Raw genomic sequence first — 72,089 nt, forward strand, 5'->3', positions numbered from 1 at the left:
AGGATAAACTCTGAGAAAACTGAAATGGACAAAACTTGACAATGGATGGAATCAGTCTTGAATCATCTCAATCAATGAATCAGTCCATACCCTATAACTCCTGACTGCCTAACGGAAGCCAATTCAATCCTTTCTGTAGAAAGATCATGTCATAGAGTCACTGAAATGTTGCATAGATAATGTCCAACACTCAAACAAGAATTATATGTGTCAGGAAATGTCCAAAAGACCAAAACCAAGAGCAGGAAAATCTATTAGGAATAGACCTATCTGTGATCTAGATATTAAAGTTTAGGATTTAGGTCTGGCAATAGCAGTGACAAATATGTTCAAAAGATAAACTATGCAATGAAGACTAGCCAGAGAATTGGAATCTATATAAAAAAAAGTCAAATGCTAGTTGTTCTAGATTGGAAAAACACATTAACTGAAATTAATAAGAGATGAATTTAAGAGCAAATTTGACTCAGCAGAAAGGATATGTGGTGAAGCAGAAGCTAGGTCAAGAGGAAATAAAGGAAACATAAAAAGGAAATGAAAAATAAAGAATGTAATAGACATGTAGGACATAGGTATAAATCTAAAGTGGGTGTAACTGAATAGGAGAGAAGGACAGAGCAAAATGAGAAAAAGTACTAGATAACTTCCAAAATGTGAAGGATTCAAATCACTGAGTTAGTAAGGTCTATAAAACAGAAATGAGATAAATTAAAGAAATCTGTATGTAGGCATATCATGGTAAACTGCTACATATCAAAGAGAAAAAATTAATCTTTTCCTCTGCATGCAGAGCAAAATGATAAAACCTTCCAAAGAAGAACAATAAGATCAAGAGCTGACTTTCCCACAGAGTTAAAGGAAGACAAATGACAATGGAATTATATCACTAAAAAGCTAAAATAATACAACTGTCAATCATGAATTCTTTGCTTTGTCAAAAGACTCTTAAAAATAGGGGTAAAGTGAAGATATTTTTGATAATTGAAAAAGAAGAAAAATTATTGTCATTAAGCCTTAAAAATAGGGGTAAAGTGAAGATATTTTTGATGATTAAAAAAAGAAAAATTATTGTCATAAAGCCTTTAGAAGAAATATTAAAGCACATTATTTAGTTTTTTTCTTTTTTTTAATTTTTATTGCATTTTAAGTTTGGGGGTACATATGAAGAACATGCAAGATTGTTGCATAGGTACACACATGGCAGTGTGGTTTGCTGCCTTCCTTCCTCTCACCTGTATCTGTCATTTCTCACCATGCTATCTCTTCCCACCTCCCCACCTCTCCGTCCCTCCCCCATTTCCCCCCAATGGACCCCAGTGTGTAGTGCTCCCCTCCCTGTGTCCTTGTGTTCTCATTGTTCAACACCCACCTGTGAGTGAGAACAAGCAGTGTTTGATTTTCTGCTCTTGTGCAAGTTTGCTGACAATGATGGTTTCCAGGTTCATCCATGTCCCTACAAAGGACGCAAACTCATCATTTTTGATGGCTACATAATATTCCATGGTGTATATGTACCACATTTTCCCTATCCAGTCTATCATCGATGGGCATTTGGGTTGGTTCCAGGTCTTTGCTATTGTAAACAGTGCTGCAATGAACATTTGTGTGCATGTGTCCTTATAGTAGAATGATTTATAATCCTTTGGATATATACCCAGTAATGGGATTGCTGGGTCAAATGGGATTTCTATTTTTAGGTCATTGAGGAATCGCCACACTGTCTTCCACAATGGTTGAATTAATTTACACTCCCACCAACAGTGTAAAAGTGTTCCTATTTCTCTACATCCTCTCCAGCAACTGTTGTCTCCAGATTTTTTAATGATTGCCATTCTAACTGGTGTGACATGGTATCTCAATATGGTTTTGATTTGCATTTCTCTAATGACCAGTGATGATGAGCATTTTTTCATTTGTTTGTTGACCTCCTGTATGTCTTCTTTTGTAAAGTGTCTGTTCATATCCTTTGCCCATTTTTGAATGGGCTTGTTTGTTTTTTTCTTGTAGATCTGTTTTAGTTCTTTGTAAATTCTGGATATCAGCCCCTTGTCAGATGGGTAGACTGCAAAAATTTTTTCCCATTCTGTTGGTTGCCGATTCACTCTACTGACTGTTTCTTTTGCTGTGCAGAAGCTGTGGAGTTTGATTAGGTCCCATTTGTCTATTTTGGCTTTTGTTGCCGTTGCATTTGGCATTTTGGTCCTGAAGTCCTTGCCTACGCCTATGTCCTGAATGGTTTTGCCTAGATTTTCTTCTAGGGTTTTTATGGTGTTAGGTCTGATGTTTAAGTCTTTAATCCATCTGGAGTTAATTTTGGTGTAAGGTGTCAGGAAGGGGTCCTGTTTCTGCTTTCTGCACATGGCTAGCCAGTTTTCTCAACACCATTTATTAAACAGGGAATCCTTTCCCCATTGCTTGTTTTTGTCAGGTTTGTCGAAGATCGGATGGTTGTAGATATGTTGTATTTCCTCTGAGGCCTCTGTTCTGTTCCATTGGTCTATATATCTGTTATGGTACCAGTACCATGCTGTTTTGATTACTATAGCCTTGTAGTATAGTTTGAAATCCGGTAGTGTGATGCCTCCTGCTTTGTTCTTTTTGCTTAGAATTGACTTGCTATGAGGGCTCTCTTTTGGTTCCATATGAAGTTTAAGGTGTTTTTTTCCAGTTCTGTGAAGAAGGTCATTGGTAGCTTGATGGGAATAGCGTTAAATTTAAAGCACATTATTTAGTCAAATGATAGTTAACAACAACAACAAAAAGATAAAATGTTATAAGCCTAAGCAAATATTGATTATATTAAACAATGATAGTAATGTATTGTGAAGCTTAAAAATATTTAGAATTAAAATACATGCCAACAATAGCAAAACAATGATAAGAGAAAAATGGAATTGAAGAATAATGGTTCTCCTTACATTGTCTGAAAGTGACACAAGTAGTAATGATAAAAATTGCATTATTTGTGTGTGTGTTTGTCTACACTGTGTATGTGATGTGTAACAAAGAGAAAAATCAGGAAGATACTTGATTAATGCAAGACAAGAAAAAGAGGAAAAGATACAAAGAATGGATGGGACAAATGGAAATAATATAGTAAAAGGGTAGATTTAATCCCAGATATATTAGTAATGACATTAAATACAATTTTGAATAAATTAATACTCCAATTAAAAGACCAATACTTTCAAATTGGATAATAATGCAAAACTCAACTCTATGATGCTTATCACATAAATATAAAAACATAGAACCATTAAAAGTAAAAGATGGATAAATCATAAAAAATAACAAAGTGAAGGCTGTAAAAACTATACTAATAGGCAAAGTTGGCTTTAATGAAAGTGATAATGAAAGAAATACATTCTATAATAATAAAAGGGTCAATATATTTAAAAAATAACATTTCATAATTAGTAAGTTTCTTATAGCATAGTCTAAAATATATATGTATTTTGTATATTATGTGTACATATATACACTTATAAATATACATACTTTTATATACACACATATATGTGATGACTTTTATATACACACACATATATCATACATACATATGTATCACGTACAAATATGTGATATATATATGTGTGTAGACAAAAGTATATATAAATATATATATGTATATTTCCAGCAGAACTAAAAGGAAAAAAATCTACAACCATAATGGAATGTTTTAACACATTCTTCTCAATTACAAATAAAAAGAGCAAGATCCATAGAATATTTGAAGGGGTAATTAAAAACCTGATCTAAATATACATGCAGAACATTCTGCCTCAGTTTTCTGAGAACTCTATATTTTGAAGCACACGTGAACCACTTATTAATAAATGGCCATAAAACAAATTTCAACAAATTACATAGAATTTGGATTTGAGTTCTTGGCCAAATTAGATGTGAATTGGGATAATAAAATGATTCCTAGGAAATCCCTACATACTGATTAATTAATACTTATTAATATTAAGGAAATTTTTTTTTGTCAGTAACCCATGTGTTCAAAAAGAAATTAGAACAAAAATAACATGTTTTGGACTGAATAATACTAACATGACATATAAAATCTTGTGGGATTCAGCTACAACTGTAGTTACAGAAGCAATTATAGTCTTTAATTCATATATTAGGAATGAAGAATGAAAGACAATGATATAAGCATCCATTTCAAGAAGCTAGAAAAACAACACATTATTTTTGAAACAGATAAAAGAAAAGAATTCATAAAAGGTAGAAAACAATGAAACAAAAAATTCTGTGTAATAGAAAAATTCAACAAAGCCAAAGCTGTTTTTTAAAAATACGAACCAAACTGAAATTTCTCATATGACTGATTAAAAGAAAAGGCAGAGGCACAAATAATCAATGTTAGAATGAAAAAAACAGGCATTACTACTGAACCTACAGAAATTAAAAATATAAAATAAGAAATTATGAAAAACTTTGTGCCAATAAAGTTGAACATTTAGAAAAATATAAATAAATTGTATAAAACAAAACTTGCCAAAGAACAAGAAGAATAAATTGAAAATCTAAATAACACTATATATACTAAATAATTTTAGGTTAAAGTATTTCCCTCAAAACAAAAATGAAAACAACAAAACAAAAATCTAGTAACATTCCAGTCCTAAACTGATTCATTAGTAAAATATTTCAAATATTTAAGAATAATTTTATACACATTTTTTGAAAGAATAGAAACAAAGAGAATTAATCCTAGCTATGAAGCAAGTCTTATCTTGACACCAAAACTTGATAAGGATATGATAAGAAATTCAAATTGTGGATCAGCCTTTCTCATAAACATAGATACAATAATCTTAAACAAAATACTAGTAAATGTAACTATATATAATGAGTATAATTCATCAAGAGCAAGTCGAAATTATTCCCATTATGAAAGTTTGGTTTACCATTAGAAAAATCAATTAATATAATACACTATCTTGTTGGGGCAAATGAGAAAAAAACAATCATTTCAATTTATTTATACAAAGCATTTGATAAAATGTAACATCTATTCATGATAAACACTTTCAGCAACCTAGGACTAGTAACTTAGGACTTACACAAAATTACATATAGAAAATATTATATTTAATGATATTAGGTTAAAAACACTTTCTTCAAGATCAGGACTAAGGTTTAAGCCAATGCAATAATGCAAAGAAGTTAAAAGTTATTAAGATTAGAAATGAAGAAAAACTATTATTTTTCTCAGAAGGTATGATTATATATACAGGGAAAAACATTAAAACCTGTAAGTAACTGATTAAGTTAATATGTAGATTTAGCATGAACTACAAAGTCCATACAGAAAAATCAGTAGTATTTCTACATATTAGGTTGGTGCGAAAGTAATTGCAGTTTATACTAGTCATACTTATAAAATAAAAATGTATACCATTTACAATAATATCGACCTTAGTTTGGTCTGCTATCACAAATTACCATAGACTAGTTGGCTTAAATAATGAATATTTATTTCTCATAGTTATGGAGGCTGGAAGATTGAGATAATGATGCCAGCCTGGTTACATTCTGATGGGGGCCCTCTCCCAGATTGTAGACGGACAACTTTTCTTCATATCCTCACATGGTAGAAAGAAAGCTGGAAATCTGTTTGTTTTTTTTGTTTTGTTTTTTCTTTTTTGGAGACAGAGTCTCACTCTGTCACCAGGCTGGAGTGCAGTGGCGCAATCCCAGCTCACTGCAATCTTGGCCACCTGAGTTCCAGCAATTCTCCTGCCTCAGCCTCCTGAGTAGCTGTGACTGCAGGTGCACACCACCACACCCAGCTAATTTTGTTTTATTTTTTATTTTTTATTGTTTTATTGCATTTTAGATTTTGGGGTACATGTGAAGAACATGCAAGATTGTTGCCTAGGTACACACATGGCAGTGGGGTTTGCTGCCTTTCTCCCTATCACCTATATCTAGCCTTTCTCCCTATGCTGTCTCTCCCTAACTCCCCACCCCTCACTGTCCCTTCCCTATTTCCCCCCCACAGACCCCAGTGTGTGATGCTCCCCTCCCTGTGTCCATGTGTTCTTATTGTTCAACACCCACCTATGAGTGAGAACATGCAGCGTTTGATTTTCTGTTCTTGTGTCAGTTGGCTGAGAATGATGGTTTCCAGGTTCACCTATGTCCCTACAAAGGACATGAATTCATCGTTTTTTATGGCTGCTTTTTTTTTTTTTTTTTTTTTTTTTTTAGTAGAAACGGGGTTTCACCATGTTGGCCAGGATGGTCTCCATCTCTTGACTTCATTATCCGCCCACCTCAGCCTCCCTAAGGGCTGAGATTACAGGCAGAAGACACCACACTCGGCCTCTGGTGTCTCTTTTATAAGGGCATTAATCCTATATAAATGAGGGCTCCACCCTCATTTATCACCTCCTAAAGGTCCCACCGCCCAGTACCATTGCCTTGGGGATTTCAACATACAAATTTTTGAGAGATACAATCATTCAGTCCACAACATCAAAATAAAAATAATTGAAATAGACCTGAAGAGTCCATTGACATAACTAATCTGGAGGACATCTTGGCACTATTTGCTAAAGCTCAAATAGCAGGCATACCCTTAAACCCAGAATTCTATTAATACTCCCTTGTAAATACCCTACCAAAACTTGTGCAGAAGAATGTACATAGCATTATTATTTATAATAGCTTTGTCACCTCCAAACAGATTTTTTTTCCTGGACTATTCCAGGAATCACCATCTTTGAAATGCAATTGACCAAAGATCTTAGTGTACTGGCTAATTAGGCTTTGAGGGGTGGAAACGGTGAAAAAGTAGAAGTAGTTCTTGTTTTTCTGTCCTTAAAGGTGGAATATTATTTGCCTAGAAACAAAAAGAGAAATCAGTCTGATGAATATAGCTTATATTTCAAGACATAGTAACCACTATTAAGGAGAAAAAACAGTTCTTTAGTTTTCAGTCATTTAGTATCTTTGTATTTCATACTTTTTTGAACTTTACACCATTAGAACTTCCATTTAAGTAATATTATGTTTCCAGCTAAGGTTGCATGGTCCTTGGAAGCCCTTTCAGTATGATTATAATCTTGATTACCTTAATATGAATGTAAAAAACCCAGATGGCAGCACATACCTTGTTAGAAATAAAAATGAAATGTTACCCTGTAATCAGGCAAATTTAAAGAAGACTAAGACATAAAGAAAAGATTTTGGATTTATTGGTAAGTTTATGGTTCTTTTGTCCTACAAATGAAATATTTGCAAAGTCATAGTTTTTCAAGTTTTCAATTTGGCAAGTTGTTTTTCTCTCTTGTGAAAGGTAAACAAAATGTCCTATTAGTGTGCTTATGATTTTCTATGAATATTTTACTAATGGGTCATAATCAGAAAACTGATTAGGAGGGCGTGATTGTTGTTGCTTCTGTTACTGCTTTTGTCGTTGTTAGTACAATTTGCTTTTTAAAAATAAGTCACAGTTTTACTTGTCTCAGAGATAAAGTTATGGCTGCACTCTGCTTGAATTCTTTCCCAGAGAAAGATAGAGAACAATGATTAAATAAACACATTGAGGTCCCATTTTCGGAGTTATCCTATAATTCCCTCCTGCTGACTTGAAAGAATCATTTAGGCTTCATTCAGATGAAACGAGGAGAAATGAGATACAATGAAAATTCATTCTATCCTGCCTGCCATAGATTCTTGATAGAAATTCAACTCTTAACTTGCTTAATGAATTTCAGCTAATGAAATACTTGTTCTCTGTTTGACTAAATATCAGAATAAACATTAGTTATCAGCTTAACTATATGCAAATTAATTAAATCATAATGGCTTATTCCTTTTCAGATTTTTATGTGCATGAGCATTTTTATGTACATGAGCTTATTATACTGTGAGATTAAGGAAAAAGACCCTATCATACATTTTTTATTTCCTTAATACCTAATATAGTTTCTTCTCTTCCTAAACAGTCTCCTGGATTTCTAACATTATTATTTTGCCTGTTTGCAAACTCTATGTGATTAAAATCATATGAGTATGTACTGATTTAGGTCTAGTTTTTGTCAATATTAGATTTACGAGATTCATCCATGTTGTTTTATGTACCAGGAAGTTGTTCATTTTTATCACTATTGTGTTTCTTTCTGTTATATGAATATATAAACATTTATATATACACTGAACTGATGATAGATATTTTGGTAATTTGCTATTATGAGTTACAATGGCACACACATTTCTATACATATTTCTTGGTGGCGTAAGTATGGACACATTTTTATTTGGTATGTATCTAAGAGACAAGAATTGTTAGACAATAGGTTATATTCATGTTCAAATGTTGAAGTAACACCACACATTTTCAAATATGTACCAACTTATGCTCCTGTGGCAGAGAATTAGAGTTTCTTTTGCTCCATGTCTTTGCTCTTCCTTGGTCTTGTCAGTTTTTAACTTCAGCTGCTCTGATGAGTTTATGGAGTTATTGAATAGAGGTTTTCATTAGCATTTCTCTGATGACTAATGAGGTTGAGCATCTTTTCATATGTTTATTGGCCATTTTGATATTGTCTTTTGTGAAATGCTTGCTCAAGTCTCTGGCTCATTTTTTTTTTTTAATTAGCCTTTTCTTATTTAGTTATTATAAATATATTTTGGATATTAGCTTTTTATTGGTTGCATGTATTACAAATAACTCCTCTCACTTTTTAAGCTTTTCTCCTCAGTCTGAGAAAGATATTTTGTTTTGTTTTGTTTTGTTTTGTTTGAGACGGAGTTTCGCTCTTGTTACCCAGGCTGGAGTGCAATGGCCCGATCTCGGCTCACCGCAACCTCCGCCTCCTGGGTTCAGGCAATTCTCCTGCCTCCGCCTCCTGAGTAGCTGGGATTACAGGCACATGCCACCATGCCCAGCTAATTTTTTGTATTTTTAGTAGAGACAGGGTTTCACCATGTTGACCAGGATGGTCTCGATCTCTCGACCTTGTGATCCACCCGCCTCGGCCTCCCAAAGTGCTGGGATTACAGGCTTGAGCCACCGCACCCGGCCAGATATTTTTGATAATCCATGTTTTTAATTTTAATGCAGCCCAATATGTATAAAGAAATATATATTTCTTTATATGTAAATAATTTAATATTTGCTGTAAGTCATGAAGATGTTCTCCTAAATTATATTATAGAAACCTTGTTGCCGTTACACGTTTGTATCAATAATCCATCTGAGACTGATATTTTTTATTATGGTTTAAAGGAGAGGTAAATTTTTATTTTTTTCCCATACGGCTATCTAATTGACTCATCATTGAATAAAAATGCCGTTCTTTCTTCATTATTCTTTGTAGTTCAAAGTCAGGTGTCTGTGTGTGAGTGAATCTGTTTCTGGATTTTCTACTCCATTCAACTGATCTCTTTCTCTCTCCTTGCATCAATATGGCCAGTCATAGTTACTGTAGCTTTATATATTTTGAAATGTGATAGAGTACATTCTCCTACTTTCTTCCTCTTATTGGAGTTTATCTTGTCTATACTTGTCCCTTATTTTGTCCACATATATTTCACAGCTAACATCTCAGTTTTCAAAAAATATCTGCTGGAATTTGATTGGAATTGCTTTAAATCTATGGATCAATTTGGGGAGAATTGAAATACTGACACTTCCAAATTACGGACATAGTATCACCACTTTTTCAAAATTTTTATTATAGTTTTCTTCGTAGAAATTTGGTACATCTTTTATTAATTTTTTTCCTAGGTATTTATTTTTAGTACTATTATAAATAGTATATTTTAAGGTATTTTATTTTCTAATTATTTGCTGCAGAAAAATGGAAATACACCAATTTTGCGCATTGATCAGTGTCCAGCAAACTTGCTAAACTTATTCATTAATTCCGGAATTTATCTAAAGACTCTTTTGGACTTTACACATACAAAATTATATCATCTGTAAATCATGACAATTTTTCTTTCTTTCCAATCCCTTCATTTTAGATATTAATATTTGTTGACATACTGCAGTGATATCTAGAGTAAAATGCTAAATAGACGTAATGATAGTAGTTGTTCTTATTTTTATCATTTCACCTTTCAGTGTCAAGTAACATTTTTATAGATTATTTTTATTATCGGTTACTTACTAAAAACTCTTATTAAGAATTTTTATTATGAATAGATGTTGAACTTTATCAAATGTTTTTCTGCAATGATTGAGATGCTCATATGATTTTTTCTTTATTCTTTTAAGATGATGAATTTATATTTACTGAGTTTTCAAATGTTAACCTTGCATGTGTGTCATGCTAAGCTTGATCATGATGTATTATTTTTTAGCTAATTGCTTGATTCAGTTTAATATCATTTTATTTAATTATTTTTCACCTTTGTTCATGAATAAGATTGTGTTACAGCAGGTAGCTAGTCAGGTGTGAGCAGGGCAGGAGAGGTCTCCCTGCAGCCCACACACCAGGAGGGCTGGGCAATCATCAGGTGATGGTTGATTGTTAACTGTTTCTCTAAAGCAATAATTAGTAAAAGCTGGCACCAGGGAAAGGCAAGCTCCTAACAGACAGAAAACACCTGGAGCTGATCAGCAGCTTCCCAATAAGATCCCGGAAGTATACCAGCGTATAAAAACCTGAAGCCAAGAGGTCAAGCTGTGCACCTGGTTTCTCAAGTCACCTGCTTGCTTTGCCCTCTTCCAGCTCGTACTTTCCTTCTTTCCTGTCCTTTCCTGACTGTTCCAAAGCTTTTTAATAAACTTTCACTCCTGCGCTGAAACTTGCCTCGGTGTCTTCTGCCTTATGCCCCTCAGTCAAATTCTTTCTTCTGACGAGGCAAGGACTGAAGATGCTGGGAACCCACATAGATAAACCTCCAGGAACTTGGGATAACTTGGATCTCTGCCACTGCTAACAACTGGTCTATAATTTTTCTTCATTGTCATGTTCTTGTAAGGAATTGAACACATAAGATGTGTTCAGGATTATTGTCCCTTTTTTTCCTATTAAGTAGATTATTGTGTAAGACTGGCTACAAATGCTTTCATAACAGTTGAGAATAATACACCTGTGTAGTGACTTCATCCAGGACCTTTCTTTGTGCAAAATTTTAAATTATAGATTCTTTACGAAAATTTAGGTATACTTTTCTTCTTGTTTAGTTTTAGTAAATTGTCCTTCTATATGAAGAGTTTATTTTATATAAAAATTCAAATACATGTGAATAAATGTGTTCATAATATCTGCTTATCTTTTGTAAGACGACTGGTACTTATGTCTCCTTTTTCATCATTGATATTAAACTGTTCATAGCTTCTCCTTTTTTTTCAATGATCATGCTTGTTAGGGGTTTATTCATTGTATTATTCTTTTAAATAATCCTTTTATGTACTTTTTACATCTTTCTATTTTATTTGCTTTTTCCTAGCTTTTTCTTTCTTATTTAGTTTATTCTCATTCCTTTGCCTTTGTTATTTTTCTAACTTCTTAATTTAGGTCATTGATCTTCAATCTTCTTTTCTAGTATACACACTTAAGGGAATAAATTTCTTTCAAAGTATTTTCCATTTTTCAGATGTTATATTTTTATCATCATTCAGCTAAAAATGCTTTATCACAAAGTATTGTTGTGCTTTCTTCTTTGATCCATGGGATACTTTGAAGTGTATTGCTCAATTTCAAAGACCTGATTTTCTAGGTCTCATTTTGTTACTGACTTTTTGCTAAACTGTGCTGTGGTCAGAAAATATATATTTTACATGACTTTAATCAACTGAAATTTGTTAATGTTTCCTTTATGACCCAGCATATGGTCACATTTTAAATGAGAGAGCTTGCAAATAATATATATTCTGTAATTCTTGGGTGTATAATTCTACATATGCCACTTTGTTATTTGTGCATTTTAAATCTTCTATATCCTTACAATTTTTTTTGTCTTATTGTGTTGGTAGTGAGAAACATATTGAAAGATCCCACTGCGAGTTTCTTAGAATTTTTTAGTTTATTCATGTACTCAGTCATTCAACAATTATTCTGGGCCTATCAAATTTTAGAAAATATAACGTATGAATTGTGTTGAGGAAGTTTTTACTAACTAAGAAAAGTAGTTAGACTCATAAATTTTAAGGTAATGTTATTACTGCACACAAATTTAGGATTATTATATCTTTCTATTGAGATAATAATGCTTTTCATTTTATTTTAATAAAGTATTTAACATTAACTCTCTTTGAATAGTTCATGGTTTATAGTCTACTTTGTCTGATATTAATGTAGTTACAAAATCTTCCTTTGGCTAGTGTTTGCATTCTATGTATTTTTTTTTCTTTTAATTTTACCTTTTCCTGTAAGGATACCAAACATGCTCATTTTTGGAATCATCTTGGATCTTCAATGTGGATTCATATGAAAAATAATAACACTTTACAGTACTTAATATGTTAGGTCCTAGCATACACATTAATTCACTTAACGTATGAACCTGTGAAAGCAGTGATTATATATTAATTTATTTCATTTATTTGTTAATTCACTTAATTTGTATCATGACGCTACAAAATCAAATTATCATTAACATTGTTTTACAAATGGAGAAACTGGTCCTCAAAGAAAAAACGTCACTTGCTCAAAATTATAGAGCTGATGAGGAGCAGAGACAGTTTGGAAATAGCAATCTAGTCTTGGAGTCTGTTCTTTTACTTACTATCCTGTGCTACCATTTAAAAAAATTGAGAGCCTAAAATGTAATAGAGGAATTTATGATTCATGGGCTTGCCGCCAGTACAATCACTTAGGCACCATGCCCAGAAGGGGGCCCTGTGCTTGGGGTTTAATGCCCTGCAGTGATCATCTTGAAATCCTGCATAATTTTATCACTGGATCTGTGCTTTGTGAGCGAAGACGGATGGGGTAATGGAGCACACCCTGAGGACATGGAACCTCCTCGCCTTCCTTGGATGGGCTCTCAGCCATCTTGTCCTGGGACTCCATGTAGCAATCACTGTGGCCACTCCAGCAGGTTGGAGACTCGACACAGGGAAGGTGGGATCAGGCCTTGAGGTGTGAGTCATGGGATGGGCCCAACACCTGTGGGGATCTATACTCACCCTGTGAGTACCTCTTGCTCAAGCAGCACATCAAATCCCAAACATAAGATATTGTGAATAGGATATACAAAAGAAATGAAGCGAGACTGTGAAAGAAAGATTTCTGTCCCCTTCTTTCCTACTTTCAGGAAACGGGCCTCATATTTTCATTTTTCACTGGACTTGTAAATTATGTCCCTGGACCTCGTACATGATAGTTGATGTGTTGTTTTCTGAGACCATGCTTTCATCTTCTTTTGTTTTAAATATATATTTTATTGCATTTTAGGTGAAGAACAGGCAAGATTGTTGCATAGGTACACATGTGGCTATGTGGTTTGCTGCCTTCCTCCCCATCACCTATATTTGGCATTTCTCCCCATCTTATCCCTCCTCAACTCCATACCCCCCACTGTCCCTCCTCAGTTCCCCCCCGACAAACCCCACTGTGTGATGCTCCCCTCCCTGTGTCCGTGTGTTCTCATTGTTCAACACCCACCTATGAGTGAGAACATGCGGTGTTTGATTTTCTGTTCTTGTGTCAGTTTACTGAGAATGATGGTTTCCAGGTTCATCCATGTCCCTACAAAGGACACTCATCATTTTTTACGGCTGCATAGTATTCCATGGTGTAAATATGCCACATTTTCCCTGTCCAGTCTATCATCGATGGGCATTTGGGTTGGTTCCAAGTCTTTGCTATTGTAAACAATGCTGCAATGAACATTCGTGTGCATGTGTCCTTATAATAGAACAATTTCATCTTCTTTATCTTTTATATCTTAAACATCTTTTAGGTACATTTTCTATCTAGTATTCAAAACACACAACCCTTCCATAGCGCTTACATACAATTACATTTTGCTGTGGATGTTTACAGTTTACTGAGCATGGCTACATGCATTGAATCACTTCTCCTCCTGAGTCCCCAGGTGACGTGGGGGAAATATTAACATCCCTGCTTTGCCGAGGAAAAAGCGGGCTATTCAAGGTTTTGTATTGAATAAGTTACTGAACTGGGGCTTGAATGTTGGTGTTCTAACCACGAAATAGTTTTCTTCCCATTAAATCACAACTCACTTTTAAGAAGGCATTTTTTGGATCTCAAAGAGGACAATTTCACCTCCAATATTGGCTATGGAATTCCCACATTGCATCTTTAAAACAGCCACTTAATAAGTACACGCTTCTACTAACATGTTTTATTCACATGGCTCTTTGGTGCCAGTTTTACAGTGTTTTCAGCTACAAGCAAAGAAGTAGCTGAAAGCGGGCGATTAGGATTGTACTGTGAGTTCTGGAAGTGGGTGGAATGTCCTTAAAATCCGAACATCTGGTTGTTATACTTGGTGAGCAATAAATGATTAAAGTGTTGCTGACACCAGTTAGCAGAAATGTATTCCAAAGCTTTGGTTTATGTGGGTTTTGTTTTTAAAAGTGCCAATGATAAAAATAAAATAATCCCAAATGTGACTAACCCACACAATTTGCCTCCCCCTTTTCAATTCGTCTGGTTTAGTATTCTATAAAGTATATTAAAATGATTGGTGAAATGGTGCTCATGATGATTGCTACGTCTACAATCCTCCTAAAGCACAAATGTTCCTGAATTTACAATGCTGTTATGTCCAGATAAAACCATAGTTAGTTGAATGTTGAAAATATTGTAAGACAAAAATGCAGTTAATACAGCTAACCTAACTAATGGAAGTTCAGATAGCTTCCATTAGCCCAGGCGTCCCCAAACTTTTTACACAGGGGGCCAGTTCACTGTCCCTCAGACCACTGGAGGGCCGCCACATACTGTGCTCCTCTCACTGACCACCAATGAAAGAGGTGCCCCTTCCTGAAGTGCGGCGGGGGGCCGGATAAATGGCCTCAGGGGACCGCATGCGGCCCGCAGGCCGTAGTTTGGGGACGCCTGCATTAGCCTATGGCTGGGCAAGGTCATCTGGCAACACCCGACCTTCACTCTCGTGATTGCAGGGCTGACTGGTTCCTGCAGCATTTCCACTGCCCGGCGTTGCAAGAGAGTACATTACCATGTATTACTAGCCTGAGAAAAGATCAAAATTCAAAGAATCGTTTCTACTAAATGTGTATCACTTTTGCCTCATCATAAAGCCAAACCATCCCAAGTGGAACCTAAGTTGGGGACTGTCTGTAAATCCGACGATTCTCCCTCATGAAATCACGTTGAGGTTTTCCAGACTTACCACTGAGAACACAGTGCTGAGATGACTTTTATTGTTGTGGTACTGCCTTTTTAGTAGTTACATATACTTGGAAATTCAATTCACTTATTACCCATAGGCACCATTGACATCAGGAGGCATATTATAAAAAATGATAATTTCACATTAAAAACAATGCCCGCCGGGTGCTCACACCTGTACTTTGCACTTTGCCGGGGTGGATCACCTGAGGTGAGGAGTTTGAGACCAGCCTGGTGAAACCCCATGTCTACTAAAAATACAAAAATTTGCCAGCCATGGTGGCAGGGGACTATAGTCTTTGCTACTCGAGAGGCTGAGGCAGGAGAATCACTTGAACCGGGGAGGTGGAGGTTGCAGTGAGCTGAGATCACACCACTGCACTTGAGCCTGGGAGACAGACTGAGACTGTCTCAAAATAAAATAAAATAAAATAAAAACAATGCTGAAAGCAAATAGTGAGGTAGTTTGAATCCAAAATTATTCTTTCCCGAACTTACTGTTTATTTCAGAGCATAAACAAAAGCTGTTGGGCACTATTTATGCTGTTTCTTCATCCATTGAGAATGGAGATAGAATTGTCCTGCCTAAACCACATAAAGGGAAACTCTCACCAAGGCTCTTGAATGTCACCTTCTCGTTAAGTGGCAACTTTTGTGACACTGGATCTAAACAAAGCAATACAAAACATGTTCAGTTTTACCCAAAAAGGAGAATGGAAAATGGAAGTAAAGAAAGGACAAAGACTGTTCCTTGAAATATGTGACAAAATGTTCAGACGTTGAACCAATTGATCTATGGAGCACCGAGGAAAGTTTTGAAGCTAGAATCATAAAATATTACTGGAAATCTAAAGGTGGTAAGGTAAGACAATTGGGGTGTCTTGCAGGATTCTAGCTATGGGAATAGAAAAGACTCATGTGGGAAAGAAGTTCAGAGATGGGCCAGTGGTCTCAGTAGGTCTGATTTGGTTTGATTGCTGATTTCTCTCTTATTTTATTTCAGTTCGTTATGCTAAAGTCTCTTAGGAAACAGACTTTTTGTGGTGCTGCCTCTTTTTTTTTTTTGAGACAGAGTTTCGCTCTTGTTACCCAGGCTGGAGTGCAATGGCGCGATCTCGGCTTACCACAACCTCCGCCTCCTGGGTTCAGGCAATTCTCCTGCCTCAGCCTCCTGAGTAGCTGGGATTACAGGCACGTGCCACCATGCCCAGCTACTTTTTTGTATTTTTAGTAGAGACGGGGTTTCACTATGTTGACCAAGATGGTCTCGATCCCTTGACCTCGTGATCCACCCGCCTCGGCCTCCCAAAGTGCTGGGATTACAGGCGTGAGCCACCGCGCCTGGTGGTGCTGCCTCTTTAGCAGTTACATATGCTTGGAATCAAGGTAGGTCTGTTGTTAGGTTAAAGTAAGCTTAGTTGGCAGGAGAAGAGTCTTTTGGATAATTCATTTAATGCCTTTCTCTGGATCAAAAGTCCAGAGAAAGGCATTAAATGTCTTTCTGTGGTCAATGGCTGTGTACTGAAATAAAGAATAGCACTCCACCCTTCCTCTAGGCTCCCCCCACAGACACATGCTGTGTGTACTCTCATTAAAGCTTATGAAAAGGAATTTTCAGAAAATCTTATAGGCAAAGTAAACGCGAGTGAAGGTTCTCAAGTTGCTCCACTTCCAGGCTTGCTCACGATGCCTGCAGAGGCCTCATGATGTGTCTGTCAGGTCTGCTCAAGGCCCCAGCCCTCCCAGGTGGCAGTGAGTCCTCCACACAGGCTGCCATCTTCAACCAGGCCTCTGACAGGTGCTCTCTTGCCAGCCCATCCAGGGATCGAAGCTTAGAGATGCTCCCACCGGCACATCCCCAGGCCTGGCTTGCTCCTCCGATCCTATGAGAGGTTCTGTTCATTCCTTGAACGCCCATCCTCAGCAGAGAGAAGAGGGTTTTCTTTCACATCCTTTTGCAATTAAACTGCGTTTTGATTGTCACTCATAGTTGAATTTACTCAGGTGCACAACAATGACACTTTCTTTATTCCTGCAGCAGATTTCATCTTGCTCTCAAAGCCCTGCAGTGGCCACGGTGGGGAGGATTTAAGCTTGCCACTTCCAGATAAGCCAGTTCCTTCCATCAGAAAGCACGCTCGGCCGGGCGCGGTGGCTCAAGCCTGTAATCCCAGCACTTTGGGAGGCCGAGGCGGGTGGATCACGAGGTCAAGAGATCGAGACCATCCTGGTCAACATGGTGAAACCCCGTCTCTACTAAAAATACAAAAAACTAGCTGGGCATGGTGGCACGTGCCTGTAATCCCAGCTACCCAGGAGGCTGAGGCAGGAGAATTGCCTGAACCCAGGAGGCGGAGGTTGCGGTGAGCCGAGATCGCGCCATTGCACTCCAGCCTGGGTAACAAGAGCGAAACTCCGTCTCAAAAAAAAAAAAAAAAAAAAAAAAAAAAAAGAAAGCACTCTCTTCAAATCAAAGTTTGACTCCCAGTTAGGATAATCTCTTTTCCCCAGACAGCTTCCTGCCCCTCGTCCTTCCTAGGAAGAGACCTGTGTACGGGGAGCTTTCATTTCCTGTGGCTGCAGGGGAGAGACCCGCGGTGCCATGCTGTCTGGAAACTTGCTGTCTTCCCCAGCATCCTGCAGGTCACTGGGTCTCCTGCGCTGGTGCAGCTTAGTGTGCTGGCATCACTTTGGGTTTAGGCCACACTCCTATTGTTGGCAGTGGCTGCCCATGCCTCCATCCTCAGGGTCCTCAGACTCATGCTACTTGGGCCACTGATTTGCCAGTGGACATTTCCTCTGGCCAATATACCCAGATACGTCCTCCTGCCAAGGGAGAGGCTTCTCTGAGTGACAGCTCACCTTGCCAGGCGGCAGTGGGGAAGCAGGGAGTGGACCCCATGTTCTCACGGCCGCGTAACCCATCTGTGTTTTGGGTTTTGTCCCTCTCCTGACAGAAGGTTTGGTCCTGAGAGGTCATCAGGGCTGGCCTCTCTCCCCCACCCCTCCAGGCTTCACTTCTGGTGGGACCTGCCTCTCTCTCCCAGTCCCCTCCTCCCTCACTGTCCTTCCCCACTGGGGGCAGTAAAGACAGAAGGGATGATTCGGGAACAGAAAAAGATGACTAAGGTGGGGAAAATACTAACATATAGATGTTTCAAAAATATATTTCTTATATTTATTTTTATTCTCTACTTTCTTATTGAATCAAGGGTGTTCTGCAGTCTCAGTTTGAGAAATAGCTGGTGAAGCCACCCTCCCTTTCTCACCTCCACCGTCTTCCTGCCCAGTTTGCCCTGAGATCTTCCCCTGTACACAAACCCCGATTATGGGTAACTGCCTTATGCGAGGACAGACTCAAGGAATCTGGCCAAATCCTCAAGGATCAGAGTGTTATCAACAGTCATCTGAGTTGAGAATAGATACGGTTATATACAGAATGTATTCTTTAACCTTCTTCTAACTAAGTTACATATAAAAGTAGTGTTATTTTTAAGGTCCTTCATAAAAAGAAGAGACTGCTTCCAATTATGCCTAATTAAGTTCATACACGACACTTTTTCTTCCTGATTCACTCAGCCTTAGGAGCAGGAACTCCAGTACCTAAGGGAAGCATGCTGCAGCTGTGTATCTGTGGATACTGAAGGGGAAATGATTTGTTGGAGAGTCAGGTGAAGATTTTCTTCAAGAAGAAAAATATTCCTCAGAGAAAGTACAAATGGATCATGTGAATAAGTAGAGAAAACACTAAAGTTTCAAGAGAACAGACTATTTTAAAAATTGCATCTTAGCCTCAGTCACTCACGTACACATCTCAGATGTGCCAATGTCTCTCCGTGTTGCTCTAGTCTAAAACAGTCAGGGAGGAGAAGCACGTTTTAGGCCAGCTTGAGGACACAGGCTTCAGAGGGTTGTGCCTTGTTCTTAGAGCCACAGAATTCTCAGTGCTAATCCTCGCTCACCCCTTAGTAGCTGTGCGAGCTTTGTTTGGTAAATCAAGGGATTTCAAATCACTTGAAGTCTCTGTGCCCCAATTCCTTCTTCATCCTCTGGGGATCGTGGAAAGACTGAGTTAGCACACAGAGACTATCTAGCCAGCTTATTATACGGCAGCATATGGTCCATATAGATACTAAATAAACATCAGTTTCTTTCTCATCTTTCCCTCTTTTCAGTTGCTTCATTTACATAAAAATAATACATCTTCTTATTTGTAAAAAGAAATAGCTCAACACCAGCCTAGGCAACATAGTGAGACCCTGTCTCTACAAAGTTAAAAAAAAAAAATGCTTGGGCATGGTGATGTCCACCTGTCCCAGCTACTCAGGAGGCTGAGGTGGGAGGATCCTTTGAGCCCAGGGGTTCGAGAGACTGCAGTGAGTTAGAATTTTGCCACTGCACTCCAGCCTGGGCAAAAAACCAAGAACTCAACTATAAAATAAAATAATAAAATAAAATTTAAAATAAAATAATTGCAGGCTATTAATTTACATTGGTTGTCCTCAAATCAGGACCAATTGCTATTGGTCTAGTAAACAAGACTAGTTCTATTTTTAGACAGGGATGAGAAATTTGCCTTTTGTTTTGAACTCTGCCTTCAGCTTTGAACTCTGCCTTCAAAACTGCAACTCCAACATCAATATCAGGTCACTTACCGAATGAACCCCTTGCTGACGTGTGAGATGCTTTTCTATGTCTCTATTCTAGAAACAATGGAACGTGTAGTAATTGGAGATATCACAAAGAACTCGTGACAGAGGTAGCTACTGTCTACCAAAGATTCATATTTTCCTTCCAACATGCAGAACGAGGTGGTGCCCAGCCAGACCCACACTTTGCAGGAGTTCTTCCTCACTTCTCTCAAGTGGCCTAGAGGGGCTGGGACACTTGTCTTCAATGGCAGTGTCAGAGCAGAGTGCTCTCTGTCCCTTCCGTTGGAGGTTGTGGCAAATTAATGCACCCTCTTCATATTTTTTTCCTTCTCAGACCAACGTTGGATGTTGATGCTCAGGGTGACTTTGGAGACCATTTCTTGAAGATGGCAGAGTTTCCATCATACCTGAAGGTAAATAGGCTTCCTCTAGCAACCCACTGAGATTAATTAGCACCCTCTGTAATTCCAGTCCCCAGCCCCACCCCTGCTGCTGCCTGAAGGCAAGAACCAACCCTTAGAGGGAGACGAATGGGTGGGGAGTAGAGTCTGGTTTCAGAAAAACTGAGCTTGGGCAGTTGCTACAAGTCAAAGAGTAGGTGAAGGGTGATGGGCCAAGGGTGGACTACTCTATCCACTCACTTTATTGTAAAGCAGTTAGTTTGTAAAAAAATAATAATTTGGCCTATCCAGACATGGTGGCTCATGCCTGTAATCCCAGCACTCTGGGAGTCTGAGGTGGGCAGATCACGAGTCAGGAGATCAAGACCATCCTAGCTAACACGGTGAAACCCTGTCTCTACCAAAAATATAAAAATTAGCAGGCCACAGTGGCACGCACCTTTTCCAGCTATTTGGGAATTGCTTGAATCTGGGAGGCAGAGGTTGCAGCGAGCCAAGATCACGCCACTGCACTCTAGCCTGGGCGACAGTGCAAGACTCTGTCAATAAAAAACAACAGCTAATAAATACTTTGACCTTGCAGTGTTCTTACATTGGTTTTAGGAGCTTAGGTAATGTGACTCCACCCTGAGAGATGATCATTTTCCCAATTTCTGAGTCCTCAGGTAGAGAGCCACACATAGACAAGGGCCGTCCCCAGGGTGGGCTGTCGTATGTGACTTGAGGATTTAGAGTGAGGCCTGTGAAAACAGTGCAATCGTTTGTATAAAACTTCAGATTGAAGACTCACTCAGCAAAACTAAATAAAACCAAATTAAAAAAAAAAAAAGTCTGTTAGATGATATCTTGGTATTCGAGCCAGCATCCCCTTAAAATAACTACCAACTTCTAAGTGGTAGATGGGAGATGAGTGGAAAATTCTCAGATGCCCTGTTTGCCAGCAGGTTGGTTTCCATTCTTCGGTAATATTTGGCATGTATAAACTTTAATTCATGTTAGGCAATGTGCTTTTTCAGAAGATTAAGAAGATGGCCAAGTTGCACCTAAAAGGCACCTTGTACGTTAAATCTCCACATCATGCACCACCACTGCAACGAAGCCTCTCAGTGGCTTTTGAAAAGTATGAGTTTCTACAGTGAGCAAACAAAATAATGCATAGTTCAAAGCACTTTGTAAACTATAAAGAATTATACAAATGTCAAGTATTATTATAGGAGGATAATTTTGTCTTTTTCTTTGCAATGTTTTTGAATCCCTGATCATGTAAAGTTGTGGATCCGTCATGTCATAATGTAAGAACTCTGTTCATTTTTTCTGTAACTTCATTTTGTAAATTTTCTTTCTACTTGAATACCCCAAACTGCCCCCTCCTCTAAATACACACACACAGAGCCCAAAGGGACTAATTCTGCTACCAAATACTGAAAGTCAAAAATGATTAATTAAAATAACCTAATATTGCATAGCCACCAAATCCTTCCCACATTGACTAAGGAAAGGGGACACGTTTCTATTTTTGAGTAGTAAAATGTGCGGTACAATCACTCAAGTCAATGCTGGAGAACTGAAGGAAATAACCGAACGTAAAGCAAGTGCTTTATGGTATAGCAAACAAACTCTGTGTGTACAGCAGTAGCAGGTGTGATGATTTTATTGTGTTTTACACTTCTGAGGTTGGAGTTACCCTTTCCTGAAGGCGGGTGTGGGACCCACTGAAACAGCTCAGTCAACGGCACGGTTTGCTCCCCAGGCTGGCTGTAGGAGTAGTGAGATTCAGTCATTGCTGTTGTTGAAAATCACAAGTATTTTGAGATGTTTGATCTTTTTCTTTAAACAAAAAGGTTCTCCTGTAGGCGGGAGACCAAATGCTATGCAGCAGATGCAGCTGGATAGGGCAAATTGATAGTGACTGACGTGGTGATGGTGGTTTACTGTTTATTTTAGGTGCATTTACACACATGAGTTTTCTGTTTTCTTTCTGAAGATAAGGAAAATAGATTTAAACTGTATTTAAATATATGGCTTCTAGGCTGGGTGTGGTGGCTCATGTCTGTAAACCCAGCACTTTGGGAGGCCGAGGCAGGTGGATCATGAGGTCAAGAAATCGAGACCATCCTGGCCAACATGGTGAAACCCTGTCTACTAAAAAAAAAATACAAAAATTTAGCTGGACGTGGTGGCACGCACCTGTAGTACCAGCTACTCGGGAGGCTGAGGCAGGACAATTGCATGAACCCAGGAGGCAGAGGTTGCAGTGAGCTGAGATCGTGCCACTGCACTCCAGCCTGGCACCTGGTGACAGAGTGAGACTCTGTCCCCCCCCCCAGAAAAAAAATATGGTGTCTAAAATGTAACACATAAGAAAATACAAATAATATTAATTTTTATTTATTCACTTGTTCATGTGTTTAAAGTTGAGCAACACCAGTATCCTTTCTAATAATGTAAATCTGTATTTTCATCAATAGGTAAGAAAGTCCTGGAGGAAAGTAAGAGCACTATTCTGGAAACTAAGCCCTGTGTCTTGTGCTGTCTCTATATTCCTCAGAAATTACAGCGTATTCCCTGTATGTGTTTCAGGGAAAAAGCAGGCACACAAACAGATAAAAAACAAACCCAAACCAAACAATAGCACAATCCCATGAAACTAAAAAGGTCTAAGGAAAAAAAGACATTTATTCAATTTATTATTTAATCTTGGTGGTTTTGAAGCAAATGTGGAAATTTCATTCTCATTATAGACAGCAAAAAGAAAAGCTGAAAAGGAAAATAATTGTTTCATAACCCCCATTATTTTTCCTAAAAGCAAATGGAAATCTTAAGTTTTCAATATAAATGTATTTGGCAACCGTTCTGAAAGACTCCAGTCTTGGGAATGATGATGCTTCTTCCTCTTCCTCAGTGAGCAATAGCTATCTTTTGGATAAAATGACTCACCCTAATTTTACATCATCTGATGAATCAGTTATGACCTAAATGTCTGCCAGAAATTAAAAGTTTGCTTCACACTTACATACAGTGATGTCTATCCAACGAGAACAAGATTTCCGGGTTTCGTCTGAAAGTTGACAAGAATTGACACAAAACAGAATTGTGTCTGACAGACATGCGCAGGAAGCTCCTTGAAGTTGGGAAATCTTGGCTCCCATTCACCTGACAAATACTGGTGGACTTTTCTTCCCTTCCTCTCCCTTCCCCCGCCTTTTCTTTGCCGTTCCCCCTCTTCCCCATTCTCTTCCTCCTCCTTCCTGTCCTGCTTTTTAAATGTAAGTTTTGTTTATTTTTAAAATTACTTGAATTCGTAGAAATTCTTTTCTCCCCTTCCTTCCCTTCCTCTTCCCCTTCCTTCTCCTCCTCCTCCTGTTCCTCCTTCTCTTTCCTCTCCTCCTCCTCTCCTCTTTCTCCCCCGCTCCCTCTCCTTCCTCCTTCCCCTCCCAGGCCTCCTCCTCTCCGGCCCACTCTTCCCCATCCTCCTTGTCCTCCCCCTTCCCCTCCTCCTGCTTCTCCTCTGCCTCTTCCCCTTTCTCCTCCTCTTCCTTCTTTGTGTTTTGCCGGGGGACAAGTCCTAACCTGTGATGGATTCTATTGTTTACTGAGAACTACGGCAAGGAAAACCTAGCTGGTCCCAAGCAGAAAACTGCACGCGGGGCGTTCTAAAATCGCAAACAACGTATGCATACCATGCGCCAGTTAAACCAGTTCTTAAACCAGTTCTTTAAACAAAGTATCTGTGACCCTGCCCCCATCGCTCCCTCTTGAAGAATGCTTTCTGGTTTAGCTTTAATCAGCAGTGAACAGGCACCAGCCTCCGGCCTGGTTTATTCTATGAGAAACCCCAGAACACCTGCTTGTTAAAAGCAATCACCTGTTCACAGGGAGTAACCACGTGGGTCCGCGTCCGCACGAGGCTCTCGCTCGGCGCGCTGCTAGCTCCCTGCTCTCTTTGCACTGTTTCTGCGTTTGCTTTCTTCATTCCTTCAGCGCCTCTGGGTGGGGGTCTGTCTCCACCACTGACCTGTTCTCGGCAGTATTTTCTCTGATCCTAGGTGTGTCCTCCACCCTCTTTTTCTTTCAAAATTACTTGAACAACGACAACAACAAAAACCTCATTTCTTTCCTTTCTGAAGCAGGCAAAGGGGAGAGAAATCGCCTTCCTTCAGTTATTCTTTTTTCTTCTCTCCGTGTCCCTCTTGTTCTAATTTAGATGTATGAGGGAAAACGATGCTAGAGGCAGAAAACTGAGGCCTCGTTGTCTTAGTGTGCTCTTCCACGTGGCTGGCGTCTCTGCTCCGAGGTGCTGGGGGCTGGCAGTGTAGACACCTGCTTACAGAACCCCGAGTTCCCGGCAGCCGCGTGGGATGTCCCCGGCGTGTGGGGAGCTTTCCATGCCCTGCGCTGGTGTATGATCTCTGTCGGAGGCCATCCATCAGCACGGTCTCAAGTAACAAACCTGGAGGTGGTGGTGAAGTGAGCAGGCAAGGGGTAGCACCCCCAGGGAGCCCTTCCCATCTCCTAGGGGCAGATTCTGGGGACTGTTCCATAAGACTTCTTGGAGCGTTCCCAGCAGAAGCCAGCCCGGCTGCCCACAGTGGTCACCCGCGTGCAGTTAGACACTTACTATAGCGCATTTTCTTTTCCTGATGCTCTAATGTACTTTGTCCTTTCTTCTCTGTGCTTCCTGAGGTCATCGCCTAACTACCTGTCCCTAAGACCTTTGCTTAGATTCCCCCCTAGGAGGAACCCAAGGTGTGATGGTTGCTGTCCTGAGTATCACAGAAGGTAAAGCGCTTGGAAGCATTTTCTTATGAACAACATTCACAGGGTTTTAATGGGATTTTCTAATAGTGTGTGACAGATAGTGCTTTATGGTTAACTACAAGCCTTCAGACAAATTATGTTGATCCTTAGAGGTTAGTATGCATGCAATTATTATTAACATTTTACTTATGAATAAACAGTATCAGAGAGGATGCATGACTTCTTTAAAGTCATGGAGAAGTCCGCAAAGAAAACCAATTTCCTTTGACTATGTGATCACATGTGTGAAATTCTGACTGTATAGTTAGGACATTTGTCTTTACTGTCAAATTTATGGAAAGGGAATTTTACTAATTTTCGTTTGATTTTCCCTGCTGTCTTTATTTTGGCTTTCTAATTGTGGGCCTCAAAAATAGTAATATAGTTGTTTCCTGCTTTTCCCAGTGAGGAACAGAAATGAGCCAGTTGATTTTACAAGTTACAGCTGTAGTTCATGCCTGTGTACAACAGGCTAGTGATATAAGCTAAACGTGAGTGATATAGTCCCTGGAAATTAATTGGGAAACTCTGTTATATAGTTGTATGATGATTCTTTTCTCCTGGTCCCAAAGCAACCCCCTGGGAAAGATGGGGATGGAGGTGGATGGGGTGGGAGTTGGAGAGAAAAGACGAATTATGTTTAGCAAAAAGAAGCAAATCTTGGGTGATTCATTTCAGATTGCCTAGGAAAACTGTCATCTCACAAAAAAAGCCTATTCTCATAAGACTTCCCGACCTACTCTGCAGTGTTAAAGGAAAAATTCCTCCAAGATAAACACTTGGTCTTTGAATAAAGCACAGGTACTTATCTTACTGTAAAGACAAATTCACCAGGTCTGCAATTCTTAATGTTGAAGCCTCAAAGTTAAGACTACAGTGAAATTCCCAAGACTGACTTAAACAATTAGGAGATAAAATTTGATGGACAGTCAGCATAGAAGTGTATATTTCTTGCCTTCAGCATGTGTTGGTGCACATGTAATACTGGAAATTATTCTCTAGCCTTACATGAGAATAAAATTCAACAGAATCCCTCAAGTTTTTATAAAATTGTCTATTTTAAGGATGGCTTCAGAAACCTCTAAAAAGTCACTGTGGACAACATTTCCAAAATAACAAGTTTTATTCCTAAAGCTCCAGCATGTTTAACTTTCTAGTTTAAGTTGCATTTTGGGTTTTGTACTGAAGAGTTATGATGTTAACCACAAGGAACATAAAAGTAAATACAAAGTCTCAAAAAAAATAAACCTCAAATATCAATCTCTTAAGGAGAAATTGTCTTATTCTTGATGTCTTGTTAATTTTTGTTGAAATCTTTCTGGGATAGATTTGTCTTTATCTTCCATGGGTCTGGAGGGCTACCTGTACCTTTTGTCTATTTTATATTTAGTGTTATTATCATAAGTGTTTTTAAAACGTTATGTGTTTATTTTGGTTTAGGAATGTGAAGAAGGTAATATATTGGGTCTTTGGTTTCTTTCTTTTAGAAAAAAAAGGCTAGTTTGAAAGATGTTTTTTATTTCTGGGAAATATAAAAGAGAAAGGAATGTTTTAATGGAAAATTTCCAACCTCCTCTTCTTTTAATCCAGTCAGGAAACACTTTTAAAAATAGGATCAGATTGGATACATATAGTTATGTAGGTGAAAAAGAACTGAACTTGGGCTGGAGACAAAATTGAAAGAGTTTTAAAAAGCCATTTTTCTCCAAATGAAGAAAGTGGAGGCTTTGCATTCATATTGCTAATTAACTCAAATTAAGTAAATTATTTTTTTTCTGATATTTTCTTAAATCTTGTAGGGATATGATTGCTTTTAGTAGAATCTACAAGAGTAGAATTCTACAAGAGTAGAATTTGAAAATTCGGGTTTCATAGGTCAGTTGAAGGTTGAAATTAGTCCCTAAGAAGGTTACAATTCCTTTCTCCCAAGATTTTTTTTACTAGTAGTGAGATATTGGGTTAGCAATGTTTTCATTCACTTGCAATTCACAAGATCCATTTTCTTTTTTAAATACCATTTGTTTGACTTAAGCTTTGGAAAAATCCCACTTTTGTATTTGTAAAAGACAGATTTTTTAATTAGAAAATGAGACATTTTAAATTTTATCTTCTGACAGGTAAAAAGTCTTGGAACAAAAGAATTAACATTTATCTGCCAGCATAAATATGAAAAGAATCCAGGGACTTCTCTTTTTGGGAAAACAAATTTCAATCAACTTGACTATTCTGCAAAGTAAAAAGTAAGTTCTTTATTTTTTATTATATTCTGAATTTGATATTAAAGAGGAATCTCTAGAGACAAGAAGGTCATAATTTTGTGATCTCATAGATAATGATGAAACCGCTTTCCTAAATTTGATAATATGCCTCTTACTTCTTAGCTGAATTTTAGAACAGAGCAAAACTTTGCCTTGCCTGGTGTGTCTAAAGCAACTTTGGACTGGGAGTACTGATTTGAATTTCTATGCTCATGTTGTCCTTGACTTGCCATGTGATGTTAAGCAAGTGATTTCATTTTTCTGGATCTCCATTTTCTCATCTATTATGCGAGGAGGCTTTGTTCAGATCTTCACCGTGCTTCTCTCAGGCAATAACTTGTATTCCATAATGACTTTTTTAAACGTAGCAAAGCTAATACTTACACGATCCGTGAGCATTCCTCTCAGATGCTTTAGTATTTTTCAAAGGAAGACTTTGAATTCTATATTCAAATCAGATGTCAGAAATATTTGCAATGATTTATCAGACAGTGTTATTTTCTCCTCTTACTGACTAATCCCGCGGGAAAAGGAATTAACATAATAGTATTCGAGTCATCCCGCACCTTGAATCCAAACAATAGCTTTAGAAAAAGTTGTAGTGGTGGGAGCTGTTTGGCGGCAGCAACAACGCACACAGGAACTGCAGAGGCAAAGTCAGAAATAAAGTTTCTTAAACAAAACCTAAAGCATTGTCAAAAAGGAAAAGAATAGTTCTTACATTAAAATTTAAAACTGTGTGAGAAAACACACCAGAACAATCTTAAATGACCAGAGGCAAATTGGAAGATTTTTGCCATGAATATAACCCAATGAATTAATATTATGTGTATATATGTGCATATATGATTTATAGATAACTATGAATTCCTATAGAAAAAATGCATAAAATGTATTTGAACTGTAGTTTGAAAATGTAAGATGTGAAAATTGTCGTTAAATGTGTAAAATAGTCAACCTTTGCTAATCAACTAATTGAAAATTCATGTTTCAGGGAAAATATCTTTCACCTATTAGATTGGAAGATTTTAGAAAAAATGGTAATATGGTTGCTGTTGATATGGAAAATTTCTTTCGGTGGAACTAGGAATTTGTACAATATTTTCTTGGCATTTAGACCAGTATATTAAAAGGACTTAAAGCGCATATCTCTTGATCTAGCAATTTTGTTTCTTAGGAATCTATTTTAAGAACAAACTGGTAAAATACAACACTATGCATGGTGATTTTTATAGTATCTTTAGAGGAGCAAAAGGTGGAATGATACAAATGTTGAAATATTAGCGAAATTATGGTAATCTACAAAGAATACTAGGCAGCTCTTAAAAAAGATAAATGGGTTTATTGGAATCTTTTATATCAAGTTTTGAAAAAATTACAGACCATAATGCAAAAGGAAAAGAAGAAAAAAATAGACTGATTTGTTTGCCATAGCTGAACAGAAAAAAAAGGCTGAACGCCTATAAACCAAAATGAGGTGACTGGTTGTTGATTAATTTTAAATTGGGGGTTATTTTTATTTGTGTATATTTATATATTCTAATTTTCTACAATACGGTCTCTGTGAAATAGAAACTAGGTAAAATATAACAATTTATATCGTTGTAATTTCACTTCTAATAACTTTCCTAAGCAAATAATAGGAGCTGTAGAAGGACTTTTAAGTAATGTTGTTTATCAAAATGTTATTTAAAATAGGGAAAACATGGGAGTAAACCTAAAGGTACAGTGACAAATGGTAAAATAAACCGTGGTATCTCCATGGTATGGGATGATCATGAAATAAATGCAATATAGTAAGATCCCAAGTATGAACAACAACAACAAAATCATTTTCTCATCCATAAAGGGGGAAAGAAAGGCTGGGTAAGCATAAACACACACCACACACATATACCTGCCACCGCCCCCTGTACACACACAGCTTCAGGCAGGACAGAAATGTTCATGTTTGCTTTGCAGGGTTTATGAAGGGTTTTGTCTTTTATGTGTTAGGATTTTCTAAATTCTCCACATTGAATACTTATCACTATCTTAAAACGCCCCATATCAAGCTTAATGCCCTTAATTTCTGGTGTAGGGTGTTAGGCAAAAAAGCTGTGCCGTGACACAAGGGTGATGCATTTGAATGGCTATGCCTTCTTCTCCCTACAGCGTCCATACTAAAAATTTGCTCCCCACTCTCTGCCTGTTTCTATTCTGCTGTCATCTTCTCCTTCTCTCCTGCTCTCATTTAGCTTTAGCATATACTACATTCTCTAAAAATTAGGTTTTAGATACATTTTCATGGACAGTTAAATATTTCTCCATGATCATGACCTCACAGGGACTATAGACACACACTCACTGAAATGCCACGTGGACAGGAGACCTGCAAGGGCTACCTGGTAGCTCTATAGCTCTGAGTATTTCTCTGAAGTCATGGGGACGACAAGGTGGAAACTTCTACAGTAAAGAGATTGAGTTCAGTATTTCATTTCTTAGTTCATATTTTTTTCTTTTTCATTAAAAATAGGTTTAACTTACATTTCCATGACAATTAGTGATGTTGAGTATCATCCAGGGAATTGCAAGTCACAATGTCAATGAGAGATCACCTTGCACCTGTTAGGATGGCCATTATTAAAAAAGAGAGGAGGACAGAGATAACAAGTGTTGGTGAGGGCGTGGAAAAAGGCAACCCCTGTTCGCTGTTGATGGGAAGGCAGATTGGTGTAGGACAACAGTAAATTAAAACATAGAGCTATCATAAGACCCAGCAATTTCTCTTCTGGGTATTTACCCAAAGAAAATGAAATAACTACCTCATAAAGACATCTATACTCCCATGTGAAATGCAGCATAATTCACTCTAGCCAAGATGTAGAAACTACCTAAGTGTCTACTGACATAAATGGATAAAGATGAGTAGATAAATGGAACATAATTCAGCCTTTAAAAGGAATTCTGCCATTTGAAACAACGTAGATTAAACCTGAAGGACATTGTACCAAGTGAAGTAGGTCAGAGAAAGAAAAATACTGCATGATCTCACTTTTATGTGAAATTTTAAAAAATTGGAGACATAGAAACAGAGTAGAAGAGTAGTTCTCACAGTGTGGTGAGGAAAATGGGAAGAGGTAGGTTGAAGGATACAAAGTTGCAATTATTTAAAAAGACTAAATCTAGAGATGTAAAGCATGATTACCATAGTTAGTAAAATTGAATTTTATGCATACAATTTGCATAAAATTCAAATTGTATTTGAATTTTATGCAAATTTGGTTGTAGATGTGTGGTGTTGCCTCTGAGGCCATACACAGAATAGAAACTGTGAGAAGGTGTTAATTTACCTGGCTGTAGTAATCACATCACCATTTATATGTATATCACCATGTATATATACACCATTTAGTATAGAGTAAATATGTGCAATAAAAAATTGATTTTCTACATGAAATAATTTCTTTTTTTTAATTTTTTAATTGCATTTTAGGTTTTGGGGTACATGTGAGGAACATGCAAGACTGTTGCATAGGTACACACATGGCAGTGTGATTTGCTGCCTTCCTCCCCATCACCTATATCTGACATTTCTCCCCATGCTATCTCTCCCCAACTCCCCACCTCCTGCTGTCCCTCCTCTATTTCCCCCCAACATACCCCAGTGTGTAGTGCTCCCCTCCCTGTGCTCATGTGTTCTCATTGTCCAACACCCGCCTATGAGCGAGAACATGTGGTGTTTGATTTTCTGCTCTTGTGTCAGTTTGCTGAGAATGATGGTTTCTAGGTTCATCCATGTCCCTACAAAGGACACGAACTCATCATTTTTGATGGCTACATAATATTCCATGGTGTATATGTGCCACATTTTCCCTGTCCAGTCTATCATCAATGGGCATTTGGGTTGGTTCCAGGTCTTTGCTATTGTAAACCGTGCTGCAGTGAACATTTATGTGCATGTGTCCTTATAGTAGAACGATTTATAATCCTTTGGATATACACCCAGTAATGGGATTGCTGGTCAACTGGAATTTCTATTTCTAGGTCCTTGAGGAATTGCCACACTGTCTTCCACAATGGTTGAACTAATTTACACTCCCACCAACAGTGTAAAAGTGTTCCTATTTCTCCACATCCTCTCCAGCATCTATTGTCTTCTGATTTTTTAATGATTGCCATTCGAACTGGCGTGAGATGGTATCTCAATGTAGTTTTGATTTGCATTTTTCTAATGACCAGTGATGATGAGCATTTTTTTTTTTTTTTTTTTGAGACAGAGTTTCGCTCTTGTTACCCAGGCTGGAGTGCAATGGCGCGATCTTGGCTCACCACAACCTCCGCCTCCTGGGTTCAGGCGATTCTCCTGCCTCAGCCTCCTGAGTAGCTGGGATTACAGGCATGCGCCACCATGCCCAGCTAATTTTTTGTATTTTTAGTAGAGACGGGGTTTCACCATGTTGACCAGAATGGTCTCGATCTCTCCACCTTGTGATCCACCCGCCTCGGCCTCCCAAAGTGCTGGGATTACAGGCTTGAGCCACCGCGCCCGGCCCGATGAGCATTTTTTCATGTTTGTTGGCCTCCTGTATGTCTTGTTTTGTAAAGTATCTGTTCATATCCTTTGCCCACTTTTGAATGGGCTTGTTTGTTTTTTTCTTGCAAATCTGTTTTAGTTCTTTGTAAATTCTGGATATCAGCCATTTGTCTGATGAGTAAACTGCAAAAATTTTTTCCCATTGTGTTGGTTGCCGATTGACTCTAGTGATTGTTTCTTTTGCCGTGCAGAAGCTGTGGAGTTTGATTAGGTCCCATTTGCCTATTTTGGCTTTTGTGGCCAATGCTTTTGGTGTTTTGGTCATGAAGTCCTTGCCTACACCTATGGCCTGAATGGTTTTGCCTAGATTTTCTTCTAGGGTTTTGATGGTGTTAGGTCTTATGCTTAATACATGTGGAGTTAATTTTAGTGTAAGGTGTGGGAAGTCCAGTTTATGCTGTCTGCACATGGCTAGCCAGTTTTCCCAACACCATTTATTAAACAGGGAATCCTTTCCCCATTGCTTGTTTTTGTGAGGTTTGTCAAAGATCGGATGGTTGTAGATGTGCTGTGTTGCCTCTGAGGCCTCTGTTCTGTTCCATTGGTCTATATGTCTGTTTTGGTACCAGTACCATGCTGTTTTGATTACTGTGGCCTTGTAATATAGTTTGAAGTCTGGTAGTGTGATGCCTCCCACTTTGTTCTTTTTGCTTAGAATTGACTTGGCTATGCGGGCACTCTTTTGCTTCCATATGAAGTTTAAGGTGGTTTTTTCCAGTTCTGTGAAGAATCTCATTGGTAGCTTGGTGGGGATAGCGTTGAATCTGTAAATTACTTAGTGCAGTATGGCCATTTTCACGATATTGATTCTTCCTAACCATGAACATGGAATGTTTCTCCATCTGTTTGTGCCCTCTCTTATTTGTTGAGCAGTGGTTTGTAGGGATCACCTGCAGCAGCTGCAGAACAGTAAGGGTTGCTACCAATTTCTTCTTCTGCTGTCTTTGTCCCAGAAGGATACCTGCAAAATGTCAGTCTGATCTCTCCTTTATGAGGTGACTCTTTGGATATACAGGGGTCAGGGAGCTGCTTGAGGAGACAATCTGTCCTTTAAAGGAGCTCAAGTGCTGAGCTGTGAGCTCCGTTGTTTATTCAGAGCTGCTGGGCAGGTACGTTTAGGTCTGCTGCAGCAGAACTCCTAAACCGCTTTTTGTTCCCCGGTGCTCTGTCCCAGGGAGTTAGGGCTTTATTTATGAGTTTCCGTGGTGCTGCTGCCTTTTTTTTCAGGGCTGCCCTGCCCAGCAAGGAGGCAGCCTAGTCACTGTTTGCCTGCAGAGGCTTTGCTGAGCTGCTGTGGGCTCTGCCCAGCTGTCATGTGAACTTCCCTGCAGTCCTGTTTATATGGGTGTAGTTAGAACTGCCTCAGCATTAGTGGCCTGCCTCTGTAATGGCAGACTCTCTGTAATGGCAGGTTGCCTTGGCAATGGCAGGCAGCCTCAGCAATGGTAGGTTGCCTTGGCAACAGCAGGCTGCCCCAGCAATGGCGTACTTCCTCCGTAGTGGTGGAGTGCCTCGGTAATGGCGGACGCCCCTCCCCCACAGGGCTGGACCGTCCCAGGTTCAGCTGCGCTTGCTGTGAAGCTCTCAATCCAGAGAGTTTCTGATTGCTGTTCTTTTGTGGGGGTGGGACCAGCCGAGCCTAATCACCTGGCTCCCTGCCTCAGAATTTTTTTTTTTTTTTTTCTGTTGAACAGTTGACTCGCTCCCAGGTGTTCCAGTCACCTGTTGAAAAAGCACCAGGATCTGTGTGATTTCCTGTGGCAACTTGCTGCGCTGGCTGAAACGGTGCTGAGATTTGTGGCACTTTTTTTGCCCAGGAATCTCCTGGCCTGGCTCCCTGTTCAGTCCCCTTTTTTTAATCAGATGAGTGGGCGGCTTCCTGGGGCTTCAATTGGCAGCCAAAAGGGCACCCAGACCAGTGTATTTTGAACCGAGAACCACCATGCCGGGGCGCAGACAAAGCAGCTGCGTGGGGCAAAGCAGCCGCGCCAACCAAAAGAACCACGCCGGCCAAAACAGCCGTGCTGGCGACCAGTGGGGCTCCTCTGCCTGGGAATCTCCTGGTCTTGGGCAATAAAAATGCGGCGTCCACTCACCCTCTGTGCTTTCACTGGGAGCTGCAAGCCTGAGCTGTTCCTAAACAGCCATCTTGGATCTTCCTCCCATGAAATAATTTTCTATGTGAAAATTGTGCTAAATTTTCATGAGATTTTTTTCAATTCATTTGTAATATCACTACCTCCAGGTCCCCTCTTTTTAAATTTAGGTCTGATTAATGACATTATCTGTTGCAGACCCAATGCCTGACCAGTATTGAATAAAGATTGTATTTTAGTGCCAGGTAATTATGCAGTTTTATAATTTTTTAAGATATTCTTGAAACCTGGTTATTTTATACAAATCAAGCCCTTTTTTCAGAAAAATTTTGATTTTCTATTCCTTTACTAGGGTAAAATTTTATTACACTAGAACCAAAACATTGTTGCTTCTGAACTATGATAAACAAAAGGCTTTCAGGCTGGGCACAGTGGCTCATGCCTGTAGTCCCAGCACTTTGGGAGGCTGAGGCGGGCCTATCACCTGAGGTCAGGAGTTTGAGACCAGCTTGCCAAACATGGTGAAACCCCGTCTTTACTAAAAATACAAAAATTACCTGGGTGTGATGCCACATGCCTGTAGTCCCAGCTACTCAGGAGGCTGAGGCATGAGAATTGCTCGAACCTGGGAGGCAGAGGTTGCAGTGAGCCAAAATTGTGCCGTTGCACTCTAGCCTGGGTGACAGAGGTGACAGACTGAGACTTTGTCTCAAAAAAATAAATGAAAAGTCTTTCAACCATTGCTATTGCTTAGGCAAAGATCTAATAGAATACTTTTCAATTAGATCAATCATATACAAAATCAGAAAGTAAGAAAAAAAGAATTGCCCAAATTTTCAGCTTCATTCAGGAACAAATGGATATTCATTTCCTTCTTTTTCAACCAATTTCTTTCCGCATTAAGATTTTTTTTTAAAATCATAGGTTAAGAACTTACGTGGGATTTAAAAGTTTTAGAAATTCGAAGTGTTTTCTATGAGCATTTTATGTAAAAAATGAATTGATACACGTGACGTAGGGAAATAAGCTCTAAAATTCACAGCTCGGTTTAATCAAGACAATGTGAATATTTTCCAATGTTTAAAGAAGTACAGCTTTCAGCTAATATTACTGGATATTTGTACGTCCCTAAATGTGTGATGCTTTATTAGAAATAAACTGAAAGGATGTGCGCAGACTTGGCCTGATGTCTCGTCAGCTCTGTGGACCTCCAGTAGTTCTGCTCCTTACTCATGGAGGGATTCCCAAGGTGGGAGGTAAAGGCTATGTGTGAAGAAGAAAACCAAATCCAAAGAGAAAGAAATGCTTCCTCTATGTTTAGTGTTACGTGAAAAGCCCAGCATACATTAAAGAATATATGGTATGTTCACCACATTAAAAACTTTCTCTACAACAGAGCATGTCTCTGCTTTTAGACACAGGGGTGGTATTTGTCTTTCATTTTCTACATTTGCTGTAAGGTCCAAGTGTGTTTTACTTTTATAATAGAAGAAAGACCACATTTTCTCTTCTGTTTCAAACATTTCGCTGAGGTCAGAAAATTACTACTTTTCATAAGATAATTTTCTTACTTAAGTTGTCCTTGGAAATGCATCCAGTTGGTCATTCTAATGGACAAAGGATTCTCGTTCAGTACAGGATTGTTTATTTAGGAATCTTGTGCTTCCGCATCACAAAATTAGCACTCAATATTTTTATGTGGTTATTAATCTAGTAACTTTGAGGTAATACTCTTTATACCATTTCTTTTGTAATTTGGCTTTGATTTTTCCCTCTGAATTTTCTTTAATCAATATCAGATAAACAGTTTCTATCTTTTACAGTTTGGTTTAGATTTTCCCTCTGAGTGTTGTTTCTCTTACCGGTATCCTCTTTGAAAGAACATGTGGCTTCAGAATGTTTTAAAAATTATAGCACAAAGTACCTAGAAGATATCCCAGGTACTCTATGTAGTTGGTTGTGTCTTGCATTGTTACCTCTAATTTTATTAAACGATGTTTAATGTAAATTTTTAACTCAATCCTAATGTAAAATCTTCTAAAAGAGCAATTTGATATGAATTAATAGGGATTCCTGGGCTTTGCTGGTCGGTACTCTCCCGTTCTCAGAACACGTGGCTGATACCCACGTGCTGATGCCCCAGCCCACACCATTGCGGGGTGGGGATAGTTCTCTCTGACACACCTGTCCCCCTGCGTCTTCACCATGCAGTCACCTGTCCAGATGTGACGCGGAAGTGCACATCCAGTGCCCTGCACTTTCCGCAGGGTTGCTGGATTTATCTTGGGACTTGTATTTTGTAAACAATGTATATGCTTTTTGTCTGGCTGGATGGACTGGATATTTCCAAGTGTTTATTTCATTATTCCTTGGCCCTATATTAGCCTGAAGTGTGGTTTTGATATTAACAGCACCCCATTTCACAGGCCACGATGCAGGCCAGACCGGGCCCCAGGAAGCTGACCACTTTTTACTCTAATGCCTCATCTTGACAGATACGTAGGTGACTTTTACAAAATTGTTGCTATGATTAAAATAACGTTACAATAGTGAAACAATAGTAAAAATAGTAAAAAAAAAAATCACAACAATGGGATGTTCATTAAGCATTTCTGAAGGTTGTGGAAATCTGGGATAGGAGAGAATAGCCATCAGTTACTTAGGAAGAACTTTACAGGGAAACATGCTAAGGGTCTGTAGATCCCTGGTGATAAAGTCATGGCTGGTGTTTTCATTGCGCTTTAGAAGTACTTTCATATACACCATTTCATTTTCACTTTCCTACCCACTTAATAGAGTAAGAAGTACTGATATTAATTTCAATTAAAACTCAGAATCCTGGAGCAAAAGAAGCTTTGTTCTTTATTTTGGAATGGAGTCTCATTCTGTCGCCCAGGCTGGAGTGCAATGGCGCGATCTTGGCACACTGCAACCGTCCCCTTCAGGGTTCAAGTGATTCTTCTGCCTCAGCCTTCCAAGTAGCTGGGACTACAGGCGCCTGCCACCATGCCTGGCTAATTTTTGTATTTTTAGTAGAGACAGAGTTTCACTGTGTTGGTCAGGTTGGTCTCGATCTCCTGACTTCAGGCGATCTGCCCGCGTCTGCCTCCTAATGTGCAGAGATTACAGGTGTGAGCCACAGTGGCCGGCCAGAGTTTTGTTCTAAATAAGACTAAGGACATTGCCTGTTTCGTTCACGCTGTATCCCCAATGCCAAAAATGGTGCCTGACAAATATTCAGCTTTCCCTAGATCTCTGTTGAATGGGAAAAAAAAGGAGAGGGAAAAAAAGCTACCTGTTTTCATAGTCAGAACTAGCATCTCCCAACCCCCTTACCCCAGAAATTCATAGTTCTGGTCAGAATTTCTCTTTTCTTTCTTCTCTCTCCTCTTTCTTCTTCCCTCTTCTCTTTTCTTTTTTTTTTTTTTTGAGGCAGAGTCTCACTCTCTTACCCAGGCTAGTGTAGTGGCGTGATCTGGGCTTACTGCCACCTCCGCCTCCTGGGTTCAAGCAATTCTTCTCGGCCTCCCGAGTAGCTGGGACTACAGGAGCATGCCACCATGTCTGGCTAATTTTTTGTATTTTTAGTGGAGATGGGTTTTCACCATGTAAGCCAGGATGGTCTTGATCTCCTGATCTCGTGATCCACCCGCCTCAGCCTCCCAAAGTACTGGGATTACAGGTGTGTCACTGCTCCTGGCCCAGAGTGAATGAGAGACTAAATACCAATTAACTTATTTCTTTGAATGACAGACTAAACAAACAGCAAAAGATATTCAGAAATAATATTCTGGGTCATCCAAATTTTAACTGGAAAGTATTTAGCCCTCTCTGTGTGGACTTGCCCATGTGTACATATGTGTTTACTAATACTCCAAGTGCCTGCTGGCTTAAACTCTGTTGATATCCATAGATTCAACGATGTCAAGGCAGGTTTATAGACACGAAATCGAAGTAAGGATTTGGTGGCTGAGGTACATGAAAAACTAGCGATGAGCCTCCACCTGCTTACCTCCCTACCGTGGAAAATAAATCAGTGATGACCAAAAAGTTTGTAGAATCGGAACTGAGCACTTGTCTAGCTCACATTTACCTGATTTTTGTCAGCATATCACTCTATTCTTACTACAAAAAATCAGTGAAGGTATTTATGACATAAAATCCAATGTTACAGAATGTTGAGGTTAAAAACAAGCTTTATGTCTTTATATTTGACTCACAGTGAGTGAGTAATATATTCAAAATAGGTAAATAGGAAATTGCTTTTCAAGTTGAAGTAACTAACGCTGTAGAATGTCTGAGCTGAAGAGACCTTGTCATCTATTAGTTTAATTCTCTTGGAGCGCCTCAGGGCTAAGCAGTGCTCAGCTGTAGGCTGGGAACTCATCGAGCTAACAGAGCTGAGGAGACTGGTGATAGATAAGTGGAGACAGTAGTTAGCTCTTCTCAAAAAAGCAGCCCTAAAATATCCTAAAATTGCTGGTTGCACAAAAGACAAAAGAACTGATTTTAAAAAATGAGAAAAATAAGATAATAAATGCTGCACTAACAGTGAGTAGATGTGGAACATTATTTCTGTATTTCAGGGTCAACTTCTGTTATAAATGATGAACGTTCTTTGTCCCTGAGATGAAAGGATGAGGGCTTCATGAGGCTGGTCCTGTGGCTATTTCCCCTGGTGCTTATAGAACTTTTTATCATCCTGACAAGTATTAAAAGTAAAAGTTCTTTGTGACTCTAATAAACTTTTGTAAAATTCATAAAAAATCCATTTTCTGGCTGAAAGGGAAATTATGATAGTTTTTCATGTTCTTGTGATAGTTTAATATGTTATATATAAAAAGTTTTATTTTTATTCTCCATTAAGAAGACGCTCTTTAGAGCAGTATCAGTAGAATTTATCTTCAAAATAGTGCTATTCTAGTTTGGCCAGAAATTTATAACTAGATTTGGGCAACATAAAGGGTGTTATTCTCAAAAATTATTTCAATTAATGACAAAGATAAAGAAGTCAGATTCTGAATACAACTCAGTGGAATAAACCACTTCCTGTCTCTACAAATATCTTTTTAAAAGGACATTATTTGTCCATGGAAAATACATATAATATTTCTGCCTAAATACCTCTTTTCCACAGAGTACTTGAATTCTTTCACAAAATAGTGTATAAATTATGAATTGCTAAAATGTACATGTGCATATATTCCTAAATACATCTGTGTGTCTGTGTGAGTATGAGTAAGACTTGGATATTAACTTCTTTATATATATCCTATTTTTTTCTGGTAGCATTACATGCATCCTTGACTTGAATTTTTATTTGGTAATTTCCTGCTAATTATTTTTTCAATATCAATACAGTCTTTTGATTTTTAACTCTTATGTATTATTTATCTATTCCAGCCTCTTAAATGATTCCAAAATGTAATGGCATAGGACAATATTTTTTTTCCGAATCTCATACAGTTTCTTTGACTCAGAAATCCCACAGTATTTTTTACAGGTGGTTCTGGCTCAGAGTCTCTCATGGGTTTGCAGGCCAGGTTGTTGGCCAGAGTTGCTGTCATCTGAAAGCTTGACTGGGGCAGGAGGATGTGTTTCCAAGAAGGCCCAGTCAGACGACTGTTGTTCAAAGGCCACAGTTCCTTTCTTGCTGTTGGTTGGAGAGCTCAGCTTCTTGCCACTGGCTTCTCCCCTTATGGCTTCTCATGACATGACATCTAATTTTTCCCAGAATGAGTGATTTAAAAGATAGAGTGAGAAGATTGCATTGCCTTTTATGACCTAAATGTTGCAGTCTCAGTGTCTCTGCAACTTTATTCTATTCATTAGAAGCTGGTGACTAAGTTCAACCTACACCCAATAAAAGAAGAATTAGACCCAACCACTGAACATTAGGAATGTCAGAAAAAATGTTGACTTTTTATACACTATCACATCTTCTAAGGTTCTTTTTTTTTTTTTTTTTTTTTAAAGTCAAGTAACAGTCAAAACCCAGGATTTCTCTCTCTATATATATATTGTACTTTAGGTTCTGGGGTATATGTGCAATCATGCAGGATTGTTGCATGGGTACATACATGGCAATGTGGTTTGGTGCCTCCATACCCCCGTCACCTGTATCTGGCATTTTCTTCCCATATTATCGCTCCCCAACCTCCCTACCCTCTGCTGTCCCTCCCCTAGTTCCTCCACAACAGACTCCAATATGTGATGCTCCCCTCCCTGTGTCCATGTGTTCTCATTGTTCAACACCTGCCTATGAGTGAGAACATGCAGTGTTTGATTTTCTGTTCTTGTGTCAGTTTGCTGAGCAGGATTTCTGTCTTTTAATCAACACCAGTCTTATGCTATACTTTCTTAAAATTACTGTCTTCTAGAGTGTCAAAATAAAACTCGAAATTCACTACTCAGGTTAAGTAAAGGAAATGGAGGGTATCTCTCTACTTCTTTTCCTGCTCCATACCTATTGACATTCAAAATACTAAATTAAAAATGAATGGATACGTATGGGTCTAGAGTAGAAGAAAAGGTCTCATAAGTGGACCAGTAGCTGGGGGACAAGTTTGGAATGCAGAGAGTAAAACCTTCAAAGAGCTAAATAAAGCATGACCCAAAAGATGATTCAGATACAACAGCAGGTTATCCCGAATGCTCTAATTCAGGAGACGCACTTCAGAACAAAGGATTTAACCTTCCCACAGGTCAGCTACCTATACTAATCAGTCTTTTTCCCATATTGTACAAAGACAATGAAATATGAAACATTTAGGAAAACCGTTGGTATGACATATACAAACAAATATGAAAACAGAAAAATTATTCTAAAGGAAAAAGACAATTCAGTCAATTCTTTCAGGATTTTCACTTTTCTACTTCTTCAGAAATGCATTTTATTCACTATTAGTTTTGTAGTGGGAAGTTATTCCAACTATCCATTCCACTATTTTGCCACAAATTGAAGTGTAAGGAATTTCATAAATATAAACAAAATGTAACTCATCCCCAATTTATTATGGATTAGTGTCATCTATTGGATGAGGGCTGAGGTCTGCACTGAAAACAGAATTCAGAGCTGGAGAAAGATGAGAAATATTTAAAATTGTTTAAAAATGTAGCCAATGATCTGATGAAAGTAGTCAGGTTCCGAGCCAGGAAAGAGGTTAAACGAACAGTGAAAGCCAGCAAGCAGACTGTCACAGAGTTCGTGAAAACTTCACGAACATCCGGATGCCTGCCTTTGTAGAGATGGCTGCAAGGGCTGTGCCGTTTCTGCTCAACCTAGCCCTCCAGTGAGGCATTATTAGAAATTTGTAATAATTTCACCACTCATACTTAGAAGTCTGAGAAGTAATTCTCTAGCAAACTCCAAGTCCATTTTGATTTTAATTTTGGAAGTGGAGAAGTGAATTTCTGTGGAAAGAATGCCGCATATGGCATTATAGGAACACAGACAACTCTTACCTCCTCTACTTTTACTTTTGACTTGTCTAGTTATAAGGAAATTGTTGGTTTTCGCTGGCAACTGCCTTGTGGAAAAGTGATGACCCATAGGACATTTTTGGCCTAAATTTTGCTTTGAAAATATTTGCCTTATTTCTGATTTCGGCATGTCTTTTTTTTGTTTACTTTTTAATTTTCATTAAAATATACTATATTCTGCCATAAAAAGTGTTGCTGTCAATCTATAAAACACTGCAATTTCAGTAATTGTGTCTAGTACTTTAAATTGAGAACTCTGGGAAAAAAAAAACACTATTGTGGCTCTGAAAAATATGTAACTCCTCAGGAAACCTCATAAAAAAGGATTCAGTGTGTGTCATCCCCAGAAAGGAAGGAAGAGAGGCAGAGAGGGAGACAGAAAAAATGTAGTAGACCATTTTCAGTTCCAGAAAATGTAGTAAAAGGAGAATCAAAATTTTTAATTTAAGAGAAAAATGTTTCATGAAAATGACTTGTTTTTCTTTGTTCAGGTCATTTTTAATTTAACCTTTTGGTTTTTTTTAAAGAGAAGATATTTAGATTATTAGGTCTAGTTCCTAATAATTCATGAAAACAATGAGATCACTGGTAAACATCTTTTGTCAACATAAAACATAGAAATGTATGTTTAGAGTTGAAGCCAGAAAATGTTTATGCATCTATTTGGTGCTTGCTTTTAAAAATATAACCTAGTTCATTCTTTTTTTTCTTTGCATAATACGTCAGTGCCATGAGGTAGAAGAAGTCTGAATTAAAGGCACGTTATGTCTACACTGTGGGCCCTTGTCACAGTAGCCAAACATAATACTTGCATTTAATTCTGCATGCTATGTTTTGAGGAGAAAGTTGGCAAACTAGGGAATATCCAGAGAACAAAACATTTTGTAGACTCTATAAATTACCTCATACAAGAAACAGGTGAAAGAGTTGGGGTTGCTCAGGTTAATGGAGAAATATGTAAACTGTCTTTAGAGATTGAAAAGTCTTTTGGGGGTGTGGTGTATATGTGTGGTTATAGAAGGAGAATGTGAAGTGTATGTTTGGGTACAAAGGTAGACTGGAATTAATCTGAATAGCTTCAGAGGCAAAATTGGGAACAAAGGAAGGTTATGAAGGAGATGTGGACTCGATGAAAAAAATATCTAATGCGGGAATAATGCCACAATGGGGATCTCTTGTGCAACAGCGGGTCCCCACAGTCTGAATCAAAGGCAAGTGATCATCTGTCAGAAATGTGCAGAAAGAGTTTTATCAATCTACAAAGGACTTTGAGTAAAATGATTCCATGGGTTATATAACACCCACAGTTATAGTTGAGGTCAGTCCTTGTGAAGAGGGAGACCCAGGCATCTCAGATCAACTTCCCCTTTTCATTCCTAAGACTGTAAGCTGAAACCCTTTTCATATGTAATTCCTGAGACTGTAAACAGAGACCCTTTTCATATGTTAAGCTATAAACCTAAGATTCTTCCACGTGTAACATCTAAAATATAAGCCTATATAAAGAAGGAACCTTCCTTTGTTAGGCGAGCTTGGATATTAGGCAAGCTCCTGACCGAATAGACTCCTTCCTCCAATATATGGTGTCCAAAAGATCTGTTTCCCGCGGCCGCTCCTGCAACACTTGCACCTTAGAAAAGACTTAGTGACTATACAGAAAATACAAAGAACAGCTAGAATGACCAAAGACAGTAAGGCAGGCATCACCAAACTTTTTACACAGGGGGCCAGTTCACTGTCCCTCAGACCATTGGAGGGCCGCCACATACTGTGCTCCTCTCACTGGCCACCAATGAAAGAGGTGCCCCTTCCTGAAGTGCGGTGGGGGTGCTGGATAAATGGCCTCAGGGGGCTGCATGCGGCCCATGGGCCATAGGGGACGCCTGCAGTAAGGGCTCCTTATAAAACATACCCAAAATATTAGGATGCTCATCTGAAAAAAATATGATTCGAAGTTTAAAAAAAAATGAGTTTGTTTGCATTAATATTAAGAAAGACTTTGTAATACATTTGCCCTTTCATCCACATTTTTAAAAATCAAGGCAACATCTCTAGTTTTAGAAATAAAAGCAACCAAAGAATGACAATCATGGTGTTAGTCCATTCTTGAAATGTTGTAAAGAGATACCTGAGGCTGGGTAATTTATAACGAAAAGAGGTTTAATTGACTTAGTTTCTACAAGCTCAGCATCTGCTTCTCAGTAGAACTCAGGAAGCCTACAAACATGGTGGAAGGTACATCACTTGGGGAGAGCAGGGAGCAAGATGGGGGCATACTTTTTAAACAAGCAGATCTGATGTGAACTCACTGAGCGAGAGCTCACTTCTCACCAAGAGGATAGCTCTAAGCCATTTATGAGGGATCCTCCCTCGTGATCCAGTCACCTCCAACCGGGTCCCACCTCCAACATTGTAATCACTTTTCAATATGAGATTTGGAGGAGACATACAAGCCACAATGTTGTTGATGGGGCTGTGGTATAAAAGACTGGTGAGAGCTCCTTGCAGACCTCCTGTCTCTGTTTCCACTAATCATACACACTCATGGCAGATTAATTGTCCTACAGCCTTCAGCTAAGTCCTACTGGAGTCAGTTTCCTACTCAGAATCCTTCAATGTCGTCTGAGTTCATACCAACAAAGTTCAAATTCAGCGTCTTCCATGGTCTGATAGATATCAACTATCTGCACGGACCCACTGTCAACTTTTTAAGTACCAGCCAGATGCCTTGAACTTTTCAAATTTCATGTCTCGGTTTTGAATATCCCCATATACTGGCACAGCTTTCTTTCACATCTGCAAATGTCCAGTTCCTACCCACTCTGAGAGACCTAGCTCAAACGCTGTCGTCTCCACAAAGCTCTCCTGATCCCCCACATAGAAATAATCTGCTCTTCTAAACTGCAAACATTTATATCTTTTTAATGCCGCTTTAATTTTTTACACTCAGGTTATATAAGTCCATGTCCTAGTCCACCTCCTAAACTCCTGCAAGCAAAAGACAGCTCTTACGATTCTATGATCCCCAGAGGGCCCTCTGTATGACTCAATGAAGGAATGTTTTGCCCTACAAAATAATTACCAGAAATGCCACTCAGTCCCAAGGACATTTCAACTTGCTGCATCATTCATGCAGAGTTGACACAAGAGTCTAGCAAGGAAAGGTGGCACTAGCCCTGTGAGCAGATTACAGACCTACTCAAATCTAGCCTTGATACCCTATATGGACCATTTTTTATTCCTTGTATTTCTTCTCTTGTCTTTATATTACATCTGTAGTTTCCAGATAGCTGGGCATAGGCACCCAAGTTAAATATTATGTCTACAAGCATATTTCTCCTTCAATTTTTTTGTTTTCTTTTTTTTTTTTTTCTGAAGCTGGGTCTCACTCTTGTTCAGGCTGGAGTGCAGGGCAGTGATAGGATCATAGTTCACTGCAGCCTCTAGTTCCTGCGCTCAAGCAGCAAACCTCTCCAGCCTCCCGAGTAGCAGGGACAACAGGTGCATGCAACCAGACTTGGCCATTTTTAAAATTTTTTATACAGAGGGGCTCCTGCTATGTTCCCCGGGCTGGTCTTAAAATCCTGGTCTCAAGCAATTCCCCAGCTTTGGCCTTCCAAAATGCTGGGATTGCAGGTGTGAGCAACTGTCTCCTTCAAATTTCTTGATAAGTCATTGAGTAAAAATGCTTTCTAGCCTGCCCCACCCACCCCCAGCCCACCCTCACATCTACAATAATCTTTTTAACTGTCCGTTTTCTTTTATTTCCTTTCTTTTTTTTTCTCCCCCCACCCCCTACAGGTTGATGTGTTTAATCAAAGCTTTTCGCAACAATTACTTCTCAATTTATTCTACTTTGGTAGATCTTTGCTCCCACCTTGTCAAAACCACCTCTATTAACAAGTGAATCTTTTAAGCAAACCTATTTGAATATTATTAATGTTTCTTGTCTCATACATTTTTATCAGTAGACCCACAAGACTTAAAGTTTATGGTGCAATGAAGACAATTTTATGAGCAAAAAACTGCAGAATAAATTTTGGTGATGATATTAGTGATATGTATTCTTGCAGGAATTTCATTACAGCTTTTTTTGTTTGCTTGAATGTGATATACTATGTGACAAAATTGTAGTTGCCACTTTTTAACAATTGCTTGTAGGGTAAACAAAGATTTTTTAAATTCAGATTTCTGATTTCCAAAATCTGTTCATATAAAAATATAACATTTAAATTTTAAGATCAAACACTGGAGATTTCTCTCTATTATCTATTTTCAAAGTTACTCTTATAGATAGTAAACTTAGAGCAACTGCTCGCTATTTCCAAAAGATAATTGAAAACCTGAGGGTGACCCTCATGTGATTGGCATTTCATTTCCAAGTTGATGGGTTTAAGACACGTCTAGGCAGATATCACGTACTGTCCAGGTGCTTATTTGCACATGGGACCAAGAAGCATCCCAAGAAAATACTCAGCATGAAGGAAGGAGTCAAGCTCCATTAGCCTACACCTATTAAAATGCTTTCTGTAATTGAAAGGTAGAGAAAACTTCTCAATTTGGATGATGTCTGTCAATTGGATTTGTCTTCCAAAATGCAAAGGAGTGGATTCTTTGGAAAACAACTGTAAACAAAAACCAAAGAACAATTTTGTGGTGAAATCTCTACAGCAGCCTCTTCTCCACACACATAATCATAGACCTTGTTTCGTGAGTTTCCAAGCATCGTGGGTCCTGGGACCCCACAGAATCTCGGAGCTCTAGGGAGCACTCTCAGTACCAGAAGTAGCAGATGTTTTGGGCAGCACATTTGAATCTTCCAAGAAATACCAGGGTGACATTTCAAATACGTTAGCTAGGGTGAGAACCAGTGACATTAGGTTACCACTCTTAATGGGACCCCACCTGTGCCCACTGGCTGGTGAAAGATAAGGATACTTAGGTTACTTGTAATCTACTCAATGCCCTGAGGCAACAGGAAAATGAATAAAGCATGCATGTATATACATACAACTCTCAGATTATGTTTTATGCTTTTGTGACTTCTCATCTCATCTTGGAGACCTTCCTTGATGATCACTGAAACCATTTAGGTAAAAAATTAGAAATTGAAAGAGCAAGTGACTAAGTCTTCTCGGCCCTGTGCTCCTTAAATTGCACATATAGCTTTTAAAACAGTTTTGTTGCAGGGGGTACACATGGAAATATGTCTTTCTTTTACAAGTGCAGCAGAGTATAAATAATTCAACAGCAAAACCTAATGTACTTCTAACAATGCTTTTATTCTGTATTCAGTATAATCACTAAATTCAGTAGCAGGTGGCAAAATTTACGGCTGTACTTTCTTATAAGCACCGTCCTAGGTACCGTCAAAGAGACACTGCTGACAGTCAGATGGGATCAATATTCACAGAAAGGTTTTTTGGGGTAGCCCAGGGCCTGAGACACAGATGTCCAAATCAGGGACTAGGGAATGGCGTTTCTAGTTATTGCTGTTGTGTTATTGAGCAAAAGTCATGTTCTCATTCCAGCTTTTGATGGTATTTCTCTCTGGGCCTTCTGTAAAGAGCTAGTTGGTGCTAATAATTCAGAAAAGGTATAAACATTTCTGAGAACTCCATTTTGGCTCTGAAGTAGGCTTTGCTGTGTCTCATCTGTAATCAGTGTTTGTGGCCCAGATGGAACTGTGACAACCAGTTATAGCTAAAAGATGACCAAGAAGGGCAGCCGTTAGTATAGAGTAGTGCTTTTCAAACTGTAATGTGCACAGAACCAGGTCAGAGGCTCTTATTGACACAGAATCTGTCTTAGTAAGTTAGGGTTGGGCCCAATAATTTGCACGTCTGACTAGTTCTCAGGTAACGGTGACGGTGATGGTGATGCTGGTTCAAGAATAGCAACTTGAGTAGCAAGTGACTAAGATAGCACCTTGCATGCCAAACTAAAAGCCTGGGGCAATTGCTTTATAGGAAAACAAATTACCGAAAAGTTTTAGGTTGAAAAACAACATGGCCAATTTGATATCTGAGAGAGATCAAGAGACAAGTAAAACATTGTGTTTGATACAGGGAAACAAAGGAAATTCGAAAAGTTGGTCTCTGTCTTACAAAGAGTGCCTGGCCCCTTCTAAATAGCAAAAGATACTGGGCATTCATATTTTATTGTAACCCAAATGTACCACCTGTCCGTGGGCTCAAATAACATCAGGTAAACTTTCTTCCTTAGATTTCAGGAGCCGTGGTTCTGACCTACATAGCTTCAGCACCTCAAGCCTTGACTCCTGCTCACATCATTTCCAGGGGTCTCCCACAGATTGCACATGTTCAGGACCTGCTCTTTCATGTGTTTGGTTCTGGTTTTCTTACTGATGTTCACTTCAGGCAAAGTGATTTGAGGCTAATGCTCCATCCCTGCCAGTATCCTCTGTAGCCTTCTGCCCACCTCACAGGGCTGGCTACTGACGTTCCCAGAGCTGCAGGATGCTAAATGCAAAAGTCAGGACGTGCTATTGAAGGGAACCCTTATTGTCCACTCCCTGAGGTTTCCCTTCATGTGGAGGAACATCCATTAATGTAACATCACTGCCCTCCCTCCATCTCTGCTTCTGTTTCAACTTATTCCCTGATATTGGAAGAGCTATGGTTTAATTGGACTCATGTTTGGAAGGAAAATTCCAATTTAAAATCTAGCTTCTTTCCCCCCCCTCTTTCTCTAGAGCAGTGGTTATCAAAGTGTGGACTTTGACACAGCACATCAGCAGCACCTGGAGCTTGTTAGAAATACAAATTACTGGGCCCAACTAGACCTGCAAAATCCGAAACTTAAGAGTGGTGGAGAGTGAGATCCTGCAATCTGTGATTTAAATTGTCTGTCTGGGTGGATTTTAGAACTCTGGTTCTCAAACATTAGCATCAGAATTGCTCCTGTAGTTTCCGATTCTAGAGAAAGGCCTGCTGTTCTTCAGAAAACAAGCATTCTTCAGTATTTTTTTAGGTAAGGTTTTGCTTTCCTTGGGCTTATAGTTATGTAAGAGCAAAGCCTACCAACTCTTCCTATAGGAAACAGATATGTTTACCTGAAAAATTAAATTTTAAGTCAAAGGAACGCAACATGTACACAGGCACTTGAAAGAATAATACAACCTAATTTGTGAGGAAAATTACATAGCTGTTGAGGAGTAGGGTCAGTCCTGACGTAGCTGAAAGTTGTAACCCAGAAGGGAATAGGCTGCTTACTTTGAAAAATAACAAGGAACTTTGCACCTCTTTAGGGGAAATAATTTTTATGGATAACATTACATATAAGTGCCATGGCTTTGAAGAGACTCTGATTTCTGAATTTATTCTTCATCTTTCAATCAGCTGTGATTTTTTATTTCCTGTAGAAGACATTACAACCCAAACAGTCTACTGGGGTGCGGTGAAAAAGGAGTCCTGAAAACTATGCCTATCCAGGCTCTACTCATGCAGCACGGAGTAACTCATAAAATGAGAGCCTTGGCGCCTCCCCGGCAAATGTGCCGAGAAAATATTTAATTCATTTATCCGAACACGTTTTCGTTAAACAATTCCAGAAACTTTTTTTTTTTTAATACCTACTCTGTTCCAAGCTCTAAGGCTATAAACATGATAATTGATAAAAAGAAATTTGGCTCCATATATGAAAGCATTTGTCAATACATTTTATTGGCAATAATGTGTGTGAGATTGACAAAATGCTTTCATATGTAATATTCTACTCAGTTTCCCCAAGAACCTTATGAGATAGGCATCACTTCATCTTTTATGGATGGGGAAAGTGAACGAGGCACAGGTCAAAAGGGCCAGCCGCGGCGTCCTGTGCCAGGGTCCTGTTCCCACCTGCATTGCCCTCCCATCACAACACACCTGGCTCCTCACACAGGGTGGTCCTGGCTCCCTCTTTGTTGGAAACTATGGATGTGAACTTATTTGGAAAAAGTGTCTTTGCAGCTGTAATTAAGAATCTTGAAATGAGATCATTCTGAATTACCCAGGGGAGCTTTAAACTAATGGCAAATGCCTTTAAGAAGAAGAGAAGACAGAGGAAGACAACCACATGAGGATGAAGGCAGAGGCCGGGGTGACAGTGCCATGAGCCAAGGAACACCTGCAGCTGCCAGAAACTAGAGGGACAAGGAGGAGCCTGCTCTAGAATCTGTGGAGAGAATCTGGGCCTGCAATACCTGGATTTCTGACTCTGGCCTCCAGAGTTGCAAGAAAATAAATTTCTGTTGTTTTTTGTTTTAAGCCACTATGTGGTCATTTTGTGATGGTAGGCCCTGAATTGGGATACTAATTCAGTATCAATTGAATCATCGATTCGTTTCTGAAATTACTCTCCTTGGCAACTCTAAGTTGTGTTTGTCACCTTTCTTTAATTCTTAATCTCCTGAGAGCAAAAACTCGGCTTTACATTGGACCTGATTCTGTTAAAATGCCTGCCAGTGAAGCATCCTTGAAAAAAAGATTAAAATAATGGAATCAATTTTGGTGTTCTCAATGGAGCTGCAGTTATCCCCCCCCCAAAAAAAAAAAAAGAAAAAGAAAAAGGAAAGAAGCATCTATTTAATTCTTTGAGGTTACTTGACATTAGTAATTGATTTTATCCTGCAGTTCACTTTTAAGGTTACTCTGCATTTCTTTAACCCATTAATGCTATTTTCTCATAGAGAAAAAATATATGAAAGCTGCAGAACAAGTGAAGTGCTCTACCCTGTGCCGCTCTTTCCCCATGCGGTGGTTACACCCTTAGGCGGCATTAAGCTCCAGTGGAATTACCCTAGTCCCTGCAAATGCTCAGCTTCTGTAGCTGTAACCATGCCTACCTTCAAAGACTTGAATCATCATCTGTTTCCTTTCAGGAAGGTTAGCTGAGAAATATAGCTCTGTGCAAAGCCTCCTCATGGTTCATACTTGCAAACTGTTCTTTTCATAATCGTCTTTTATTTATTTACTATAAAGTAAAAGAGAAGCAAAACCAAGTATTTTTTTCTAAATACTTTATGAACAGAATACTGTACTATATAATTACAAATTAATTATAATGAGTGGATTCAAGTTGATATTTTAATGGCATCTTTAGCTAGCCGACATTGGAAGTATGTGTTAGAGATTTAAAACCCAAAAGCAAATTTACAACCACAATTCTTGCCTCATACATGCCGCTCATACATGACAGTGATCAAAATTCTGAGCTCAATTTGCAGAAAACAAGTGGATGGCCCTTGTTTTTTAGAACTGAGAAAAAACTGTATGTAAATAACATAGAATAGGCTTTACTATTCTATAAAAATAAATCGAGACATAGAACAAGAATAGTAAGTGGACAGTGCATCTAGATATTTTAAATAGAATGACATGTGGTCTCAGAATCTGAGGGTGGTTTCTTCACAGCTCATTTAAGTACAATTTTGCTTGAAATAAAATTGGAAATATGACTCCCCACTGAGTATTTTTAAAGCATCCATGTCGCTGGTGGAATTTCCTCAGGACTTTACATGAATGTTTACTTTTGAGGTGTTTCAGACAGTAAGCTCGTCTTATTTTTCTTGCTCTTTTAGGAAATTCAGAAGTTTCTTGAGACTGGATAAAGGAAAAAATAGAAAAAAGTTTTGCTCTTTTATCTCTGCCTGAAACTTCTTAACCAAAACCACTTGGCTAGCCATAAATTGAGTAGCTTCTCTCGTAAGGATTGCCAAGTCTGCATTGCAACAACCAAGATGATAATGAGTCATCATTTCTTTCTGTCATCTTGAGTGGATGAGAATGTCCTTAGTCAGCTTTCTGTTAAGTGCCTTCTGATATACTTGATAACATTGTTCAACACTATGGAAGCTACATCAGTTATTTCTGTGGGTGAGACAGAGCCATTCGTTGCCAGATAGCAAGATGGTAGGAGTGTAGGAAGCCACTTACTCTTTATAATGCAGGGGCAGAAATCAATTCTGGGGCCCAAGATATGGGATCTAAATAGAGTTTCTCTTCATATTTGAATAGATCATGGCTCACACTGAAGCTATGTGGTGTAGAAAGATCATGAATAACATTCTATTCTACCTTGCATTTGAAGGAAAACTATCTGCTGGGTCTTAGTTGGGACTGAATTCCTTCAAAGTTATAAGCACTAAAAGGTGATTCTGTTTTCAGGAGCAGCCTAGTGGGATGGAGAGACATTTTTCGAACACTAAAGAGTAGAGTATGACAAGTGCTTTCATTAGAAAGAAACTGGATGAGAAGGGGACAGCGTGGTAGGCAAGATTAGTTTCAACAGGGTGGCTCAAGAAAGACAAAAATCAACTGAAAATAGGTAAAAGACATAATATAATACTCGAAACTGTAAATATAGTAGAAGAAAACATAAGAGAAAAACTCCATCATCTAGACAGTGAATTTTTGGATATGACCCTAAAAGCACAGGTAACAAAAGCAGAAATAGAAAATTGGAATTGCATTAAACTAAAAAGCTTGTGCACAGCAAAAGAAACAATTAACAGAGCAGATTGACAACCCACAGAATGGGAGAAAATATTTGCAAACTATCCAATAAGGGAGTTAACCTTAAAAATATATAAGGAACTCAATACCAAGAAAAAAAAATCTGATTAAAAAATACGCAAAAGACCCAAACGGACGTTTCTCAAAAGCAGATATACAAATCGTCAAGAGGTTCACAAACGATGCTCATCCTTGTCAATCATTAGAAAAAATGCAAATTGAAACCACAGTGAGTTATCAACTCACATCTGTTAGAATGGTAATTGTTGAAGAGATGAAAGAAAACAAGATTAAAGTTTGGCAAGGATGTGGAGAAAAGGGAACCTGTGTACACTATTTGTGGGAATATAAATTAGTACAGCCAATATGGAAAATAGTATGGAGGTTCCTCAAAAAACTAAAACTGGAACTACCATATGATCTAGCCATCGCACTGCTGGGTGTATTATCCCAAAGAATGAAAATCAATCTATCAAAGAGCCGCCATGTTTATTGCAGCATTATTCATAATAACCAAGATGTGTAATCAACCTAAGCGTCCATTGTAAAGAAAATATATGTAATGGAATACTATTCAGATGTTACAAAGAATAAAATTCTGTCATTTATGCCAACATGGGTGAACCAAGAGGACACTCTGCTCAGTGAAATAAGTCAGGCGCAGAATGACAAATATTACATAATCTCACTTATACGTGGAATCCAAAAAAGTTGAACTCACAAAAGTAAAAAGCTGAGTGGTGGTTACCAGAGGCTAGAGCAGGGAGAGTAGGGGAAAGGGGACAGCAGGTGCAAAGTTTCAGTCAGACAGGAGAAATAAGTTTTTGAGAAATATTGCACAGCAAGGTGACTGTAGTTAATAAAGCTTCACTGTATATTCCAAAATAGCTAAAAGTGTAAATTTCAGATAACTCACCAGGAAAGGTGATGAGTAAGTGAGGTGATGGAGACGTGAATTAGCTTGATGTAATCGTTCGACATTGTTTACCTATATCAATACATCAGTCATCGCCCATAAATGTATACAATTATTATCAATTTAAAAATAATTTTTAAAAGGCTTTATGAAGGAGGTGATATTTGAGTTGCAGCATGGAAGAATAGTTAGGATTCTGTTAGGCAAAACTGATGAGGAAGTCGCCACAAAACTGGCTGATTGCAATAAAACTAGGAAAAGAGATAGCCTTTCTAGACTTGGAGAAATACTTTTATTCTTTTGTAACTTGAGGACATCTAATATGTATATAGACTAGCTCCAAAGCCTTGAGGATATCCAAGAACTGACCTCAGTCTTCCACAGTCCACAGGATGAGGGACTGTTTGTGAGTTCATTACATGAGCCATGCTTCTGACCAAATGAATCTATTGGCTCTGTATCTTTTAGACTATTGCAGATATAGTAATTCTCTATACCTGTGGATTTTTGGTTCAACTCTCCAAAGTCCTATCACAGGTATGATGATGATGTGAGCCAGAAGTGTCACAGAGTTTCCTAAGAAATACACACTTTTCCAAATTTAGGAAATCATTTTCAGAGGACACCTGGAATCATTACTTTAATTTGTATAACCCAAAATGCTGTTTTTAGTGAGGAGGAAGCAGCACTCTAAAATGCCCATCTTATAGTGATAAAGTTGAGGTCATTTTTTTGTATTTTTAGAAATGGGCAAATTCTTTGAAATGCCATTTTCTTTTTCTTTTTTCTATTTACCAGACGCTGTGAAGAATTTTATCATTTTTGTTTTAAATTCATTTAAACAGAAAATGCCTGTTTATTGAACTCTGTAGTGAGATGCCTTTTATTTCTTTTCTTGAAAACATTTTCAAGGAAGCATTAAAATGGAAGGAGTTTGGTCTCATAAGGGAAGCTCAAGACAGGAAACCAGACATATGGTCCTACCATCCTGTGACTTTGGTTAAGGAATATCCTCTCTTTGTACTTTAGTTCTTACCATTTTTTTTTAATAATAGAGAAGACATTAAATTGTATCTATTGCTTGCTATCTCACACAGGTGAAATGAGAATATAAGAAGAAAAATGAGACTGTTAATATTAAAATACTTTATTTTAGTAGCCCTTTAGTAAATTCTTGTTGACTCTGCTAAGAATTTTTAAAGTTGTATAGGGGATTCCGCTTATAAACACATGGTTTACCCTGAGCCTTAGCTTTAGTGTCTGATGTGATACATAGTTTTGTTTGATAATGAGAAATTTGTGCATGAAACTTATACTCTTCACTCTGGCTAGAAAACAGCTTGCTTTTAGCTTAAATCCATAAAACATAATCAGTTTTTTATGAGGAACACTGACTAAAGTTATTAAATAAAGGTCAGAATATCAATATAATACTCCATTTTAAGAAATGAGTTAGCCAATAGTTATAAATTCTCCTGCAGATTTATTTACATTCTGAGTGAACAGTTTTGTGTGCCATAATTCCATGTTTATATTCCACATGTCTTTGGCACATCAGATAAATATATTTTGTTGCGTTATTCTGCTTCTGACATATTACTATTACTTTATTCCTTTCTAAAATCTTTTTCCTGCTTCTAGTTCCATATGTTTGAACTACCTGTACTCTTCTCAAAAACACTTTTAGTATTTCATAACTGTCATTTTATTAGTCACCATGGTGCATGCATGAGGCATTATAAAAGTTTATATTACCTGTTTCAGGCAGAAAAATAGAGCCAAGGAGACGTTGTGTTAGGAAAAGTTTTATAATCAATACAAATTGATTACATTGTATCTCAAATAAAACATGAAAAAAGCTTTATTTCACAGTACATACACAATGGTTGATTTTAAACCAAACTGTTCCATGTATGTAAATCAAGTCAATTATTTAGCTGTCATATGCTTTATTTCTGCAGGTTCCATTTGATGCATTGATTCTGAGGTAGGGAATTTCTAGCTCAGATTAAAGTGTTGAAGGGGCACAGCTAACGGACAGGGAGAGGTCCTATTTTGTAGCAGAGTATGATTATTCCACTGACTCAGGGTGTATTATGAATTAAAGCAATTAACAAATAATTTCCCCAAAACATGTTTATTCCCTTTGCATATTTTTCTTTCCTAATGTTTTGCCAATTAAATTTACACAGGCTAGTCTACAAGTTCCAATACTACTCCACAGTGCAGGCACGCATCCCGTTTTAGTACTTCTCTTTACAGCAAAGCTCCCTAACCTGTGGTGCCTGGGCCCTGAGTGGCTCAAGGATGGTTTTCAGCAGCTCTAGTCCCTCCCTGGAGTTGTGTGTAAAATTTTGTGGGTAGGAAATAAGTGCATTCTTATGCACAGAGTAACTTTCACTAAAAGACCTAAAATACATTCCTCTAAAATAAAGAACACCTACTTATCTGTTCCTTTCATTTAAACATCTGAGGACACACATATCTCATTTATGAGCCCTGATTCCTGCAACATACACAGAATAGATTTCCATGACAAAAAAAAATCAATGAGAGAAGTGATTAAATCAACTAATTTTAGTTTAAAATCTACATTTATTTGAGATATAATTGATGAAATAGCTATAATTAAGGTCCCATTTCTTTTTTTTTTTTTTTTTTTTTTGAGACGGAGTTTCGCTCTTGTTACCCAGGCTGGAGTGCAATGGCGCGATCTCGGCTCACCGCAACCTCCGCCTCCTGGGTTCAGGCAATTCTCTTGCCTCAGCCTCCTGAGTAGCTGGGATTACAGGCACGCGCCACCATGCCCAGCTAATTTTTTGTATTTTTAGTAGAGACGGAGTTTCACCATGTTGACCAGGATGGTCTCGATCTCTTGACCTCGTGATCCGCCCGCCTCGGCCTCCCAAAGTGCTGGGATTACAGGCTTGAGCCACCGCGCCCGGCCTAAGGTCCCATTTCACTTGAGGTTCTTGAAGTGAAGAACTCCGTAATTTTACCATTGAATACCCAGTGATTTTTGTAATGCCCAATAGACAACAGAAGTGGGTAGAGCAAAAGGAAAATCAGAATTTTAGGAAGCAGATATTAGGTACCTTAGGCCAGGAGTCCCCAGCCCCTGGGCCATGGACCAGTACTGGGTCACACAGGAGGAGGTGAGTGGCAGGTAAGCAAGTGATGCTTCATCTGTATATACAGCCACTTATTTGAGGTATAATTATATTGTATCTCAAATAAGTCACTGTAAATACAGATGCTTGCATTACTGACTGAGCTACGCCCCCTGTCAGGTCAGCAGTGGCTTTAGATTTGCAAAGGGTCGTGAACCCTATTGTGAACTGCGCATGCGAGGGATCTCGGTTGCACGCTCCGTATGAGAATCTAATGCCTGATGATCTATCACTGTCTCTCATCTCCCCCAGATGGGACTGTCTAGTTGCAGAAAGACAAACTCAGGGCTCCCATTGATTCTACATTATGGTGAGTTGTATAATTATTTCATGATACATTACAATGTAATAATAGAAATAAAGTGCACAATAAATGTAATGCACTTGAATCATCCACAAACAATCCCCCTCTCACCACCCTCAGTCTGTGAAAAAATTGTCTGCCACAAAACCGGTTCCTGGTGCCAAGAATGTTGGGGACTCTTGCCTTGGATGCATTAATCTTTGCACTCTCCATGCCTGCTCTAATTTAACTGGGATGTCCCAGTGCAAAGGTAGCCAGCTGCTCTTCAGAAGGTGGAGGATGCTTTCTGTCTCCCTAGTTGTCTAGTTTGGGATGTGTAATACACAGACCTCTCCCCAGGGCTTAGTTATTCAATGATTCTGAAAGTGAGCACAAGTAGTATATCAACACTCTGCAGAGTGTTAAGAATATTCACAAGTTTTTATTAAAAATCTGGGATGTAAGAACAGTGGCTCTAACTTTGGAGATCAGAATGACTTTAGTGTGTCTGTAAAGCTGCTATACTTTTCTACAGGAAAGATACGATGTTTTCTTTTTCTTTCAATTTTTGCTAACATTGTTATAATAGTTAATAGATTACATTATTTAATTCTTAAAAGACCCGATCTGGTAGGCGTGTTTGCATAAGTGCAGAACAAAGCTGGAAACAGAGTAGTAAACTTGAGTCGCATGTACAAGATCAAGGTAGGAGCCACAGCCTCAGCAGTGTGGCCTTGGAACTACACCTGACAGCTACAGTACATCTCCAGTGTTGCAGATTTTGGTCGTAGTTCTGTCACAGAACTTTTTAGAGGTTTCCAATCTTGCCTTTCAACTGAGACTCCAGTCTCTGACCTCTTTGGTCGTGTTCTCAAACTTGCATGCACAGACAATGCTGTGGAAATGAGGTCCTGATAGAAAGCTTAACGGCAAAGAATGGAGTTTTACCGCTAACTTTATCTTAGGCAAAATTTGTGATGTGTGCTTGGTTTTGTCACCTGGAAGTTGAGCGAATATTTAGCGGCTCTTCCCATTCTTCCCATGCTCAATGTTGAACACAGTATGTAGGGAAGAATACGTATGTGGCTCTCTTTCCCTCCTCCTGCCAGATCATTCTGTCTTCACAAGATATATTCCTTAAACTAACATTTTAGTTGTAGTTTCTACTGTGTACAGTCATGTGTCATTAACAGCTGGGATACTTTCTGAAACATTTGTCATCAGGAGATTTCATCATTATGCAAGCATCAGAGTGCACTTCCACAAACCTAGAGGGTACACCTACCACACACCCGGGCCAGATGGTACAGCTTATTGCTCCTGGGCTACACACCTGTACGGCAGGTTACTCTATTGGATACTGTAGGCAATTACAACACAACAGTGAGTTTTTGTGTATCTAAACATAAAAAACGTATGGTAAAAATATGATCTAATCTTACGGAATCATCATCATATATGTATGGTTCTTTGTGGACTGAAATGTGTTATGTGGTACATAGCTGTACAGGCATCCCATTATATTAAGTTCTATGGCTTTATGTTACAGAATAGCTGATTGCCTGTTCTCACGAAAGCTTTGTGTCCTCAGGGAATAGCAGATATTTACAGAACAGAGAAGGATTTCCTACCTTTCTGTCCCCTCTCCATGCCTAGAAAGTGTCATGTTTTTCCGGATGAAGAAGATACATTTTACTCATGTTAGACATAGATTTTTAACCTCAGTTATAAAATGACCACTTTAAGGTCTTATATTTATAATTGATTTTATGGGCCAGGGAAGGTAGGGCTAATAATAATTAAAATCATGAGTGATTGTTACGTGCTTGACACAAAGCTAAGGTCTTTATATATTTTAATTAATCTGCACAACAATGTCTAGGTCATAATAATGGGACCACACATCTGCTATTACCTTTTCTATTTTATAGATAAGGGCATTTTGTTAGTGTGCTAGGGCTGGATAAGGAAGTATGACATAGGTTAGCTTAAACAACAGATTTATTGGCTCGCAGTTCTAGAGGCTGGAAGTCCATGGGCAAGGTGACTGCAGGTTGGCTTCTCCTGAGGGTTGTGAGAGAGAGTCTGCTCCAGGTCTCTTTCCCATGTCTTTTCACCTCTTCCCTCCATACCTATCCGTGTCCAGATTTCCTCCTCTTGTAATGACAATAGTCATACTGGATTAGGACCCACTCAAACAAGTTCATTTTAATTCAATTGCCACTTTAAAGACCTTTTGTCCAAATCCAATTCCATTCGGAGACACTAGGGGTTGGAACTTCAATATATGAACTTTTGAGGGACCACAATTCAGTCCACAGCAGGCACTGAATGCTGGAGAGGTTTAATAACCTTCTTAAAGTCTCACAGCTGGGATGTGGCCAAAAATTAGATCTGCTACAACAACTGTGCATACAATTTTCTCTACCCTGTGGTTTTATTTAACTGGTTGGAAATCTATGGAGAGAACAGGAGAGAACACAAGAAGTAAACTTTATATTTGTATAGAGTTTATCGCAATGGAGGGTGGACTGAAGGACTGAAGGAGGTTTGGTGCAAAGTGACTAATTCAGGTCCCTGCCTACGCCTGCTTAATGCTGGTCAGAATAATGAGATCTCTGTCCATCAGGAGCTACCTGACACCCAGGCCGTGTGCAGAACCTTATTCAAGCTGGAAGAAGCTTTCCAATTCACTCTTCCTCGAATCTTTGTTGGATACCTGCTCTGTCATGCTGTCTTAGTCTGTTTTGTGCTGCTATAACTGAATACCACAGATGGGCAATTTATAAACAATAGCAGTTTATTTGGTTCTGGAGGCTGGGAAGTCTAGGACTGAGAAGCTTGCATCTGGCAAGGACCTTCTGGCTGCATCATAACATGGGGGTAGGCATCCATGGTGAGAAAGCATGCCAGAGAGAGCAAGAGATCTGAATGTGCTTTCGTGACAAACCCGTAAAGAACACACTCCCACAATAACAACATTCATTCATTCATGAAAGCAGAGCATTCATGACCATTCACCTCTTAAAGGACCCACCTCTCAACACTGTTGCATCAGGAGTTAAGTTTTCAACATGTGAACTTTGGGGGACACATTGAAACCGTAGCACATGTCCAAACTGTTCCAGATGGCAGAGACACAAGTCAATATGGGATGGCTCTGCTGCCTTCAGGGTGCTTGCATTCCGGTCAGGGAGGCAGGCAATACACAAACTGTACACAGCGCTGTGTCAGTGGGGCAGAGTGCTAGACAGCAGAAAATGGAATGAAGGAGGAGCAGGAAGTGATGAGAAATGTGAAGATCTGGGACAAGGGCTCCAGGCAGAAGAACAGCATGTAAAAGGCTCCCAGGGGATTAGGCTTGCCTGCCAGGGAATGCCAAGGAATAAGGTGAATAGGGCACGGTGAGCAAGGGTGGTGAAAGAAGATGGGTCAGGCCACTGGGATCTACAAGGTGCAGTAAGCCAAGGGGAGGAGTTAGGATTTTATTCTTGGTGTCATGTGAGATCCCTGAAGGGCTGGTGTGTTCCTGTTGTGTGGGGGTGGGGAGTGAGGAGGCATGCAATGTGTTTTGCATTGTGAAAGGATTATTCTCTGAGTTCTGAGGAGAACAGACTGTGTGTTGGGGAGGGAAAGTGAAAACAGGGAGCCCAGTTAGGGTCATTCACTCACTGAATCAATCGATCAATCAGAATCTTACCTTACACTGGGATATATACATGAAGGATGGAATGACTACCCTGGAGTCTCAAATCCTGAGTTTTATTTTGGGCGTGCTTATTCAGTCCATTTTCTGCGATCTTGAATTAGGCCCCTAAAATTCCTGGGAGGCAAATGTACACCACCAAGGAAGGAAAAAGTCTGAAGATTTTCTGTCTTTAGCTTTGTGAGTTGCAGGTGTTTGATAAAACATGAGCTTCTGCGTATAGAAGGAATGTCGGGACAGTCAGAATGCTGTTTGCCTCCAGTTGATGGAGCCAGTGTGGCCGTTATAGTCACTCCAAAAGGTCACATTAAGGTAAAGAAAAGCACTTAATGCTGGAATTATGGATGTTCCCGTTAATATGCTTTCCCCACAAAAGCCCTGTCTGGCTAGAATCCTGGGGACGAGGCCTCTACCGAATGGATTTAGCACCAAGCTTGCTATACGACTAATCCCCTGGTATCCTGTCTGGCTACCAGGGTGGAAACTGCCTTCACTTTCCAGGCAGCCCCAGTGATTCCTCCACAACCCAATTCTTTTAAAAGCTGAGGGCCAAGTCCCACTGAGTAAGAGCCAGGAAATACCGGCCACCTAAGCTTTTGAGAATGAAGGAGTCAAAGAACCTAACAATGTCAGCTTGTCGTGGTTTACTTGGATCTGAGCCTCATGAGAAAGATTCCTGTAAATGGCCTGAATATATATTTTGTTTCTCACTGCAATAACATTCTAGTACATTGCCTCTGTTCAGAGCTCTCCTAAGCAGGCAGTAATTATGGGCAGTGGAACTAATCACTGTACATATACCTTTGTAAATCTGGCTCTCATTGGTGGAATTTGTTTAACACCCCCCAAAGGAAAGTATTATGCTTTTTTGGCATTAACATTAAGCTGAGTCTTTAAGGGACTGTCACAAAATACGACACTGGATAAATGAGAATGATGTGATAGAAAAGTCTGAAGTTTCCGTGTATTTCTATATACTGGTCCCTGGGCATGAAATTGGAAAGTTTTAGTTGCCATTTACCTTCTTGATGGATTGAATCTGAAGAAAAAGGAGATGAAAGAAAGGCATTAACAACTTCTAAATTTTTTTATTAGTAAGAAGCTATTGATTGTGTTGAGGAGCTCAGATTATGTAAAAAGGAGGAAAAACCCTACAAATAATATATTTAAGGAAAATACTTTCTTTTCAAAATAAGAATGCAATCAATTTCAAAAATGGCTTTGAAAGAAGAAAGAAATATTCACAGTGGGGCAATTTTCAATTGTATTATATATCAGCAAAATCAATTCTTTTTCTTCTGGTTTATTTTTCATAATAACTTTTATACATTTGTTAGTCATAAAACTTATTTTGTTTAAAAAGGCTTACCTGATTCTGAATCTGTCTTCTCTGATTTTTAAAAAAATTTAGAAAGAAATTGAGATATTACTGGTAACCAGAGAAATGAGTTCACATGAAAAACACAGGAGACTGTAACTTTCTTGAAGGCCCAAGAAACAGAGGAAACGGTTTTAAAGGAGGAAAGAGGGATGCTGTTGAAATGAACTCAGCTTTCAATGTACCGCCTGAAAAAAGGAGAGAGAATATAAACAAAGTGCGTGAAATGTTAATCTAGCATGAATTCAGCATCAGGGATGGAGGTGATGTCTTAAACAGTTAATTCCGCAAAGGTAGCTGAGATTGATTTAGCATGGTATTCCACATTTTCTCTCTTTCCTTGTGCACCAACTCCTAGAAAAATGAGTTTGGATTGAGTACACATCAACGTACAGTGCATATAAAACTTAGAAGCATGTAGAGAGAAGGTAAAGCTATCCTAGTGTAAAATATTTACAGATTATCTGCAGAGTGCTTTGTCCATATGCACATCACCGCACCTTAATCTTTTCATAGATCTGCCAATTAATAAAACAATGAGTCACTGGTCTGGTGACTCCACTTCCAAGAATATTCAGAGTGTGTGTGGGAATGACATGTATTCTACATCACGTGGCAGCTTTTCATTTTTTTGGTGTGCTTTGCCATCCTGTTAGGTCTTTGGGATTGTGTAGAGGTGATGCAGTGACATTGGGAAGGGAAGGTGAATGAGTGCACACACCTGTCCGTACCCTGGACTGATACGGCTCACCAGTCATAACAACCTTTCTTCTGAGTCCAGGGGTAGCTTTAGACTCTTTGTCAACACAGCATTCTAGGCAGCCAATGCTTTACAAGCAGGCATTCCAGTTGGGCCTCATTATTGTCCCTGACATGGCATATGTATGCTTTCAAAGTTTTGACTAAAATCCTAATGGACAAGATGAATATGCTGATGGTGAACAGAGAGAATAGTTCAGAGAAGCCACAGTGACAAGGGAGCAATAGCTAAAGACCGCCAAATGAAAACGTTGTCTTTTAACCTTGGGAGTAAGTAGTTTTTGGATTTAAGAGTAAGAGTGTGTGTGTGTGTGTGTGTGTGTGAGAGAGAGAGAGAGAGAGAGAGAGAGAGAGGAAGAGAGAGAAATGTCAGGGCCTCCATTCTTGTTAGGTATTTTAATTGCATAATTAGATATAGACAGAGATACCAATAAGAATGATAGTGAAAATAATGCATCTAATCTGCAGTAGGGGTGAAAGACTTTCTTATATATGATCTGTTTCGCTCATTAACCCTGCAAAGGGGGCTCAGAGAAGATAAGAGTCGTAGGGAAGATCAAGCAGGTGGAAAGCAGGGGAGTCAGCATACAAACCAAGTTTTGTATGACCTCCAAATATATGTCCTTTCTAGTCCATCATGTTGATTGATTTTCACATTTGCAAATAACACGACAGCTGACATTTTAGGTGATATCCAAGACACAAAATGACCTATCATCTGGAATTATGGTTCTGAGCTAAGATTAAATTGAACAGCAATCAATTTTAAACTTATATAGTACAGTTGTTCCTCTATGACAGCAGTTCCCAATTTTTTTGGCACTAGGAAACAGTTTCATGGAAGACAATTTTTTTGTGAACAAGGGTATGGGGGCAGGGGATCATTTCAGGGTGAAAGTGTTCCACCTCAGATCATCAGGCATTAGAGATCTCATAAGGAGTATGCAACCTAGATCCCAAGCATGTGCAGTTCACAATAGGGTTTGTACTCCTATGAGAATCCAATGCTGCTGCTGATCTAACAGGAGGCAGAGCTCAGGTAGTAATACGCGCTTGCCTGCTGCTCACCTCCTGACGTGTGGCTCGGTTCCTAACAGGCGTAGGACTGGTACAGGTCCACTGACTGGAGGTTGGGGACCCCTGCTCTCAGACATAGGGAGGGTAGGAGGCTTGACAGTCTTTCCATTGAAAAGACTTGAAAGCTCCATTTTACTTAGCTTAAAATATGCCACTTACCTTGACTTTCATTAATAAACAGAAAGTGTCCTGATTAAAGGAGGTGGTATTCCCAAGGCAGCCGGTGTGGAAACCAGCGGAGAATATACAGGAGGCCCGCTTATCTCCCCAGGATCCAAGAAAGGAACTTACATATGTAGGCCTCTGTTGGCAATGATTTTTAATATTTTTATTCAACATTTATCTAGTAGGAATGGGAGAAATTGATTTTCTGTTAACTAAGAGTCTACATTTCTTCTTTATCTTTAAAATAGGAGGTTTACTTCTGAAACTAAATATCATTATAATTTTGGTCAAGTTTTTCTTTTGTTTCTGTTTTTCTGACACTAAAACTAGATATTATTAGTGCCTGAAACACACATGGATATTGTTTTACAGCATTATTCAAAATATGTATATTTCTTTGGATTTTTCATATCTGTAAAATATTTTGTATTTTTCTCTTCAGTTTTTTTTTTTGTTTTGTTTTGTTTTTTTTGTTTGTTTTTTTTTTTGTCATTTCCTAAACCAAATATCTTCTTGGAAATCTTATTAAAGGGTTTTAGCTTTAAGTGATCATTCATAATGTGATTTTCCATTTAATATTTGACTTCAGAATGCTGGCTCTATGATGGCTGATTTAGGTGACCACCAGGTGGCTGGTCTCAGAGAGGCCTGTGGGCAATTTGGACTTTACTAATCCTGCTGCAAAAATAGTCACTGGAGTGTTTTCTTTGTTGTTGTTGTTGTTGTTTTTTGTCTGTTTGTTTTGTTTTTTGTTTTTTGGTTTTTGTTTTTGGTTTTTTTTTTTTTTTTTGAGACAGTCTCTCTCTGTCACCAGGTGCCAGGCTGGAGTGCAGTGGCACAATCTCAGCTCACTACAACTTCCATGCCCTGGGTTCAAGCAATTCTCCTGCCTTAGCCTCCCGAGTAGCTGGGACAGGTGTGTGCCACCACACCCAGCTAATTTTTGTATTTTTTAGTAGAGATGGGGTTTCACCATGTTAGTCAGGATGGTTTCGATCTCTTGACCTTGTGATCTGCCTGCCTTGGCCTCCCAAAGTGCTGGGATTACAGGCATGAGCCACCATGTGCGGCCTGTTTTGTTTTGTTTTGTTTTAACTCAAGTATAGTGTTTGGAACAAATTTACATACTACAATTTTATAAGAAGCCATGATAAAAACTCAGTTACTTGGGACCACATTCCATTTATTACAATGAGATTTAGTGTCCGGCACAGATCGGTGCCCTAGCCAGCAGCAAACTGGTCCACACTTAGTCTGCTTCTGAATAAAAAGAAATCAAACTGCCTTTTTGAGCATGTATTACCAACATCTTTACTTTTATGACTTTCAACACATAACTCTTTCCCTCCTCATTATTCCTAAGTTAGAGTTAAATTGAAAGGGAAATAGGTGGATGATTTGGAAATTCAACTATAGGTACTCCACAGATCGCTTATGTTATACTGAAGGGTATGTAAAATTTGGCAGCATCAACAAATATACTTTCCTTACCCTTAAAATGAAAGGGAAAGTCCTAAATAAAAAGTACGTTTTAAAAATTGTATTCAAAGGTATTTTCTAATTGAAAATGCTTTAAGTAGAGGGTCCGCATCTTCGGATACATTTGACTTAACAGTTTTACTTACATTACTGAGTAATAGCATGTGCAGCTTTGAACTTCATGGTACTTTCAAATGAGGCAGGCAGGGGTGGGGCAATCCTGTGTGACTAATCTTGATGAGCCTCACTGGTGAGAACATAAAGAACATTCTTAAAAACAGCAACAAAAATATCAATAGGCATCCCATAAATATTTGCAGTACTTTGTTTTCTTATCATTTTGATCATCAAAGATCCCATCTCCTCCAGGTTGCTTGTTCAGATTCAGAGATGTCACCATACCCAAGTCTTCTTTTTTCACAGAAACATTACAGTGAAAGAGAATGACATTTAAACATTTTGCTTGAACTATCCTGCCAATCTTGTTACCCCTGAGGCCTCCTAGTCTTAGAAGCACAAAGTTTTATTGTTTCAGAATTAAGGTGATATCTGCTGGGACAAAGTATACATTTTTCAGCTTTGACTGTTGAATCAGACTTTTGCTTGTATTCAGAGAAAGCAATTTGCTGAAAAATTGGGCTTTGTTAAAAGTGAGTTTGCTAAATTGCTCTAGCATATCAAGAACCAGGCTTGGAAGGGCTCAGACTACAGTTTTTTTGTTTGTTTGTTTTTTTGAGATGGAGTTTCGCTCTTGTTACCCAGGCTGGAGTGCAATGGTGCGATCTCGGCTCACCGCAACCTCCGCCTCCTGGGTTCAGGCAATTCTCCTGCCTCAGCCTCCTGAGTAGCTGGGATTACAGGCACGCACCACCATGCCCAGCTGATTTTTTGTCTTTTTAGTAGAGATGGGGTTTCACCATGTTGACCAGGATGATCTCGATCTCTTGACCTCGTGATCCACCCACCTCAGCCTCCCAAAGTGCAGATCACAGTTTTTATACACGTAGAGAAGGTCTCCTGACCAACCATAGAATCTTTAATCTGTATGGAGAAGCTGTTCTTTTATGGCAGCTAGGCTGTGAGAGTAGATACTAGAGGATATGCTAAAAATGTGATGAAGAGAGAGGAAAAGTCCCACATCCACAAGTTTTAACCCAAGACTTTCAGGGGAAGAGGGAGATGAAGGTAGGAGAGGCAAGAAACAAGCATTTGTTAGATCTCTGTGTGGTCATCAACCTGGACAGGGGAGATACATGAGGCAGATTAAAAGGGACTTGCAGAAACTGAGGGCTTGGGCCTGTATTCGTCTTTGGAGATCTCAGAGGTCACCTGGCCAAAAGTCCCACACAGTCTTCTGTGGATGACTGCACCAAGATCAATTTAGTAAGCAAGAGAGATGTGGACATTTGGCAAGCCAGACAGAGCCTGGCATTGTGCTTCCCAGCACCTTCAGTTATCAGGTGGCCTTATGGAAGCTCAAGATCACTATGTGCACACAAAACAGGGAAGAAGTCAGGCAGGCAGCTGGCAGGAAGCAAATTGCCTGCTGAGGCTGGCTACCAGGAGGGGGAGGCTGAGCTGCAGCATATATGTACATGTGTATGTGTGTGCATGTGTGTGCATCTGTGTGTGTGTGTGTATAAAATTCATGTTTAGGAGAAAGATTGGAATAGTCATAGAAAGACAAAGAAACTATATTAGTCCATTCTCACACTACTGATGAAGACATATCCAGGACCAGATCATTTATGAAGGAAAGAGGTTTAATTAACTCACAGTTTTGCAGGGCTGGGGAGGCCTCAGGAAACTTACAATTGTGGTAGAAGAGGAACCAAACACATCCCTCTTCATATGGTGGCAGCAAGGAAAAGTGCTGAGCAAAAGGGGGAAAAGCCCCTTTTAAAACTATCAGCTCTCATGAGAACTCACTATCACAAAAAAAAGTATGGCGGTAACTCTCCCCATGATTCAATTACCTCCCACTGGATCTCTCCCATAACACATGGGGATTATGGGAACTACAATTCAAGATGAGATTCGGGTGGGGACACAGCCAAATCATATCATTAATGACCCTTATTATTATTTTTTGCACATCTGACTATAGTTTAACAGGCTTGGGACCCTAATAGAAAAAAAAAATAGAGCTGGCCAAGGATATATCTTATGCCTATTTTTGAGACTTGATTTGGGTATCAGAATGAGACGTAAGGGGAGTAGGGTGCAAGAAAAGCGGGAAGGAGATGTTTCAGCAGGAGCTTTTAACTGTGCAGTCTGAAACTTTGATGTTTGTGAATAAGCTTACAGCCTATAAATCTATGTAAGATACCCCTGAATTTTTGTACTACACATTTACGTCTATGCATTTTGTGGAAAGGGAGGATATATCACTTGTAGCAAATTATTAAGAGTTTTAAGAAAAACACAGTTAAGAACCATTTTCCAAGCACACCAATTTCTTTACCCCAAACTATGTTCAGTTATTTCTGACTGGAGAAGTTTCTATTGTGACAGCTCTGGATTAAAACCAAGAAAAAAAGGCCTGAATTATGGGAAGAAGGATCCATTCTTAGCTGTTGCTATGGTCTGAATGTTTGCTTCCCCACAAATTCACATATTGAAACCTAATCATCAATATTAGGAGGTGGGGTATTTGGGAGGTGATTTAATCATAAGGGTAGAGCCCTCATGAATGAGATTAGTGCCATTATAAAAGAGGCTCCAGAGAGCTCCCTCACTCACTTCACCATGTGAGGACACAGAAGAAATAATTTATGAACCTCAAAGTAGCGTCCCACCAGACACTGAGTCTGCCAGCACCTTGATCTTGGACTTCCCAGTCTCTAGAACTCTCGGCAATAAGTTTCTGTTATTTGTAAACCACCCAGCCTATGGTATTTTTTCATAGTACCCAAATGGACTCTGAGAGGTATTTCGTTGTGGTCTCTTAAGACCACGTTTTTTTGGAATTATTCCTGATCTCCCAGAATTACATTAGGTGGAATAGAATGCTTAATTTCACCCTGTGGACAGTAACAAATCCAAATGGGATGTTTGGGATTGAACTCATGATCCCAAGATGATCTCAAGAATGCATGGAAATGTAAAATGATGAGGAATCCCTCCTTTTAACTAGAATACTAGACACTGTGGCCATTCTAGACTATATGGTGGGTTGTTACTTATGAATGTTACGAAGACTTAAGTAAAGTCTACATTTATACATAAATGTATAAATAGAAAGTATACATTTGAATGTTTTAACTCAAGACACCAGCTGTCTTTCTCTAGAAATAACACTGCAATGGGCAGTTGAGAGGTCTGTGTTTGCATGATGGATTGGGAGGAACTCTTTCATTTTCTTGAGGCTACCAGTTTCCTATTTGTGCTCTTCTAGCTCTATCAGTCTGTGGAAAGAGGAATGACAGCCATCAAGCAGTGTTTCTTGGATTCCACTCCCACCAGCTGTGTAGGAAATCTAGCAAAATTGGTATAGAAGTTGTAATATGTGTTTCCCTTGGAACCAGGTGGCTGGCACTCACAGCTTGTGTGGTTCTTCTCCCACTATAACTTGAGTAGACCATGTGGCTTATTTTAACCCATAGAATATGATAGAAGTAACCCTGGCTGGGAATGGGGGTTCAGGCCTGTAATCCCAACACTTTGAGAGGCCGAGTCAGGCAGATCATGAGGTCAAGAGATGGAGACCACCTTGGCCAACATGGTGAAAACCCGTCTCTACTAAAAAATACAAAAAAATTAGCTGGGCATGGTGGCATGCACCTGTAGTTCCAGCTACTTGGGAGGCTGAGGCAGGAGAGTTGCTTGAACCCAGAAGGTGGAGATTGCAGTGAGCCGAGATTGTGTCATTGCACTCCAGCCTGGTGCCTGGTGACAGAGCAAGACTCTGTCTCAAAAAGAAAAAAAAAAAAAAAAAGAAGAAGAAGTAACCCTATGCCAGTTCCAAACCTGAGCCTTAAGTTGTCTCAGGACCCCTGAGCAGCAGCCTAAGTCTAGCTATGGTGCTGTGACCATGTGAAGAGATCACTAGGGAGGGGCCCTGAGACTCATGTGGAAGAGAGGACTCAGCAATACCCGCAAACCAGCTGAGCTTAGCTTGGCAGATATCCCTGCCTAAGCCACGAACATGTGAGTCAAACCATCTGGGACAGTCCATCGCACCTGTATCTGACTGCAGCTGCATGGGGAACCCCAAGCAAGACAAGCAGAACCAACGAATGCCTGAGCCCAAATCAGAGAATTGTGGGAAATAAAAAGATACATACGGTTTAGGCCCCTGAGCTATGTGTTGTTTGTTATTCATGAACAAATAACTAAAAGGCAACCGTCTGGCTGAGTCTCAGGCAACCCGCAGAATCATTAGAAATATTAGAATGCACTTTGAAGCCACTGTCTTAATTCATGTGTCAACTTGACTAGGCCATGACAGCCATGGGACCCAGTTTTTGGTCAAACACCAATCTAGATGTCTATATGAAAGGTATCTCTTGGACGTCATTAATATTTAAATCAGACTTTGAGGAAACAGATTACTCTCCATGATGTAGGTGGGCCTTCTCAAATCAGTTGAAGGTCTTAACAGACAAAACTGAATTCCCATAAAGGGGAGAAATTTCTGCATCTAGATGACCCTCAGACATTGCTGGCAACATCATCTCTTCTCTGGTTTTCCACCTCCTGTCTGGCCTGTAGATTTAAGACTTGCCATCCCCCATAATCATGTAACACAATTTATTAAACTCAATCTCTCTCTCTCTCACTCTCCCTCCCTCCCTCCCTCTCTCTCTCTCTCTCCCTCACTCCCTCCCTCTCCTCCCCCCTCCCCTTCTCTCCCCACACACACCCACCCACCCTGTTGGTTCTGTTTCTCTGGAGAATCCTAATATAGCCTCCAAATGTTTGCATGGTTTATTATGTAACAAGAAATAAATTGAACTAAAATTCAGGTTGCTCGATTCACTTTGCCTTCTTACAAGTGCCTGGGCTCCCTAGATATGACGTGCTGTCTGCTCATTTTCTCCCTGTTTTGCTGTGGACATAAATGTCCATGTCTAAGGACACTGCTGTGGCTTCCCTCTAACAGCACTAAATCCATGGGTACCCTCCAAACCTGCTGCTGACAAGCCACCAAAGCCTGAGGGCTTCTGAGGCACAGGGAGCACCCATGCCTAAAGCTGAGGGCTGTGAGGGCAACACCGTGGCTGCGATTTCCAGTGCCACCAACCACAATACCATTTCCCATGATTCTGTGGCTCCTTGCTCCAACACTACTACCAGCTCCACGGCTGCCACAGCACTGGTGTTATAGATGCCTGGTGATCTTAGACATCAGATGGAGATGATGCAGAAACACTTGCTTCAGCTTTTTTGGTCATATCTCACCACTCAGGCACAATCCATGGAGTTTGGGCCAGGAGTCAAATCTTAACAGAGTCCCAGGACTCACATCTGTTGTATTCACTAGTGCCTGTTACTCACATTTGTTCACTCTGACACTCTCTCAGTGTAAGTTCTTCCCACTTGGCTTGTTGGCAATCAGTGTAAATAGGTTTCTGGTGAACCCACTGCACCAACCCTCTAATTATGCCCAAATATGCTTGAGTCTAGAGTGAACACCATTAAAACTCCAGTAGAGGCCCCTGTTTGGGATAGGTTGATATCCAACTTAAAAAAATTGATATCCAATTTTAAAAAATCATTTTAAAGGAGAATTTTTTAAAAATTCCCTAAGAGTCTGAATGAGGAAGAGTTTCCTGAAGCCCTAAATTTATAAATTCCATCACCTTAAGTTTTTCTTCCCTGGTGGCTGGCTGTTAAGTGGTATATTAGAGAAATTGGCTGGCATTTTCTCTGATATTTCTGTTGAGTGGCTATAAAATCACAGATGACTTCAGAACTTAGAGATGGTTCAAATAAATGGAATTATAATATGAGCATGATTTTTAATTTTTTTTTTTAACTTTTAGGTTCGGGGTACATGTGGAGATTTGTTACATCGGTAAACTCATATCAAGAGGTTGTTATACAGATTATTTCATCACCCAGGCATTAAGTCTAGCACCCAGTAGTTATTTTTTCTGCCCCTCTCCTTCCTCCCACCTCTATCCCTTAAGTGGACCCCAGTGTCTGTTGTTCCTTCATTGTGTTCATGGGTTCTCATCATTTAGCTCCCACTTATAAGTAAGAAAATGTAGAATTTGGTTTCCTATTACTTGCTATTAGCTTGTATTAGCTTGTATTGACTAGAAGGTGTTAATTACCTATTAGCAAGTATTAGCTTGCTAAGGATAACACCCTCTAGTTCAACTCATGTTGCCACGAAAAGCATGATTTTGTGCTTTTTTATGGCTGAATAATATTCCATGGTGTATATGTACCGTATTTTCTTTATCCAATCTGTCATTGATGGGGATTTAGATTGATTCCATGTCTTTGCTATTGTGAGTAGTGCTGCAATGAACATTCACATGCATGTATCTTTGTGGTAGAATGATTTATATACCTCTGGGTATATACCCCATAATGGGATTGCTGGATTGAATGGTAGTTCTGATTCTAGCTCCTTGAGGAGCTGCCATATTGCTGAATGGATTTTTTTAAAAAAAAAAACTTAGAGTAAATGTACTTTGTATTTACATGCAATTCCCAGGCATTCAAGGAAAAGTCCTGATCTTCTCATATTTGTTTCCAACCTGCTGGCTTTAGCAAACAGGTCTTCTGTTTACTTTTCATTTTGACTGAGACAACAGTAAAATTAGGTAATTTCTATTGCCTAAGAAATTAGTTATTTGAAATATAAAATTATAGTAATTCTTCCTATATTTCCAACAAAAGTACTAATGTTAAAAAATTAAATTCACTACCGATACTAAAAACGTATTGATTGTATGCTTCAAAACTAACCATATTTTAAAGGGATTTCCTCAACATTTTAAATAAATGAACGTAAATGGAGAAAATGAGTGAATGAAAGGGGCATGCCATGCCTTTTATTTTACAATAGATCTCTTACAAGGCTACAAGGCAAACAAGCTAAACAGAATAGTTTATTTTCTTAGCC

This window comes from Saimiri boliviensis, chromosome 15, assembly GCF_048565385.1.
Source record: "Saimiri boliviensis isolate mSaiBol1 chromosome 15, mSaiBol1.pri, whole genome shotgun sequence".
NCBI classification, from domain to species: domain Eukaryota; kingdom Metazoa; phylum Chordata; class Mammalia; order Primates; family Cebidae; genus Saimiri; species Saimiri boliviensis.